Source organism: Neoarius graeffei, chromosome 1 (genome assembly GCF_027579695.1).
Source record: "Neoarius graeffei isolate fNeoGra1 chromosome 1, fNeoGra1.pri, whole genome shotgun sequence".
In the NCBI taxonomy this organism is placed as follows: Eukaryota; Metazoa; Chordata; class Actinopteri; order Siluriformes; family Ariidae; genus Neoarius; species Neoarius graeffei.
In genome coordinates, this window is record NC_083569.1 from 78,804,913 (window position 1) to 78,877,001 (window position 72,089).

At 42.7% G+C, this 72,089-nt stretch overlaps 2 pseudogenes; both read right to left on the reverse strand.

The window, feature by feature from the left end:
* Positions 1-6,165: 6,165 nt before the first annotated feature.
* LOC132893382 (zinc-binding protein A33-like) lies at positions 6,166-18,460 on the reverse strand (annotated as a pseudogene).
* Positions 18,461-29,284: 10,824 nt separating this feature from the next.
* On the reverse strand, positions 29,285-57,863 carry LOC132888924 (E3 ubiquitin-protein ligase TRIM68-like; annotated as a pseudogene).
* Positions 57,864-72,089: the final 14,226 nt, after the last annotated feature.

A 72,089-nucleotide genomic window follows, 5' to 3' on the forward strand; every position in this document is an offset into this window, starting at 1 on the left:
CGATGGCTAGGTACTGGTAGCGTCGGACCTGGGGCTGCTTTTATTTTTTTTTCAGCTTGGGAAATCGGAGGTGTGGTGTGGTGTGAAGACAGTAAAATGCGAGACTTTAAGAGCACATGTTTTTCAGTCATCATGGTAACATGGCATCATGGTAACATGACGCCCTGTCATGGTAACATGACGCCCTGTCATGGTAACATGACGCCCTGTCATTGATTTGGCATTTGGATCAGAGTGAAAAGAAACGTGTGCACTAGCTGAAAAATGAAAATGTTCAGACCAGTGTGTGTGAAAACACCCACTGTTGCTGCATTTGGGCATTTTTAAATCAATTGTCCTTATAGGGCTGTGCGATATTTATTTCAATCTCAGGATTACTTGAAATATTTATCTCAATTAGAAATTATTGTTGTTTTTTATGCTAAAGCATGGGCAGATCAGGAGTGTTCTGATGCCATAAACAACAACTGAAGTGAGCAACAGAGATAGACAACAACAGACAGACAATGAAGGAAAGCAACGACAGACAGACAGAGGAGGGGAGAGCAACGACAGACAGACAGAGGAGGGGAGAGCAACGACAGACAGACAGAGGAGGGGAGAGCAACGACAGACAGACAGAGGAGGGGAGAGCAACGACAGACAGACAGAGGAGGGGAGAGCAACGACAGACAGACAGAGGAGGGGAGAGCAACGACAGACAGACAGAGGAGGGGAGAGCAACGACAGACAGACAGAGGAGGGGAGAGCAACGACAGACAGACAGAGGAGGGGAGAGCAACGACAGACAGACAGAGGAGGGGAGAGCAACGACAGACAGACAGAGGAGGGGAGAGCAACGACAGACAGACAGAGGAGGGGAGAGCAACGACAGACAGACAATGAAGTCACAGCACAGTTGTAGGAAGATAACAATAATAAGTTAGACAACAGAGAACTTATAACGAATAAAAAAAATGTCTAAATTAGAAGATTTGAAGTGTGCTCGTGTATTTGGGGGGTACGGGAGTAGGGGGCCAGATGAAGTCCACTTTTGGGGGAAAAAAGATCCCCCCCCCCCCTCCACAATGCTGGCTACGGGCCTGAAGACCCGTTTGTGAAAGATTAATTTTTTATTGTTCATAATATATAGAAACTGCGTGACTCCAGGGGAAGATATAGGGAAGAGGAAAGTCCAACTATTACAGATTACAGGACCCAACATCCTTTGACGTTGAGGAGTTTTGGGGAAGAATGTCCTCAAAAAAGAACAAAGTAAGAAATTTTTTGCACACAACATGACTTGCTCATTATTAAGATAAAAGGAAAACATTTAAGTAATCGAGGCCCTTGGTTCCTTTTTCAAAGGTGACTGGCTTGAACCAATTTGGGAGGTTATCAAAGATAACAACCTTGGTTTTGGTGCTTCCTCATTCAAATGCTGATGCCGAGAGGGGATTTTCAGTGGTCAGTCTGAACAAAACCTCAACCCGAAACAGCTTGTCTCTGGACGGGACATTGGCCTCTATCATGATCCTGAAAATGGCTGGACTTGAGCCGAACTGTTTTAAGTGGGAGCCAACAACACAAATGATGAAGGACTCCAAAAAGGCAACAAACACTTAAAATAAACAACACCAGTCATAATCTCTCTCTCTCTGCTCTCTCACACACACACACTTATTCAGTACACGGAAATTGAATAAAGACTTTGCATTTGGTTGAACTGTCAGTGCTGTGTGTTATCCTTTCTTCTGCAAGTCTGAGCAGTTATTAATAACAATGCTAAAAATATTATTAATGAAAGACCCCCATTCCTGCGACCCGTCCAACTGCCCCCCCCCACCCCCCCAGGGGGGGGGATGTCACTCTTGCCTGCATTCAAAAATTGAGAGCCCTGTACTTAAGAGTTTAGTGTAAATCTAAACAATAACAATAGAGCATTGGGAAGAAAAATGCAATTTTAATTTCAAATTATTTTAATTACAAATTATTGCTCCTGTACAAAGGTAAATATGTTTTCATCTTTATCACATTTTTAACCTTTTAAATATTTATCTGATTTGAATTAAACATATAATTTAAGTGAAGTGCTTTCTGTTAACTTACCAACGTATGCCTGAACTATAATCAATAAAAAGGCATTGTAAGAGCTAGCTGCCGTTTCATTTATTCAAAGTCCTCCTCCATGGAAGAAGTGGGCTGGGTTTGGGCATGAAACTCCCGGGCTGAAAAAGGGGCCAACTCCGGCCCTGCAGGGCAGTAATAGGGAGCTGTAGTGAGGAGGATCATGAGAGACAATTTAAGACTTCCTTTTAGCTGGAGAGATCTACAGATGAAAATAAGTCTGATGATGCAGTGGTGTAATGACGATCTGTACATTTTAATATGAGAGGAAACAGAAACCTCACTGTACCTGCATACTGCTGAATCCTCTTCAGTTCTGTGGAAACTAATTACAACAAAGCATCACTTTCATTAGAGTTCAGATGGTTTTATTGCAGGATTTGATTCAAATAAAGTGAAAATTGATCAAATATTATAGACTTGTGCCAAGAAAACACATCATATAAAAGTTTCTCACCTGCTTCCTTTAACTTGTCATCGAGTGTTTTAGTGAGTTTCTTATTCAGAGTCTGCTGAAGCTGAGACAGAGCTGTCCTCACAGTGTCCCCACTCAGATCAGTGTTAATACTGATCTCAGTCCAGTTCTTGGTGTGTGGAGGGCTGCACATGGAGGAGTAAATCTACAGTAGAGCAGGAGAGGGGAGAAATCCCTCAGCATGGTGAGTGTTGTTCTGTGATGTTCTGCATTGCCAGTGAGCAGAGAGAGGAACACTGACCTGTAGGAGGTGGAGATGCTCCTCAGTGTGTGAGAGCTGCTCCAGCTCAGTGTCTCTCCTCTTTAGCACAGTGATTTCCTGCTCCAGCTCTTTAATGAGTCCTTCAGCCTGCCTCTCTGCTGCTTTCTGCTTCTCCTCCATCACCTTGAGCAGCTCAGCCTGACTTCTCTCAATGGAGTGAATCAGAGCAGTGAAGACTTCAACACTGTCTGCTTTCTCTTTCTCTGTGCTTCTCTAAAGGAGCAACACATTTTCACTTTCTTTACATCACACTGAATAATGGGGTGGCACGGTGGTCTAGTGGTTAGCGCTGTCGCCTCACAGCAAGAAGGTCCGGGTTCTAGCCCCGTGGCTGGCGAGGGCCTTTCTGTGTGGAGTTTGCATGTTCTCCCCGTGTCCGCGTGGGTTTCCTCCGGGTGCTCCGGTTTCCCCACAGTCCAAAGACATGCAGGTTAGGTTAACTGGTGACTCTAAATTGACCGTAGGTGTGAATGTGAGTGTGAATGGTTGTCTGTGTCTGTGTCAACCCTGTGATGACCTGGCAACTTGTCCAGGGTGTACCCCGCCTTTCGCCCGTAGTCAAAAAAAAAAAAAAAATTTTACAGTGTGAAAAAGATTTTGTCTGGATGGCAGCATATTGCTCTGAAACATGTAAATATCATTCAGCATTAATGATGCCTTCCCAGATGTACAAGCTACTCATGTCATGTGCACTAATGACCCTCATACCATCACAGACGCTGGCTTTTGAACTGTGCGCTGATAACAAGCCGGATGCTCCCTCTCCTCTTTAGCCTGGAGGACGTGGTGTCCATGATTTCTAAAAAGAATTTCTACTTTTGATTCGTCAGACCTCAGGACAGTTTTTCACTTCGCCTCAGTCCATTGTAAAAGAGCTCCGGTCCAGAGAAGGTGGCGGTGTTTCTGGATATCGTTTATATCTGGTTTTAACTTGCATTTGTGGATACAGTAATTACCTGTTTTCACAGACGACGGTTTTCTGAAGTGTTCCTGAGCCCATACAGTGATTTCCACCACAGACAGGTGTCTGCTTTTAATGCAGTGTCGCCTGAGGGCCTGAAGATCACAGGCATCCAATGTCAGTTTTCAGCCTTGTTTCTTGCGTACATAGATTTCTCCAGATTCTTTTCAAATCCATTGTGGTGGTGTACAGAGGAAAAATAGCAAAACATTGTCATTGTCCAAATACTTATGGACCTGACTGGAAGTTAAGTTTTCATTTAAATAAGTATTTAAATATGCATCAATCAAAAACATGACCTAATAAAAAGATCAAAATCGTGAACGAGCAGCCTGTCACCTTCTTAGACAAAACACAGTGAAGCTCATGAGGAAAGAAGTGACAATGACTCTGATAGAGGAATCAGGGAATCAGGTAAACTAGTCAGTGTAATCTCCTCAGGATGACTTTTCACTGCAGTCACAACACTGTCACGTGCATCAACATGAAACGTCAGAGCCGGAACGTGTCACTGACCAATCAGGTAGCGTTATGTTATGAATATTAATGAGAATCCCCTCTGCCATCCTACATTTAACATCTCATATTTGTTTTAATTTAATATTTTCAACCCAAATGGACTGCATTATTTCACGTTTTTACCAGCAGATGGAAGGATCTAGTGCAGATTGAGGATTCATTTAGGGTATTAGGCAGAAAAAGAAAATTACCAGTCAAAAATAATATTTAATATAATCCTGATGAGCGCCGCAGGTGCGAAGACGAGAGCCGCAGGCGCGAAGTCCCTCTAGGGGGGTCTGGGGGCATGCCCCCCCAGAAAATTTTTGAAATTTAGACTTCATTTCCTGCATTCTAGGACATTTTCAGGGTGAAATGGCGTGTAATTTTTGATCAGAAATATTGCATATTTTTACTTTGTATTTTTTTCAGTTTCACTCCTGAATGTATCAGATGTATGTATGGTGTTTGATTTGGTAACAAAAGTGAAAAGAAAATAAACAACAATGAATTGTATATAATCTTTTGATCTAGTTACAGTATTTAATAAAAAAAAAAACAACAGTATTCTATTTTACCATACCCCCATGAAACCCCCTTGTTAATCAATGTATCACACATACCTTTTCTGTCTTTTTGTGGAAAAACGAATCAATTTTTGTAACATTCAATTTGGGGCGTTTGTTGGGATTCATCTTGATCCAGAAGAGTGAGTCAGCAAAAAAAAATGCGGTTCTCCCGCCAAGAAAGAGGAAACTACAACGCAGGGTGTTTGGCAATTTTCGACCAATCAGAATTCGCGATTTATTCAGTCCGCATGTTACAAGATTCAGTGCGGGCCAAAATGGCGGAAGCGATGAAATATTCTGATTTTTCATTTCAAGTTTTCAGTATTTTTCGTATTAAACTGTTTCTTACGATTTGTAAATGATGGCGGAACCACACACGGACTGGCCATCGGGAGTAGCGGGAGTTTTCCCAGTGGGCCGGTGGTTCAGTGTGGGCCGGCGGAGAAAAAAAAAACAGTTGCGCGCTGGCCTTTAATATGATAAGCAATGTTAACAGTTTCTTTAAGAAACTGTTAACATTGCTTATCATATTAAAGGCCAGCGCGCAACTGTAATTAGCAATGTTAACAGTTTGTTAAAGAAACTGTTAACATTGCTATCATATTAAAGGCCAGCGCGCAACTGTTTTTTTTTTTTTTTTTTTCTCCGCCGGCCCACACTGAACCGCTGGCCCACCACTCCCGCTACTCCCGATGGCCAGTCCGTGTGTGGGCGGAACATAACTGGATTTATCGGATGACATGGAGTATTCATGTGCGAAAATTTTCGGCATTATCGTCCGTTTCAGTATCCGTCTGTGTGTATACTTGCCCGTTGAAATCGGCAATCACCCATCAAATTTACGGGTGGACGGGTCTCTGCCTAATACCTTAGATTCATTTATTCCTATTTGGAAGAACAGAAAAACCCTGACGCTTTTATTTCGAAATAAAATACAAGTTTATGTTTGAGGTTTGAAAGAGAAACAGTTTTGTTTGGTTTTATTTACACAGACATCAGCAGCTGAACTTCATCCATTTTACTGATCAGATTAAATTCTGCAGTAAAACTCAGTGTGAACTGGAAATAATCTTTATTAATATTTGATTTGTAATGACAAAGTTCCACAATCAAAATGTGTAACAGACAGTAGGAGTAAAATGATTTGTTTCTGCAAAAAACTAAACCCAGGTATTAAAATAAACTGTACAGCATTTTAAAGGGGAATATGTATTTCTAAAATTAACCAGAAAAAGTAAAATATTTTTGTTTATTCTCACCATTTAATAGATGATTACATTTGTGAGTTGAAAATTCATTCAGTGTTTAATACAGGAGAGATGATCAGTGGGGCTGAATTTTTACCTCCATAATTTAAAGAAGGACAGAAGTATGGATAGAGTTTCTCAGTGAAAGACTGACCAGTGAAAGAGTAGATATGAGATCTGGACTTCACATCATAAAAGGAGACCAGACCCTCATCATAATCCACAAACACCCCCACCGTCTCCACCTTCTCTCTCAGTGTGAGGCGGACAGGGGGACCAGCACGAGCCTGATACTGATTCTCATTCCTCAGTACCACAGTCCAGAATCCATTCTGAGGTTTCAGTCTAATCTTCCCCTTCCTGTTAATGTTCTCTCTCACAACTCCTAAATCCCACTCAGTTTTCCCTCTGACCTGCACCTCATAATAAAATCTCCCTGAGGAGAAACTCTGCTTTCCCAGAACACAGGCACTCGGATCAAACCTCTGTGGTGTATCAGGGAGTTTCTGTCGTTTGTCTCCACATGTCACTTGTTTTCCATCATCAGACAGGATGAGAGCGGGATGAGCTGTATCAGGATCCAGAGTCACATCCACTGAGAGAAACACACAGTGTGTGATATGAGTTTGCAGGTAAAAAAGATTAAATCATCATCCAGTAGTGAGGATCATTTGTAGCATTTACATATCTTAACACGCATTTTAATAACAGGTAAACACCGGTTTCTGAGCAGAGAGAGGTTCCGTTTAGCCCCTTGATGGAAACTCCGTAGTGGCCACATGAGCTGTGGGAGTCACTTGCTGGTCGGACATTTTGAACTCCGACTCAACTTGTGGGACACCGTGGATGCGAGTTTCTTAAAATACTGCCACCGTTTACGTTTGGCTAAGCAGGTAAGTGTTGTTTTACTAGACTCGGGATTTTAACAGTGAAGCGCAGTTTACTGTTTCAAACGAAATATGGGTTCATTTTGTCCGACCACCAAAGCTAACATTGTTAGCGAGGCTCCAGACGGCGCTCCAAGCTTAGCGACCCTCAAAAGAATTCTTGCACAAACACTCGGGTGGCCAGATTTCCCGAGTCTGAAACCGGGACACTTTTGCGCGCGACCATGCTCGTGCACGCGCACCTTTTTTTTTTTTTTTACGTAATCGTGACAGTCAGAGAGGTGCTCTTATCATTTTGTTGAAGCTCACATTTATCAACATCTCACATGAAATAACACAAACAGGCATGTTGTTATCTAGTAGCATAGTGGTATACAGATCAGTTAAATTATGGTCAGACAGCAGATTTTGTAATGGCTGAGAATAGGCCAGGCTATGTCCATAGGCCAAATTTAAACTGATTTATTTCACCTGTTTGTGAGAACACCAAGAAGAATGCATATGCACATGTAGGCTATATCTCTAAAATTGTATGCACTATAGCATGAACTTCAAAAGTAGATATGTGACCTCAACATAGCCTCGGTCAGAATCAACCTGACTAACCATTCCCCACAACTGAATGAATAAAGCAAGAAGATGTGGACAAAAGTGAACACTTTAATGGAAGGTGCAACAAGCTGTTCAACACAGCAATAAACTGTCAGAATGGTATGTTAAACAGAAACAAAAAAGAGACAAGTGATTTGAGAACATATACTACGGAAGCCGAGAGAGGCCCTTCATATAATCCTTTTTTTTTATTCACCTTGTTATCCCGAGATAACGACATAATTAATTCAAGATCTCGAGAAAACAAAACCGTTATTCCAATATCTCGAGAAAACAATTATTCTGTGATCTCGAGTAAACAGCTGAGAAATGGTTCATTCAGGTGCGCCAAGAGACTTGTGATGTGCTGACTTTGGGGCTATTTCTCATTCTGTATAGACGCAACTTTGGTCATTAGAATGTCTGGAATAATCGATCACCTAATAAGGCAATATTTTGATCAGGGGTTGACACAGGGAGAGATTGCATTAAGTCTTTTAATAAGGGATAATTTCAAAATTAGTCCGCGGCACCTCCGCAGAAGACTGGCCCGGCTCCGTCTCTACCTACGGAGATACAGTGATCCAGCTGAGATCATGAAATAATTTTGTTTTCTCGAGATCTCGAAATAACGGTTTTGTTTTCTACAGATCTCGAATTAGTTGTGTTGTTTTCTCGAGATCCTGAATTAATTATGTCGTTATCTTGGGATGACAAGGTGAATAAAAAAAAAAAAAAAAAAAAAAAAAGAGTATATGAAGGGCCTCTCGTGGCTTCCGTAAATATACACTCAAACAAAACAGCAGTAAAGGAGGAGAGGGGCGACAGCCCGAGGAAAGCCCCCACAGGAGCGCACAGCATTTGCAACATAGGCAACCCAACTCAGTACAAGAACAAAACACTTACAGTGTGTGCAGTCGGCTTCGTGCGCTTTGTTCTGCACCTCTCGGAGGAAGGGGTAGGTGCCCTGTAAATCTTTGGAAAAGGTACATTTTCTTTTCGGCATAATTGCTGCGGCATTACTGCTGCTAGCTGCGAGACAAAGAACGTTCGCGCCAGTTAATGTTTATTTTATTGTTGCATGGCAACCCGTTCTGTTGTCTGGAATAATGTGGCTAAATAAACACCCATGCCACAGGGCCAGGGGGCAGTAACCAGGAAAGTTTGCGATTCCTGTCAGTTCATCAAAATAGTAAATGCAGACATTTCTCCGCTAATGATTCCCACGCTGCTCAGTCGCAAACGTCGCGAGTGGCGAAAACCGGGACATATCCGAGTCCCGACAGACTTTTGTCGGGACTCGGGACACACAACCCCAAATCGGGACTGTCCCGGTAAAAACGGGACGTCTGGTCACCCTAGTAGCGCCATGCGGGAAACTCGCTGATTAAAGTGAAGGGGCTTCGAAGTTGGTTAGACTTGGGCCCAGGAGAAGAGCACAGTCTTCCCAGCGCCTCCCGAATAGACGCTGCGGCAGGAATGTAAACGCTAGTGGTGGGCGGATCGAGCTAAAGTATCGATCTAAAGTATTGATCGTATCTCCATTAAAGCAACTCAGAATGGAATGTTTCCTTGTGCCAGCTGTTTACACTAAAGGGTCGATTCAACAAAGATCTTATTTAACCTTTTCATGTGTGAAATGTGTGGAAAAATAGTCCAAGTTTTAAGATTTTGTAGGATTTTCATTGTTCAAAATTGTGCTTAAATTGAAATCCATTTAAGTTACTCAGAACATTCTGTCTTATTTAAGTCATTTAACTGTCCATGCATGTGGGGGAAAATGTTTCATTCTCAGTTCATGCTGAACCATATCAGTTATAAAACACGAACATCTATATTTTCATACATATACATGTCTGCAATTGCTTGATTATTTGAGATTAAACTAATTTATTCTTTTGAAAACTGATTGAAATTATCAAGTTAAAGTATTAAACATTTGCTTATACTAGCTTCACTGAGGTGTCAAGGTTCTTTTCCTTTTATTATAAAATTAATACTTTGGCTGCTGCTCAGATTAAGAAAGCAGTTTGAAGACGTCACTCTGGGCTGTGATCATCTAAGACTTTGGCTTTATTTTGTCAAATGTTTTTGAACCAAGTCTGACTATTTCCTGCTCTTTATTTCGCTCTTATTTTCAGACTTTGTTACTTCGGGTGGTTTTCTTCTCCAAAGAAGCCAGACGAATACAGCTTGCTGTAGCAGAATCTGTCAGTGAACTGATTGATGGACTGAAAGAGAGACTTGGACTTGAAGGTGATTTCTCACTCCAGTTTGAGGATCCAGATGTTGGCAATGCATTATGCAACTTGACAATGTCTGAATTACCAGCTGAGCGTGCAGTCCTGCATATTATGCGGGGCTGTAATTCATCTCTACTTAACCAATCCAGTGACCATTCGATTGGTTCAGTCTCCGCTCTTGATACAGCCAGTGTTCACTCTGAGCATTTCAGGTCTAGCTCAGACTCTATGCAGAGCAATTTAAGGCATGTTGCTGAGCGGCCCTCTCTGTTCCCGATCCCCAAGTTCTCTCATATGATGTTGAACTGAAATTGCGTAAGGGTAATGAGATGTACAACAAGTCAAAGAAGGGCCTTGACGTGACGAGACATTAAAATGGACATTTTGGATAAAATTGCACAGGCAATTTTTGAAATCAAAAGCTACCCTGACAAAGATGAACTTCAATCAGTTGCCTCTTCCCTGGTTCTTAAGGAGCTAGGTAGCATCACAGGCTACGAAGGATGGAAAAAAGTATCCAGTACAAGTTTGGAAACTACAGGTCAAAGCTGCACCAGGCAGGCTGCAATGAGGTGGATGTGAATAGGAAAAGAAAAGGTGGAGATGAGGATGACCACCTGTTCACCCTGAAAAAGCCCAAACATGGAGAGGTCAACCATGTTCCAGATTATCCACACCACCATGATGATTCTACTCTTGAAGAAGAGAGTTGCTCTGGTTGATGAAATGAAGAAGAAAAAGAACCTGACAGTGATGTGGCACAAGATGGAGCCGACATTTTCCCTTAGGCAGAGAGAGGTAGTAGAGGGGCAGCCTATGGTATCTGAGGTCCAGGAGAGATGGCCTGTGCTGTTTTCCTTTGAGGAGGTAAGATTGTGCTCATTTATGTCGTAACTTTTTATTATTCAAATGCTCAATGCAGTGTGTGTAATTGGGTAGGTCTAATTTTACCACATTGACTATAACTGACGAAATGCGCGATCTGTTATAAGCTATATTGGCAAGCTATACTATACCATGCTTTTGTCTCAACCGGGGAACAGGGGCGCTGCGCTCTCTTACTCTCGGCGTGCGCCCCTTACCGAAATGCCGATTGAACCCCAAGTCACACTTAGGCCATGCACTTGTATGCTACTGCACAACATGCAATCTTTCTCAAAACGATCTTTTCTCCATGAAAACATCCCAGCAACACCACGTGACAATGTGTCTGATCATCAAATACATTGGAATATTTTTGGAGTAATTATAATCATTGTAGATGCACCGTCAAATGGTGCAAAAACGATCCGAATCAGTATTTTCCAGACCGAGGCGCCATGTTGTTTAGTTGTTTACTTGTTGCAGCTGCTCTCACTAGATTTGACATAGGTTACATACAAGGTCAGCTGACTTGTCGAGCGAGATTTCTTGAGACTGAATGACCTTTCACCCACCGGCGCAGGAGCTTTTGACAAGAAGTTTGCGAGTTGTTTTTGACGACACTTGGGCATTTAAAGATGTCATCCAGCGGCACGAAATGGAAGAAAGCCAAAGACTGTCTGGGACAGAAGATGATGACTTCTTTTTTCTGTCACAAAGCGGATAAAGATGTTTCCGATGGCGAGATCGCGACAATCGAGGGATCGGTCTGTGCCACCAATTGAAGCTCATTGAAGCTGTAGCGCTCATTGAAGGACGCGCCAACTGAGTGCTGTTACAGCGGCGTCGCGGAATCCGTGACGAAAGAAGACCAGATGTCTTGCTCTGATGAAGGCACTGAGTGTTCAGTGGAAAAGCAAAATGAGAAAAAGGCCAAGTTCCAGGAACAGTATCAGTAGTTTTTTATTTATTTATTTTTTTAAGCACGCTTACATTTTTTTGCATGGTTTCAAACTTTGTGATTTGGGTTGGATTCCAACTTTTTTAGTTTCCTTTTAAAGAAAATAATTTTGCTCTGGAATTATTTAATTTATTTTTTTATTTTGAACAACTAACTCTACCTTATTCTAGTATAAGAAAAGAGCAGATTTCTCTGGTGAATGTTTAATACTTTTACATTTGATTCATTTGAATTTGAATTATGAGGTATTAGAATTTGATTCAAGTGTTTTGTGACAGCTTTATTTTCTTTTTCAATGTTGACAAATAAACAGTTTGTTACAATTTCCCTCTCAGAATGTCCAATTGTAGCCTCAATTTTTCAAATGCTTCACATGGCCATCCCCCCTGGCCATGGTGAGAGCCCTCATATTAAATTTTTCTAGAAAACCCCCTGCTATACCCCGCCCTACCACTCCACCACTACAGGCCACTCCACACATTCCAACTCACTACATTATCAGCCCCACAAATTGTAATAGAATTTGTCCTCCCAAGGAGTATGTCCCCTAATTCAACTTTTAAATTGGAAACGATTGATGTGTCCTAGTCAGGTTAATTATTAGTCCTTAAGATTTGTCTTTACAGATGCCAGTGAAACTTAATGAAACTTTTTTTGCCAAAACTAAATGATATACATTTTTATAGAGTAATTGTATTGTAGCTTCCTAGGAATTTTCTGTTAAGAAAAAAAACCCTAACAGAATAATTATTGTCCGGTTATATTATTTTATTGTTTGTGTTCATATATCTGAAGAATTTAATCAAATCACCAGCAAAGACCTCCTGGGGACTTTCACTACATCCCTTGACAAATATGTGCCTCGCCTGCTTAGACTGTACCGGGCTAGGGAAGGCAGGCTTTGGTCAGAAGATGGAACACCTCCTTGATAACCTTGATGAACAGGTAAGTGATGTGCCTGAAGCTAAAAGCATTCATAAGTTGAGGGAAAATAACCTGTCATGCTTTTCAACTGCCAAAGCTTGAGCACTTGCTGTGTTCAGTAGCCAAAGAAGACGTGACCGCCCATGCCTCTTTCCTTTGTTGAAAATGTGAAATATTTGCCTGGGATTATTAGGAAAGCATGAATATACTTTTTTCATTCCAGAGAGACAGAAAAGCTAAAAAATGCTTTGATGGAAATGCATCAGTAAAAATTGATGGTACCAGTCATTGCTTTGGTGTTCTGAATTGAAACAGAAAATGATCACAGTATTTCTGATTTGTAAAAGTACAAATTAATGCAGGATTGCAGTGGAATTTCTTTCCCTCTTTCCTTTTGCATTTTGTATAAATTCACTTTGGCACTATACTAATTGATATGCTTGTGTGTTTTCCACTGGGTACTGTTAGACATCGGACATTGTGTCTCACCGAAAGACAGCAGCACTGAGGGGCCTGCCTATTTTTGAACGAATTCCCTTTACTGTCTATCTGCGCATCTCAGAATGACACAGGATAATGGGCGAACTAGATTTTTTTTTTTTTTCCGGCGCCGCGGTACGCCAGAAATCTGGCGCGGCGCCGGAACGCTATCACCCCTGCATTGTGCTCCATGACCTACCAGACCTCAGTACTGCCTTTGCATCCCTCTTTGGCCTTCTGCATGCCATGAACATTGATTATCCAAAGGAGATGAGGTATACCTTTGAAGCACTTCAGACTATCTTTTTTTGAGCTTGGCTCTCGATGCTCACAGCGTATAAGGGGTCTCAAAACAAAGCTATTGCTGTGAGCTAGTCATTTTAAGCATGCAGATCTCTGCCTCTGAAACAAAGATTCATGAAACTTTTGGAGATGTCAGCTGCCAGTTCCCAAGAGGTGCATATACCGTGTTTCCACTGTTCGTTTGTTGTTGGTGCTCAAGTAAAACTTGGGTGTATGCACTATCCAGACCCTCCAGGATTTCGTGATGTTGCGATTTGCAACTTCAACGCAAATTCAACCAATCCCCGCGAATTCAGGGCGGTGTTGGATATAATTGCAATCACCACAACTTTCCCGCAAATTTGACCAATCGTTGGCGTCGTCTTGAGGTGACGTCGACAAACTACCTTCTGCCTTACTTCCGTGTATACATTCAAGAGAAGGAGCATGTGCAAGTCAGTGTTTATATAGGCTTAACACACTTTCAGTAACAGAATTTATGTTTACAGTGAAGGACTGTGTGCACTTTACATTATTTTTTTACTTAATACAATAAATTAATGGAGTCCAACATTTTGGCCAAAATTATATTTTATTTTCCATTGTTTAGGCAGCTTCAGTATCATACTGTGAGATTCTGTTCAAATTGGGTTTTTTTTTCTTCTATGAAGCCTGAGCCATTTATTTTATTAGTTTATAATTATTGTTGAATTTAGTCTTCAGGAGAGACTGCCTGCACACAGTATTAATAGGTTTTTTTTTTCTTACATGAAAGCTGAGGCATTTATATTATATTTTAAGGTAACTTCATGTTGTGCTGTGAGGTTCTATGCACTTTAACTTTTGAACCAACAGGTGCATTTGGATAAGTAAAGCCTATTTTTCTGCATTTTTGTAGTCCTGGTAATCTTTTATATTGGTAAAGTTGTTTATAGGACCATTTCTCAGTGTCTTTTGTTTTTTTAATCAATAGTTTTTCAGTAATAACTTAATATTTAACATATCACTCAATTTTAATCACAAAAAGAGAAAATCGCAACAATTTCTCGCAACTTTCACTTCCTCCCGCAATGTAATTGCAACAAAAACCTAAAAAACACCGCGACTTTCATCACAATTTTTTGGAAAACCCCCCGCAACATCAGACATTTTAACCTGCAACAATCACAAAAAAGGCCCGCGGAATCCTGGGGGGACTGACTATCTTGCATGTGCAGTCATTTTAAGCATGCAACTCCAGTTTGCCTGTGAAATATACATTTTTGGTATTGTTGGATGTCAGTTAACAAGAGGTGATGGAGTTTTATAATTTTGTTATATTCTTAAATTATTTGATTCAAAAACCTTTAAACGCATTTGAAAAATGCACATGTTGTGCGACATAATCCAAATTCAAGACGTTTTTGGATGTGTTTGTCACAATCATTTTACAAGATTTGTAAGAGGCACATAACCAGTGTTTTGCCTGTTCAAGTTTGCTATTAAAATTTCAATGTTTGTGTAATTTTAAACTTGTCTAGTTCATTGTGATTAGTGCTCATTTACAACTTCAAGATGCACTTGGACAGGCAATTATTTTATGTATGCATGTTCTGTTCACCACAATGTTTACCAAGAGGAATGAACATGGTGTTGGTTAACTTAATGCTTTGCGCTGCTCTTTTTATTTAAATATTAATTTATTTATTACAGCAGCATGCGTTTTTATCGATTTATAAAGCAACATTTCTGTCTCACTGAATCAAGAATTGTGTGTTTATTCAGCAGGAATTTCTGTATTTGTTGAAGATAGAAATCCATGTTATTGAAGCAAGAATTTCATGGTTAGCCTCGCAAGATTATCAAAATTATGTGAACAAGAAAATTAAAGTCTGCAGAACTCGTCTAAACTTGAAAACTAGTAAAAGTCAACGACAGTAGTCAAGTTGAGAAAATTCAAAAATCTATTGCATCATGTCTTGATAATTTGAGTTTTCTCAACATTTTCGTTTTCACAGTGTAGTGAGGAGGATAATGAGACATTTTAAGACTTCCTTTTAGCTGGAGAGATCTACAGATGAAAATAAGTCTGATGATGCAGTGGTGTAATGACGATCTGTACATTTTAATATGAGAGGAAACAGAAACCTCACTGTACCTGCATACTGCTGAATCCTCTTCAGTTCTGTGGAAACTAATTACAACAAAACATCACTTTCATTAGATTTCAGATGGTTTTATTGCAGGATTTGAATCAAAGCTAAAAATGAACAAATGTGATCATAGACTTGTGCGAAGAAAACACAAGTTTCTCACCTGCTTCCTTTAACTTGTCATCGAGTGTTTTAGTGAGTTTCTCATTCAGAGTCTGCTGAAGCTGAGACAGAGCTGTCCTCACAGTGTCTCCACTCAGATCAGTGTTAATACTGATCTCAGTCCAGTTCTTGGTGTGTGGAGGGCTGCACATGGAGGAGTAAATCTACAGTAGAGCAGGAGAGAGGAGAAATCCCTCAGCATGGTGAGTGTTGTTCTGTGATGTTCTGCATTGCCAGTGAGCAGAGAGAGGAACACTGACCTGTAGGAGGTGGAGATGCTCCTCAGTGTGTGAGAGCTGCTCCAGCTCAGTGTCTCTCCTCTTTAGCACAGTGATTTCCTGCTCCAGCTCTTTAATGAGTCCTTCAGCCTGCCTCTCTGCTGCTTTCTGCTTCTCCTCCATCACCTCGAGCAGCTCAGCCTGACTTCTCTCAATGGAGCGAATCAGAGCAGTGAAGACTTCAACACTGTCTGCTTTCTCTTTCTCTGTGCTTCTCTAAAGGAGCAACACATTTTCACTTTCTTTACATCACACTGAATAATGAACTAATATTTATTGCGGATTGTTAATTTCTACAGATTCAAGCAAACAATACATAAACTATTTTCCACACACTTTGCTGAGCTTGACTGAATGTTTGATCTCTTGGATCTTCTTCAGTCGGTCCCGAATCATCTGCTGCACATCTGTCTGTGTTTTCCCCAGCTGAGTCTGATGACAGAGCACAAGATAAATAATTGGTATTATTTTTAATACTTTTGTGCCTTTGTCCTGGAATTTTATCTCAGAAATTTCCAGTTTGCTCTACCACTGGATAAATTAATTTGTATTTTCTATAATAATGTCTAAAGTTGATGTTAATCAGTGTTTCTCACCTTCCTCTCTCCGCCCTCCTCCTCTATAGGAACAGTGTTGTGATTCTTGTGGTCTGTCTCAGTGCAGAACTGACACACACACGTCTGATCATCTCTACAGAACAGCTCCAGCGGTCGCTCATGTTTCTGGCATATGTAGTCCTCCAGGTTCTCCACAGGGTTTATTAGTTTGTGTTTCTTATGTTTGGGCATATTACTATGAAACTCTAGATGAGTTTTACACAAACTTGCACAACAATCCAGACAGGATTTCAGAGCCTTCAGCTTCTCTCCAGTGCAGGCATCACAAAGAACCTCAGGTTTATCAGGACCACGTTTCTTCTTGAAGAGATCTGCACCCTCTCTGTGTTGTATTAATCTTCAGTTCAGGTTTCTTGGTGAATTTCTCTTTACATAATGGACAGTGACAGTGTTGACTCTTCTCCCAGCACTGTGTAAGGCAGCTCTTACAGAAGTTGTGTCCACATGGAGTGCTGAGTGGATCAGTGAACACATCCAGACAGATCGAACACAGCAGCTGCTCTTCAGACAGGAGACTGCTGGAGTCACCAGAAACTAGGGTTGATAGAAAATAATGTTACACATTGTTTATAAATAGTGTAGAAATACTGGCATTTGTTTCAACCTTGTCTCTATACAGTCCACTGCGTCTGTAGTGTAGGTGTGAAAATCACACACCAGAATTTCTCCATCATTTTTCTGGACTGATCTCAAAAAGTCTTTTTATTCTAAATTCACCTAGAATTCAAGTCTAATGACACTTGTTAAGGTATCATGGGGTAAAAACATTTTTGGAAAATATGTTCATGAATTTTTCAGTGAAGGTTTTGCAAGTGGACATCTTGCATAAGAGACAAAACACAAACTCTTGCATTCATAATAATCAATGACAAAGTCGTTATCAGCCCAGAGCTGATTATTTTTCCATAAAACTGTACATGCTTGAGTGCTTTATTCCTCTTATACACAACGTGACATAACTTGGCCTAGCATACATGTCATAACACAACATAACACATTCTAATGTAACATAACATGACACATAACATAAAATGACTTGCAAAAACAGTGCTGCCAAAAGACAGTGTGACGTACCGTAAACAGCAGCAGAACTATGGAGGCAGGTGTGAAGAGGTAGAGAATAAAGTGTCCGTGCACAGTTTAAAGTGACTGTGTGCAGTTTGTGTATTTAATGTCTATTGTTCCTTTTAGGGTGAAAAAGGACTCCGTCTGTAGTTACTTTAAATGTGGAACATATGCAAACATTTCACTGATCTCCATATAAAACATCTGGAGAGCTCATAGCCCAATCCCTGCTGTAGAGACAAGTGAAGTCATCTGGCCGTCATATTACCACACACACCATGTGTATTTGCTTTGTGTTAAAGCGTCGTACCCAATCTAATTTGTCCCAACAAAAGTACTTCCTGACTTTGCTTTCATCACCTCCTCTTATTTTCTCAACTTTACCCCCGTTCCTTACATACGGTATCTTTATTGCGCTCCCCTTCATTGTTGCTTTTTTCCCTTTTCCAGTTCAGTCTCTGATCATTTTTTGAACAGTTCTTTTACTCCTATAATTATTTTTATGGAGATTATTTCAGTTTTTCTCTGATAAAGTGTATCTCTTTCGACAGTTGTTGAAACAGGATTAATTTCTCATGTTTGCCATTTTCGCTTCATTCTCACAGTCATGTCTTAACAGTATTTATTAGTCATAATTCACATCACACATGAATCGATCCTGATAGAGTTCACTAACTTCCAGATTATTCCTCAGAGCTCTCACTAATATCTCATCTCATTTTCTTTCACCCACATTGCCTTTTTTATACTATTGAATTATATTGATCTTATTTTTGTTTGATAGTTATAAATAGATATTGCCATCAGTCTGTTTCTAAATAGTTAATTTGTAATATCTACATGTAACTCTCTGTTCCATCCATTATTTTATGATTAGTTTCATTTCATTTTTCATTCTGTGCAGTAGAAATTTATTTTTATTATTATTTTCTGATTACATGCCTCCAGGTAACAGGAAATGACTACTTTTGTGGACTCTGACCCATCTCCATCTCATAATTGTTCTGTCATGTAATGTACACTTTCTTTTCTTCTCTGTTATGGATGTATTGCCTATGCATTTTCTATTTGGTCAAATAACTAGATTTATAATGATAATCTGCAGTAACCTTCCTGAATGTATCCATTGTGATAAAATGTACCGAATACTGTACATTATGATTAAAACACAAACACCCCTACAAAAATCAACCATTCACACACTGACTGACACACACACAAATGCACCCATACACACGTGTGTATAATTAACATGTCCAGTTTTGTGTAGCTTCCTAGGCAGAGATATGACTGTACTGATCTGATGTACGTGGTAATATGGCAGCCAGATGGTTTCACTCTGACAGTGAGCTAGCCAGATATTTTACGGGGAGATCAATGGAAAAATTCAAAACCTTGATAATTTCCACATTCCCAGATTTTTAATGTGGTCTCAGACTTTTGTTCCTAACCATATAGTTAATTTGCTTTTATATCTACGTTGTTCTCTGTTACGGCAGCACGGTGGTGTAGTGGTTAGCTCTGTCACCTCTCACCCATTGTCAGCTGGGATAAGCTCCAGCTTGCCTGTGACCCTGTAGAATAGGATAAGCGGCTACAGATAATGGATGGATAGTTGGATGTTCTCTGCTACATTATGTAATTTATAGCCCAAGTACTTTATTAAATTACAGATTTTGCTAAAGAATATTGTGTATTATTGGGTAACTTATGTGCATATTTCTTTAACAGGTTCCAGAAAATTATTTGTATATTTTCAGTTTATTATTATTATTGTGAATAAAACATTTGTCAGGGTGCAGGCACGGACTGATGCAAGTGCAGAGGAAGGCAGGTGCGTCACAAATTGTAAACAAATTCAAATCGGCATGCAGAAGTCATAGTAAGGGACATGCAAGGGTCAGGCGATCAACAAACAGGATATCAGAGGGCAGATGAGGAAACGGAGTCGGGAAACAAATGTAAACAAAAGTCTAAGCACTAGAAGTCAGTCATGAGATCAGAAGGCTTGGTATGATCAGGTACAGAGACAGAACGATACTTCGCAAGGTGTGCTTGTGAATGCTGAGCTGATATAGGGAAGCAGTGCTTAACTAATAAGAAACAGGCGCCCTCGTTAGTATTCCGGAGATGAGGGGCGCTGTGGCTCTTGGGAGTTATAGTCCGGAGCAGCCGTGTGAGTGAGTGCACTTCTTAAAAAAAGATTTTGATGGAGTGATAGAAATAGTTTGAAATGTATTGAGACATTCTGGCAGCCACATCATCTTAAAGCATATACACAGAACCATGGCCTCACTTTCGTTTATAAATGCCTTGAGACCTCAAGAATGGCACAGGAATAGTTTTAAGTGCTAACAATAAATCTAATCTAGTAATTTTAATGATTAAAGTGATTTATATAGGTAGCGGTCTGAGTGAATGACCTTGACATCCATAATGTCACAGCAGGAAGTCTATCAGTCTCATCGCCATTTCCGCTATACTAAAACACAGAGCTGACTGCAACTCCGATCCTCCATTTTGACCTAATTTATCACCATGCTATGTAGATGTGTTGCTGGCCAGTGCAACAACACAACAGAAAGTGGATTTACGTTGCATTCATGGTCCAAGAACGTTCAAACTGCAAAGATTTGGACGTGTTGTGAGAGAAGTTCATGGGCACATTGGGCACCTCTGAAATGGTCTCTTCTCTGCTTTGCACATTTTACTGAAGACTCGTATGAGACCTCTGATCTGTTGAGAAGTGTTGGCTATAAGCCCGTATTGAAAGAGGGTGCAGTATCAACAATTAAAGAAAACCTACAAGAAAAGGAAAGTATTTATTTATTTATTTTTTAAAAAGAAAAGTTCAGTTGCACCAGTCCTCCCAGACTGAGCCAAGGGTTGTTACTAAAACCCGGGCCAAAACGGGACAGGATGTATTGCTCGGGCAGTGACCTCCTGTCCCGGGTTTTAGTAATTGCCTGTGCCGAACAGTAATGGCGGAGTACTCCATATGGAAAAAACAGAGAATGAGTGGAGCAGCCGTCTGATTTCTAAACTGGATAACGCTGACATCTCACCCTTATGTGGAAGAAGTGAATGAACAGAGAACTGAACAAACAACTGAAAGTCAGATTGTTTCGAAACAATCAGCCACAAGATCAGCCTTCAGGAAGCGAGAACACAGACGGGTAAGCTGCGACTCTCATTTGGATATACAGTAAAAACAACACATTGTTTACCTACATTTAGATTAATACATGTAACTTGTATTGTGTGTTTGTGGCAGCGGGGGCGTGGTCAAGTGTCAGTCTGTGAATGGAGAGCGGAGTCAGGGAAGGTAAGTGGCAGAATCACTGCACCTGATGGGAAATAACCTGTTTGTGTGTCTTCCCCAGTGACCGCGCCCCATAAGAGGAGAGGGAGAGCAGAGGAAGGGAGCTCTCCCCCAACCAGAACACATGTGTGTGTGTGTGTGTGTGTGCGCGCGCGCAAGCATGGGAGAATAAATGTAAAGCTGAAAAACTAAAATAAAAGGGTTTTTGCGAACTCAGTTCTGGCCTGCCATGCTTCTGTGCTCCACCTACCTTAACTATTTCTTCAGTGGTGCTGAAACCCGGGAACGGAGTACAGAAGAGAACAGCCCTATGGAGTCCTCCGCCTTCAAGGACCTGGTCCATGCCCTCGCCTCGGCCCAACAGAGCCAGCACCAGGCGCTGGTCGCCCTCCAGAAGGAGTAGGAACAACGGTTCGAAGCCCTGGTGCTGGCACAGCAGGGAAGATCGCCAGGTGTTCCGGCACCTGCTCGCATCGGCGGGGTCCACCATCACCACGGACCCTCCCCACCTCACCCTAACGAAGATGGGTCTGCATTACGACCCCGAAGCCTTCCTCACTCTTTTTGAGCAGGCAGCAGAGGCATGGAGTTGGCCGGTGGAACAGCGTGTGGTGTGCCTCCTCCCCCTGCTAACGGGCGAGGCGCAGCTGGCTGGTCTACGCTGACCTCCGCAGGGCCGTCCTCCAACATGTGGGGCACACCCCGGAGCAGCAACGGCAGCGCTTCGGCACGCTGCGCCTGGAGGAGGTCGGCTGGCCGTTCGCGTTTGGCCAGCAACTCCGGGATGCTTGCTGGCGGTGGCTGAGAGCCGACAACCACGACGCCGAGGGACTCATCGGCCTGGTGGCGCTGGAACAATTCATCGCCTGACTTCCGGAAGGAACAGTGGAGTGGGTCCAGTGCCATCGCCCGGCGTCGCTGGATCAGGCCATCGAGCTGGCAGAGGACCATATGGCAGCTGTTCCGACGGCAGGACAGCGTGTCTCCTCTTCTCCCCTCTCTTCTCTCTCTCTCTCACCCCTTCTGTTCCTCGTCCTCGCCCCATTCCCCCACCATGGAGGCGGGGTCCAGCTCCACCCCAGCTGGCCCGCCGCACTCACGGTGCCCTACCGTTTCCTATTTCCATGTCTGTGTCTTCCCCCCTCAGGTGAGTGAGCTCCGGAACACCGGTGCAGAGGGAGAGCCTGGGCCAGTTTGCTGGCGCTGCGGGGATCCGGGGCACCTCCAGCATCAGTGCTCGGTGATGGAGGTGGGCGCGGTGGTCTGGATCCCTGACGCGCCTGGGACCGCCCTCAATTGGGCCGGAGCGTATCGCATACAGGTGAGTATCCAAAGGGATACATATCAGGCCTTGGTGGACTCCGGCTGTAATCAGACCTCCATCCACCAAAGCCTGGTGCAAGACGAGGGATTGGGGAGAGCACAATTGGTGAAGGTGTTGTGTGTGCACGGGGATGTTCACATCTACCCTTTAGTGTCGGTCCACATTCTATTTCGAGGAGAGAAATTTTGAGTAAAGGCGGTGGTTAATCCTCGCCTTACCCACTTGATAATTTTGGGGACTGATTGGCCAGGATTTAGGGAATTAATGGCACATTTAGTGAAGAGTGGGGCCTGCCATAATTTAGTGGGGGGAGGTCCCAGTGTGGCATTGGCAGGAGCAGCTGTCACAGAGCCGTCTACATCATCACCGTGTCAGAGTGAGGAGCAGCAGGCTCCTCCTCCCTCTCTCAGGAAATCCCTTGCGGATTTCCCGTTAGAGCAGTCGTGAGATGAAATCCTGCGGCATGCGTTTGACCAAGTGAGAGTAATCAATGGTCAAATGCTCCAGCCAAATGCCACCCCGTCCTTCCCCTATTTCTCCATTATTAAGGATAGGTTATATCAAGTGATGCAGGACACTCAGACTAAGGAACCGATAACACAGCTTTTAATCACAAAGAGCCACTGGGAATTTCTATTCCAGGTGGCTCACTTTAATCCCATGGCCGGACACTTGGGGCAGGATAAGACACTAGCCTGAATAATGGCCCGGTTCTATTGGCCAGGGATTTGCGGCGATGTCCATAGGTGGTGTACGGTGTGCCGCCAATGTCAGTTAGTAAATCCTGTAGCCATTAATCGAGACCCCATTCGAAAGAATTGGGATGGATCTCATCGGCCATTAGATCGGTCAACACAAGGATATCGCTTTATTTGAGTTCTGGTGGACTATGCAACGCGATATCCGGAAGCAGTGCCTCTTCGCAATATCTCCGCACGTAGTATTGCAGAAGCACTCTTCCGCATCATCTCCCGAGTCGGAATCCCCAAAGAGATTCTGACTGATCAAGGCACTACGTTTATGTCATGCACACTGCGCAAACTGTATGGGTTACTGGGAATTAAGCCTATCCACACCAGCGTTTATCACCCACAAATGGATGGCTTAGTCGAACGGGTCAATCGCACCCTCAAGAACATAATTCGCAAATTTGTAAGCAAGGACGCACACAACTGGGATAAATGGCTCGAGCCCCTGTTATTCGTAGTGCGAGAGGTCCCACAAGCCTCCACAGGGTTCTCCCCGTTCGAATTATTATACGGGCATAAGCCGCGTGGCATTCTAGATGTGCTGTGTGAAAATTGGGAGGAGGGACCTTCAACAAGCAAAAATGAAATTCAATACGTTATCGACCTGCGCGCCAAACTCCACACACTCACGTACCTAACCCAGGAGAATTTGCAGCAAGCCCAAGAACGTCAAGTCCATCTGTACGACAGGGGCATGTGTGTTAGGGAATTCACACCGGGAGATAAAGTACTCATGTTGTTGCCCACATCGAGCTCCAAATTGATCGCCAGGTGGCAAGGACCCTTTGAGGTCACACGGCGAGTCGGGGATGTCGACTATGAGATGAGGTGGACGGACAGGGGTGGGGCATTACAGATTTACCACCTCAATCTGTTAAAACTTTGGAACGAGGAGGTCCCCATGGCATTGGTGTCGGTGGTTCCAGAGAAGGCGGAGCTGGGGCCAGAGGTTCAAAAGGGAAATTTGACATCACCCACCACTCCGGTCCCCTGTGGAGACCACCTCTCCCTGACCCAACTCATGGAGGTCACCCAGTTGCAGACAGAATTTTCTGACATGTTCTCGCCCCTGCCCGGCCACACCCACCTCATAGAACTTCACATTGAGACGCCCCCGGGGGTAGTAGTGCGCAGCCGCCTTTACAGACTGCTCGAACACAAGAAAAAGGTGGTTCAGGAAGAACTCGAGGCCATGCTTGAAATGGGCATCGTCAAGGAGTCTCACAGTGACTGGAGCAGGCCGGTGGTCTTGGTTCCCAAGGCCGATGGGTCAGTCCGGTTCGGTGTGGACTATAGAAAAGTCAACGCGGTGTCTAAATTTGATGCGTACCCAATGCCTCGTATTGATGAGTTGCTCAATCGACTAGGCACAGCTCGTTTTTATTCAATACTGGATTTGACAAAGGGATATTGGCAGATCCCCTTGACTCCGCTATCCTGAGAGAAAACGGCCTTTTCCACACCGTTTGGTTTACACCAGTTCGTCACACTTCCTTTTGGGCTGTTTGGGGCGCCCGCTATGTTCCAGCAGCTTATGGATAGGGTCCTCCGCCCCCACGCCACCTATGCGGCCGCATACCTGGGTGACATTATTTAGGCCCAATCCCAATTCTAATTTCTACCCCTCCCCCTCCCCCTTCCCCTTGGCCCTTCCCCTTGAAACTGAGCTACAAGGGATAGGGCTTGAAATTCAACCACTACGTATTGGGATAGCCCTTCAACGATCGCATACGTCATCGCGTACCTCCGTCAGCGTTTACGTTAGCAAAACGCGACAAAATGCGTCACTGGCTGCGACCAGCCGCTACAGTCAGAGCCAGAGGCAGAACCAGAAATCTCTGCTGGCAGGGTGTGATTTGTTAACTAACACCACTGAATGGGATATCTTTGGCGCTTCGTGCACCACATCCGACAGAATGAGGTGTCAGAACACTCATGTAAACAATAAAAGCGAGAATAACAGAACAAAACCTACGCAGTCAAGCAACCGAAAACAATACTCACTCCCAAAGCTTTTTAGCAGCAGCTTGGATTTCAGAAATCGCTGCTCATTCTCAGCTCGAAAGCGAATCAAGCGGCGTGTTTCCTCTGGATAACAACTTAAAACATGTAAATAATGGAGAAAATACATTTATGACAATCTTTCGCCGCGGGAACCGCCATCTTTCTGAAATCCGCATGAAATCTCGCTGAAATCCGCATGGCATTGTGGGAAATCATTCAAACCCCTTCGTTCGGAGTCAGCTCCAGGAAAATCTCCGTTTGGAGGGGTACAGAAGCCCTACCCCTTCCCCTACCCCTCCGCGTTAACTGGGATTGGGATACCCCTACCCCTTCACGTGAACACGCAAAATGGAGGGGAAGGGCCAAGGGGTATGTCCAAGGGGTGAAATGGGATTCGGCCTTATAGTAATGACTGGCCGTGGCACCTAGAACACCTAAGGGCCATCCTTAGGTCGCTGAGGCAAGCAGGTCTCACAGAAAACCAGAAGAAGTGTGCGATTGGGCGGGTGGAAGTACGGTATCTGGGCTTCCACTTGGGCAATGGGCAGGTGCGTCCCCAAATCAATAAGATGACAGCGATTGTGGCCTGTCTGAGGCCCAAGACCAAAAAGGGGGTGAGACAGTTCCTGGGGCTGGCTGGCTACTATCGTAGGTTTATACCTAATTATTTGGACGTCACCAGCCCGCTGACTGATCTCACTTAAAATAGGGCATCAGCTCTGGTCCAGTGGATGGAGCAATGCCAGTGGGCTATCTCTCAGGTCAAGGCTGCACTGTGTGGGGGGCCACTGTTACACTCCCCTGACTTTTCTCTCCCCTTTGTTTTGCAGACGGATGCGTTGGACAGAGGGCTGGGGGCTGTTCTGTCCCAGGAGGTGGAGGACCGTCCAGTGCTGTACATCAGCCGGAAGCTGTCGGTGTGTGAGGGCAGGTACAGCACCATAGAAAAGGAATGCCTCGCCATCAAGTGGGCGGTCCTCACCCTCCGCTACTACCTGCTGCCCTTTCACCCTCTGGTTGGACCACATGCCCCTGTAGTGGCTCCACTGCATGAAGGATGCCAACACGTGGATCACCCATTGGTATCTGGCACTCCAGCCGTTTAAGTTCGAGGTGGTCCACAGGCCAGGGGCACAGATGGCCGTGGCAGATTTCCTCTCCCTTCAAGGGGGGGGAGTCAGCTGCAGGCCGGACGGCTCCCCGGCCTGAGTCGGGTGGTGGGGGTATGTGGCAGCGGGGGCGTGGTCAAGCGTCGGTCTGTGAATGGAGGGCGGAGTCAGGGAAGGTAAGTGGCAGAATCACTGCACCTGATGGGAATTAACGTGTGTTTGTGTGTCTTCCGCAGTGACCGCGCCCTATAAGAGGAGAGGGAGAGCAGAGGAAGGGAGCTCTCCCCCAATCAGAACACTTGTGTGTGTGCGTGCGTGCGTGCGTGCATGGGAGAATAAATGTAAAGCTGAAAAGCTAAAATAAAAGGGTTTTTGCGAACTCAGTTCTGGCCTGCTGTGCTTCTGTGCTCCACCCACCTTAACTATTTCTACACTGTTTAAGTTACCGATATGAGATTATTTAATTTGCTTCAGAATGTGATTGTCTCAGTTCATCTGATTATTTAATTAGCCTTTTACGTTTTATCAGTGAAAATGCATGCATGTACATGTATGTTGCATAAGTTATAACACCTATCCTGTTTTAATGAGAGTCAACCCACAATCAGTGAAGTCAATTCAGTCTTAGTTGAGCAAGTTGATAACTGTATTTCTTTCTTTCACCATAAATTTCTATTTATATGACTTTGGTCTATAGCTTTGGGAGGGTTCCCTCAGGGAAATTAAGATTCCAGCAGCATCATTACAGGATAAACAGAGAATAGAAAATGGAGAAAAAACTTCTTGATAAATTAAATTAAGTATTTACATATACAAATATAAAAAGAATAAGATATGGGGAAGGGGAGGCAGCAGGAGAGATATTGCACTTTATATTGCACATTGTCCAGTATTGCTTATTGTTAGGCTAGGCTACTGCTCCTTCCCGTCCTCTGTCCTCCTGTTACCCCTCCTCCCTCCAGAGAGGAGTTGTACAGTCTGATGGCATGAGGGACAAAGGAGTTTTTAAGTCTGTTTGTCCTGCACTTGGGAAGGAGCATTCTGTCACTGAACAGGCTCCTCTGGTATTCCATGATGCTCATTTTCATGGTTTATTTCATGTCAGTTTTTTTATGGCTTTCATAACATTTAGATAGATAGATAGATAGATAGATAGATAGATAGATAGATAGATAGATAGATAGATAGCAAACAACATATTTAGTCACATTTAATTATTTATGATCATTTAATTATTTATAATCTTTCAAAAATAATTATATTTATTCCCAATTCTAGTTCAGTACAATTTATTTTGTCACTTTTAACTGCAGGTCTAATTATTGAAGCAATTCATTATATCATTAAATATTTGAATAAAGTGAGAAAATTCCTCCATAATGACATGTTGAGTGTCAATAAATGGCTTATGTTTGTGTTTTATTACACACAGCTTATTTTTATATGAAAAGAGTGGCATGAAGTTAACAGAAAAGATAATTAAAATATTGTGATCATTTACTTTCACTATTCATTTCAGCCTAAATTTCATCATAGTGACAGTCCTTCATTAAATGATGTAGTGCATACACCATGCAGGACAAGTCCATAACCACAAACTATCATGCATGAGCTGTATAACTTACAGAAAGGTGGTTTATCCATGCTGCTCCTTTTTCTGTCTTTTGTCGGTGATGAAGATTCAGCCATTTTCTTCTTCCTGTGTTTTGAACCTTTTCAGTCAAAAATCACATCATTCAGTTCACACATGTAACAGTATGAGGTGTTACTGATTAGTCTGTTTGATTCCACAGGCCTGTCTGCAGTGTTAAACCTCAGCAATGACACTGGAAGCATTTAGACTGTGATATAAAACACACGTAAACATTCTCATCTTCATTAGATTGTAATAAACACAGGATTTCACTGATCATTCTCACAGCTCTCAGCTCAGGAACTGGATCATTCACAGTTTCTCGCTGACTGATATGTTTCTATAAGTGTTTATGTTTCACCCAGTGATCACCTCTGGACTTCACACACACACACAGAGTATAAAGTATAATTGTATTTCAGTGTTCATGTTGGAATCAGTTTAGTTTTGAGCAGTTAATAAAACACAGCAACCTTTAAACCTGTTTTTCAGCTTTGTTGTCTCGGTTGATCACTGATCATTAAAGACAGTTTTTAAACTAAACTCAATAAAAACACTTATAATCAGCTTGTATTTCAGTGTCAGTGTTTCAGCAGTGTGTTAGAGACTCTGTCTCTGTCTGACATTGTTAACATGTACAGTTTATCCTGATAAATCACACACTGACAAAACCTCTGAACTATAAAACATTCAGTGAAGAACATACCTTTATTTTACTCGCCTCTTTTCAGGGAGCCAGAATGATCAGCATTTAAAGTCCTTGTAGAGATGGTGAATATCAAGCAATTATTTAGAATAAAAAGAATAGTTTGTACTCGATGGGAGCTCACTGCTTTTCACTTTTCACTTCCTTTTCGACAAGGCAGTGAGCAAAGTTCAGATTGAGGCGGTTCCACACATGATCTCAGTGCAGTTTGTGGAAATTCATAGTTTAATTCTATTCTTACCATGTTGTAGTAATAGTGCATCACTTACAAGAGTACTTTTAAGGAGTTTAATTTGTCTGATGTTCCAGGAAATGAAGATTTTCTCTCATACCCAAAGACACTCATGTACCATGTAATTACACTGAAATAATTAAAATAATACTTTTAAAAAATGTCCTGTTTCTCTCCCCATCTTTGAATTAACTGCACTCTCCCTTACATTACTCTCCTGTACTTAAACACACACACACACACACACACACACACACCTTTCATCCAGTTCGTTCAGCTTAGTTCACACAGTTGGTAAATTTGTTCATGAAGTATAATTGTATTTTAACTTGTATTTCAGTGTTCATGCTGGAATCAGTTTAGTTTTGAGCAGTTAATAAAACACAGCAACCTTTAACCCTGTTTTTCAGTTTTGCTCTCTCAGCAGGTCCCTGATCATTAATGAAGATATCCCAAGATAAAGTGTCATAAAGGCAGGTGTTAGCCAACATGAGCCACAGCCTTAAAATGAAAACAAGAATTTGACTGTTAGGTTCAAACCCAGAACCTCTTTGCTATGAGGCTGGACCACTGCACCACCATACTGTACCACCCGAGGTGAAATTCATTCAGTCTTTAATACAGGAGAGATGATCAGTGGTGCTGAATTTTTACCTCCTTCATTTAAATAAGGACTGAAGTATGGATAGAGTTTCTCAGTGAAAGACTGACCAGTGAAAGAGTAGATATGAGATCTGGACTTCACATCATAAAAGGAGACCAGACCCTCCTCATAATCCACAAACACCCCCACCGTCTCCAGCTTCTCTCTCAGTGTGAGGGGGACAGAGGGACCAGCACCAGCCTGATACTGATTCTCATTCCTCAGTCCCACAGTCCAGAATCCATTCTCAGGAGTCAGTGTAATCATCCCCTTCCTGTTAATGTTCTCTCTCACAACTCCTAATGCCCACTCAGTTTTCCCTCTGACCTGCACCTCATAATAAAATCTCCCTGAGGAGAAACTCTGCTTTCCCAGAACAGATACACAATAATCAACCCTCTGTGGTGTATCAGGGAGATTCTGTCGTTCGTCTCCATGTGTCACTTGTTTTCCATCAGCAGACAGGATGAGATTGGGATGAGCTGTATCAGGATCCAGAGTCACATCCACTGAGAGAAACACACAGTGTGTGATATGAGTATGCAGGTAAAAAAAAAAAAAAATTAAGTCATCATCCAGTAGTGATTATTGTATTTGTTGAGGATTTGTGGAATATCTAAGAAATAATTAAGCAGAAAGAAAGAAAGAAAGCATCTTTGAAATATCCCTTGAGAAAAAAGTACAGTTCATGGTAAGACACTATTAAAGAAGTATAACTTGTTTTCAATTTAAAACTATTCTTGAGGGAGTTTTATTTATATTTATACCACAGCACAATCAAATTCTTGGTTCTAATTGGCCAGAAGGTGTGCATTATTTTTGTCTAACAGTCTGGCATGGACAGTAGTCCTGGTTATTACATGAACGGTAGGTTAATAATAATGTGAATGTTCTAATTTGTTATTGTTTCTCTTGTAAAAACTCATTCGCACTGGGGAACTCAAAGTGGCAAGTTCATCATTATTAATTAATAATAAAATTTAATATTGTGCTTCTATGCTGTATATTGATTTTACAGTTGTCAGGAAAATATTTCAGAGCCTTGAGTCATAACTGACTGAGCTACTATTTACTAGCCAGCTAACATCCATCCTTTTAATCAAACCGAGTACCGGTATATGTAGCTAATATCAGGTACCAATGTTTACACTCAGTACAACCTGTTTCTACAGGATAAGTTACCCAGTATAGTAAGTTACCCATCTGAATCGAGAAGTGCTCTCTTTTATACTGTACTCTGTTCATTCAGTTAGTGCGGTTCATTTAAAAATATTAAAAAGAAGAAGCCTTTATTTGTCACATGTACTCAATCAGAGCGAAATTCCTCCTCTGCATTTAACCCATCTGAAGCAGTGAACACACGCATGCACACACAAGTGAGAATGAGAAAGCACACATACCCAGAGCAGTGGGCAGCTATGCTACAGCGTAAGCCCAGGGAGCAGTTGGGGGTTAGGTGCCTTGGCTCAAGGGCACTTCAGCCATGATAGAGATGGAGGGGAAAGTGCTCTTCATTCATTCAACTCCTCTCACATTTTTCCTGCTGGTCCTGGGAATCAAACCGGCGGCCTTTGGGCCCAAGGCTGCTTCTTGAACCTAAAATTAAAAATAAGTGACCAGCCAATGTTTGTGTATGTATTTTCACATTTCTCTTTGTATGCCATTTTCCAAGAATGATCATTGCAGGTTAAACTCTTAAGATGGTGTACAAATACAGGAGCATGCAAAAGTTTGGGCACCCTTACTGAAAATGTCTGTTACTTAAGTGAGCAGAAGATGAACTGATCACCAAAAGGCATAAAGGTAAAGATGGCACATTTCTTTTCAGCGTTTTCTGCAGGATTTGTGTATTGTTTTTGTTTTGTACAATTGGAGAGTGAAAAATGAAAAGGAACACCATGCAAAAGTTTGGGCACCCCAATACATTTGAATTCTCAGGTAACTTTTACCAAGGTTCCAGACCTTAATTAGCTTATTGAGCTGTGGCTTGTTCAAATACTTCGTTAGGAAAGGTCAGATGATGCAGATTTCAAAGATGTATAAATTCTCTGACTCCTCAAACTTGTCCCTAAAATCAACAGCCATGGGCTCCTCTAAGCAACTCCCTCGCATTCTCATCTCATTATCTCTAGCCGCTTTATCCTGTTCTACAGGGTCACAGGCAAGCTGGAGCCTATCCCAGCTGACTATGGGTGAAAGGCGGGGTACACCCTGGACAAGTTGCCAGATCATCACAGGGCTGACACATAGACACAGACAACCATTCACACCTACGGTCAAGTTAGAGTCACCAGTTAACCTAACCTGCATGTCTTTGGACTGTGGGGGAAACTGGAGCACCCGGAGGAAACCCATGCGGACACGGGGAGAACATGCAAACTCCGCACAGAAAGGCCCTCACCGGCCACGAGGCTCGAACCCAGAAATTCTTGCTGTGAGGCGACAGCGCTAACCACTACACCACCATGCCGCCCTCTCTTGCATTCTGAATAATAAAATAATTGATGCTCACAAAGCAAGAGAAGGCTACAAGAATGTAGCAAAGTGTTTTCAGGTAGCTGTTTCCTCAGATGGTAATGTTATTAAGAAATGGCAGTTAACAGAAACAGTGGAGATCAAGGTCAGGTCTGGAAGATGAAGAAAACTTTCTGAAAGAACTGCTTGTTGGATTGCTAGAAAGGCAAATAAAAACCCCTGTTTGACTGCAAAAGACCTTCAGAAAGATTTAGCAGACCCTGGAGTGGTGGTGCACTGTTCTACTATGCAGCGACACCTGAACAAATATGACCTTCATGGGAGAGTCATCAGAAGAAAACCATTCCTGCGTCCTAGCCAGAAAATTCAGCGTATGAAGTTTGCAAATGAACATCAAAATAAGCCTGATGCATTTTGGAAACAAGTCCTGTGGACTGATGAAATCCAAATAGAACTTTTTGGCCACAATGTGCAAAGGTATGTTTGGAGAAAAAAGGGTGCCAAATTCCAGGAAAAGAACACCTCTCCAACTCTGAAGCATGGGTGTGGATCGATCATGCTTTGGGGTTGTGTTGCAGCCAATGGCACAGGGCACATTTCATTGGTCAAGGGAAGCATGGATTCAAATAAATACCAGCAAATTCTGTAAGCAAACATCACACCATCTGTAAAAAAGTTGAAGTTAAAAAGAGGACGGGTCCTACAATAAGACGATGATCCAAAACACACCTCAAAATCTACAATGGAATCCCTCAAGAGGCACAAGCTGAAGGTTTTACCATGGCCCTCACAGTCCCCTGACCTAAACTTCATTGAAAATGGATAGATCTCAAAAGAGCAGTGCATGCAAGACAGCCCAAGAAACTTGTAGAACTGGAAGCCTTTTGCAAGGACAAATGTGTGAAAATCCCCCAGGTAAGAACTGAAAGATTATTAGCTGGCTACAAAAAGTGTTTACAAGCTGTGATACTTGCCAAAGGGGGTGTTACTAGGTACTAACCATGCAGGGTGCCCAAACTTTTGCTTCGGGCCCTTTTCTTTTTTTGTCATTTGGAAATGTCTCATCTCATTATCTCTAGCCGCTTTATCCTTCTACAGGGTCGCAGGCAAGCTGGAGCCTATCCCAGCTGACTACGGGCAAAAGGCGGGGTACACCCTGGACAAGTCGCCAGGTCATCACAGGGCTGACACAGACCATTCACACTCACACCTACGGTCAATTTAGAGTCACCAGTTAACCTTACCTGCATGTCTTTGGACTGTGGGGGAAACCGGAGCACCTGGAGGAAACCCACGCGGACAACATGCAAACTCCGCACAGAAAGGCCCTCGCCGGACCCGGGGTTCGAACCCAGGACCTTCTTGCTGTGAGGCGACAGCGCTAACCACTACACCACCGTGCCGCCCCATTTGGAAATGTAAAAGATGAAAATAAAAAATTGTTTTTGCTTAAAATTTAAAGGGAATGAGTCATCTTTAACTTTATGCCTTTTGGAGATCAGTTCATCTTCAACTTGCTTAACTGTTCATAGTAACAGCAATTTTGACCAGGGGTGCCCAAACTTTTGCATACCACTGTAGGCCTACATTTCCTAACCTACTTGCTCTGGCATTATTTACCACAAATAAAACTGTGAGAAAACAGACGAAGGCATACAGTATGTTTTTGCCATGTGTGATCTGAATGATGTGATTTCTTAATGAAAAGGCTAAAAAAAAAAAAAACTACTGGGGAAAATATATCGCTGCATCTTTATTTAAAAAAAAGGCAGCAGAAGGAGCAGCATTTCAGAACGCCATTCATGTAAGTTATACAGCTCATGCATGAGTTTTTGCGAAATTATTCATTCGGATTGTTCAGAAGCTGCGGATTAAATTTATATTATGGTATGCCCCTGACAGTAGTGCCGTCTTCAGGTTCAATCAGCATTAATGCAGGAGTTACTTAGTTGCTGTTTCTAGTCATGAGTAGCTCATAAGGGTTTGGACTGGGTGGTGGATTTGCTACATCATTTAATGAAGGACTGTCACTTTTATGAAATTTTAATTGACAATTAAAGCTAGACAGCCTTTTAATTTCATAAAATCTGTGAAAGTAATTTCCCTTTGAAATTTGGTCATTGTGATATATGTTTATTTCTGTAATATCTCACAAAATGAAACGTCAGAGCCGTAACGTGTCACTGACCAATCAGGTAGCGTTTTGTCATGAATATTAATGAGGCTCCCCTCTGCCATCCTACATTTAACATCTCATCTCATTATCTCTAGCCGCTTTATCCTGTTCTACAGAGCCGCAGGCAAGCTGGAGCCAATCCCAGCTGGTTACGGGTGAAAGGCGGGGTACACCCTGGACAAGTTGCCAGGTCATCACAGGGCTGACACATAGACACAGACAGCCATTCACACCAACAGTCAATTTAGAGTCGCCAGTTAACCAAACCTGCAGGTCTTTGGATTGTGGGGGAAACTGGAGCACCCGGAGGAAACACACAGGGAGAACATGCAAACTCCACAGAGAAAGGCCCTCACGGGGCTCGAACCTGGACCTTCTTGCTGTGAGGCGACAACGCTAACCACTACACCACCATGCCGCCCACTACATTTAACATATTTGTTTTAATGTAATATTTTCAGCCCAAATGGAACACGTAATTTCACCTTTATACCAGCAGATGGAAGGATTTAGTGATCGAGGATTCATTTATTCTTTTATTTCGATTTTGAAGAACAGAAAACCCCTGACACTTTTATTTCTAAATAAAATGCTGGTCCCTCTGTCCCCCTCTCAGTGTGAGGGGGACAGAGGGATCAGCACGAGCCTTATACTGATTCTCATTCCTCAGTACCACAGTTCACAATCCATTCTCAGGAGTCGCTGTAATCTTCCCCTTCCTGTTAATGTTCTCTCTCACAACTCCTAATGCCCACTCAGTTTTCCCTCTGACCTGCACCTCATAATAAAATCTCCCTGAGGAGAAACTCTGCTTTCCCAGAACATTAACACATGGATCAAACCTCTGTGGTGTATCAGGGAGATTCTGTTGTTTGTCTCCATCTGTCACTTGTTTTCCATCAGCAGACAGGATGAGTTCGGGATGAGCTGTATCAGGATCCAGAGTCACATCCACTGAGAGAAACACACAGTGAGTATGCAGGTAAAAAAGATTAAATGGAGGAGGATTGCTATCTGCTAGCAAGCTAGCTCAATACACACGAGGGAGGGGCTGCTCGCTCTCACACAGGGAAGATGGCGGACGCAGACGTGCACGCATGCAGCTCGGCAGGTGTTGTGTGTTTGTATCGTGCTTAAACCATCTAAACGCAAACTACATCACTGGATTATAATCTCTTATATTACCGCGCTGCTATTGCTGTCTGTGCAATATCGCCATAACAAAGAAAACACCTGTTTTGTTGGCAGTGGTGGTCAACACCTGCTGTATTCCAAACTCAACATCAATGGACACGCAAAGGTGTTTCCTATGTCGCGTGAAGTGCCATCTAAGTCACGCCATCTCATTCAACTCGCAATACTACTACTTCTGGCTGGTGATGTAGAACGTAACCCCGGACCGCAATCAACAACGAGCAGACAAAATGCCGTCATGGGAAGTTCACTGGAAAATGCCTTGTTCGTAACTCTCCTTTACAACCTGCTTGTGGCCAATGCTAGGCCCGAACCCCTTGCAACACTACTACTGCTGGCGCTGCCAGGTCAGTCTGTCTACGCTACACAATCAGTGACCTGTCTTTACTCACTCCCTGTACTGCCGTGGCCGTCTGTGCCGATTGTCTGGTCTTTGGCTCTTATGGGTGGCTGCTCGACGGGGCCCGCTGGGGTGGCGTTGTCGAGTGGCACTGGTCAAGGGCTGCGGGAGGCAGCGCTGGCTAAAGGTCTGGAGTGTCTGCGGCCGGGAGCTGCGTCCAACTCTACAAACTCTGGGGAGGCCATCTCGTCGCAAGAGTGGAATACTGAGCTCAACATCTCCAGTGGTGGTGAGTCCCAAAACACGCCAGGTCATCATGATGGAAAACTGACAGACTATGCCCATAATCAGACCTAGAAATCCCGTGATGAAAAAACATCGCACTGCAAAATTTTTTCAAACGCTTAATCAGGCTCGAACTGTATGGGACTCTCGATGTAAAGTTAAAGGGCTGTTTGGTGGACATTTAAACATCCGGAGTATGTCAACTAAACGCGAACAACTGGAAAACTTGCTTATAAACTCCAATATCGATTTTCTTGGACTGACGGAGACCTGGTTAACCCGTTCCTCTCCAGAGGCCCTTATTACCATGCCAGGATATGATGTTTTTAGGAACGACAGAGACAATGGGAGGGGAGGGGGGTTTTATTATATGTGAAAAGCGCTATTAAATGTAAACAGATTGAATGGCAAACTGATATTGAATGTGTTGGGGTCAACATCATACTCTCACCTGAAATGACTCTCTCACTCATTTGTATGTATCGAAAGCCTTCAGCAAAACCTGAGTTTTATGATCAGTTAAAAAAGCTCCTACATAACTATGATCTTAACAAAGAGGTTATTTTGATGGGTGATTTTAATGTCAGTTGGAGTGATAAGGGTGGAAGAAAAAAGCTTAAAAACATTACAGACTATTTTAATCTTACACAGTTAATTGAACAACCCACAAGAGTAACTAATCATTCAGAAACTAAAATAGATTTGTTATTCACAAATAGACCAGAAAGAATTACTAAGACATTTAATTTAATAACAGGGCTGTCAGACCATAATATAATTCTCTTTGCTAGGAAGTTAAAAAAGCATCGTTTCCACTCTTCAACCGCATCCACATGTAATTTCGAATCAGTTCCAATTAACCAACAGCAAAATCTTGGGGCAGTACTAAGAGAAGTTGAATGGGATAAGGTCCTCTCTGGAGACATGGAGAATGACTGTGATCAGTTCACTTTAACAATTAAGAAAACTATGGAACCATTTTTGAAAAAGAGGAGTAAAAGGAAAATTAGGGATACTGTGCCATGGCTTAATGAAGAATGTAGAGAACTCATGAAGGAAAGAGACCAATCACTGAAACTGTCGCTAAAATCTCGTCTTATTATACATAGACAAATTTACTTCACTAAGAAACAAAGTTATAAAAAAGTTAAGATTAGCTAAAGGCAACTTCTTCATTAATACCATTAAAGAGGCAAGAGGAAATGGGCTAAAGATATGGCAGACCTTAAACAAGCTTATTGGTAGGAAACAGAATCTTTGCAATAAAGAATTAGGAGTTGAAAATAAACATTGCTCTAGTCACAGATCCAACCATTATAGCATTAGAGTTAAACACCTTTTTTAATTCTGTTTTTGAAATAACCCAACTTTTTAATCCTCCTAATTACCCCATTTGCTCCATTAATTATGCACAACCAGTCTTCCATTTGCAACAAATAACTGAAACAGACGTAGCTAACACCATTAGTGCCTTAAAAAATTCCAAGGCCATGGATTTCTATGGCCTTGATACAAATTTTTTAAAAAGGCACAAAGATATCCTTGTACAGCCTATTACATGTTTGATAAATTTGTCCTTAAAACAATCTGTGGTGCCATCAGCATGGAAAATGACCCTGGTCACACCCATTTTTAAATCAGGTGATAGATCAGATATGGCCAATTATCGGCCAATCAGTATTTTGCCTGTTGTATCAAAAATATTAGAAAAATGGGTGGTTAAATTAATGATTCAACATCTCAATAAAAGTAAAAATACACTCCACCCTATGCAATTTGGGTTCAGGACCCACCACTCAACGGAATCGGCCAACTGTTTGTTCTTAGAAAAGGTCAAAGGTTACCTCGATAGGAGCTCTTATGTTGGCGCTGTCTTCCTAGACTTAAAACGAGCTTTTGACACTGTTAATCATAACATTCTTTAATCCAAGTTATCATATTTTAATTTCTCTGAGCAAGCTCTACACTGGATAAAATCATACTTGTCTGACCGAAAACAATGTGTTCGTGTTAATGACTCAAAATCATCACCCTGTGACTGTCCAGTAGGGGTCCCTCAAGGATCCATACTTGGTCCAATCCTGTTCACACTGTATATAAATGACTTACCAGACGTATGTAAAGATGTTGATGTTCAGCTGTATGCAGATGACGCTGTAATTTTTACACATGCCAAGAACTATCAACAGATAGCCACTACACTTACGTCTGCAATGTCTCATATTGATGACTGGCTGACTAAGTCATGTCTATATCTCAATACGAAAAAGACAGTCTGCATGGTTTTCTCTAAGCAAAACATGAAGGTGTCACACTCTAATGTTTTCCTTAGAGGGCAGGAGCTTGATATTGTTAACGAATTTAAATATTTAGGAGTGATTTATGATTCAACCCTAACATTTAAGTCATGTAAAAAAGGTTGTAAGCAAAGTCAAATTCAACCTGCAGAATTTTAAACAAGTTAGACCATATCTTGACACAAAAGCTGCCAAGCTGTTTTTACACACTATGATTTTTTCACATATTGAGTATTGTTTTACGAATTGGTCACTAACTAACATAACCGCGCTTAAGGGTATTGAATCCCTTTTTAAGAAAGCTATAAAAATATTAGATAAAAAGCCTCTGTCATTTCATCACTGCAGCATTCTAGAGAGGCACAAACTGTTAAGTTTTGAGAATTTTAAAAACTTCAAGTATGTTTGTTTTTTTTGTACAAAGTGTTATACAATCTTGCACCCCCTCCACTGCATGGCTTTTTTAGAAGACTTGAAAGTGGAGGTAGCACACGGGCCTCTGTAAAACGGGACTGTATAATTCCATTTAGACGCACCTCTTTTGGGCAAAATGTATTGTCAGTAATAGGAGGTAATTTCTGGAATACTTTGCCCATCCCAATAAGAGAGTGTCCAACATACAACACTTTCAAAACTCATTTAAAACAGTGGCTCCTAGAAAACCAGAGATGCACTCACTATTAATTGCCAAATATTTCACCATTTAAATGTCAATGTACAGGTGAATGAGTATTAATGTGCTTGTCTTTTTTGTTTGTTTGTTTGTTTGTTTTGTGTATTTGTGGCAATGTTTGTCATCATTATAGTGAGTGAGTGCTGGATGAATGTTTAGCTGTCTTTTTTATGCTTTGTTTTATGTTACCTGCCTGGGGACTGCAGATGAAAAGTAGTTATTTTACTAATTCTGGCATATTTACATGCTGTATTCTTATACAACAATGTTCATCAATATGCATGGTCCCTATTAAATAAACCATTAAAATAAAAAAAAAATAAAAAATCAACATCCAGTGGATTAGATTCATTTGGATTTATAAGAGGATTTGTTGAAGATCAAATAATTAAACATTTTTAAATTATTCCATGAAAAAAGAAAAAAAAACTTGTTCAGTTTATGGCAGGAGCTTTTCAAAGATGAGAAATATACAGTAAAATGTTTTCTTTCTGAACCTTTTGTGATTTATTTGCATTTGTAATTTTTGTTCTTCAGGAAATTATTGAAAGTCACAGAACATGAGAGAAAAACATTTGGGGAAAAACTTGATCCTGATGGACAAAATAATTTAGTGAGTGTCTCTCATGATAAATATCTGGTCAGCTTTAGCTTTTTTTTTTTACTCAAATATTTTTATTGAATTTGACATGTATCACATCACATATACATACACATTGTAAATTTTTCAGAGTGATTTAACATAAACATAAACGTCCCTCCCCTCCCACTAGCCACACCTACAAGCCATGATTCCTGAGGAGTATTATTCCTGGAATGTTGTAGGGAACTGCTGGAAGTCAAGAATTGAGTCGCAAGATAAATAAATAATAAGAATAAAAGTAAAATAAGTAAATAAACACACAAACGGGACGAATAGATAAAAAAAGGGTAAATAATCAGGAGGCGGCAAATTTAGACAATGACTGATACAGACACTGTAACTGACAGAAAAGAAAAAAAAAGAAAGGAGAGGAAAGAGGGGCAGATATCTCAATCCAACTTAAGGTTCTCAGAGTATTTCAGGAAAGGTCCCCATACCTTCTGGAACTTCTTGCTCGAGTCACAAACTGAATAGCGGATCTTTTCGAGGTCTAGACACGACATGATGTCCCTTAACCACTGAGCATGTGTGGGTGGGGCAGCATCCCTCCACCTTAACAAAATCGCACGCCTAGCCAAAAGCGAGGCAAAGGACAGCGTGTGGCTTTTGGTTGGAGTGAGGCGCGTGTCATCTTCACCAGTGGTGCCAAAAAGGGCAATCAGTGGACTGGGTTCTAGCTCAAGATTAAGAATAAGGGACAAGGTTTGGAAAACATCTCTCCAGTATCTTTCCAGGCTTGGACAAGTCCAAAACGTGAATAAGCGAGGCCTCACCTCTCTTACATTTATCACATAAAGGATCACCGTCTGAGTACATATGAGATAATTTGGCTTTAGATATATGAACCCTGTGCACCACCTTAAACTGCAACAGGCAGTGACGTGCACAGAGAGATGTTGTATTTACCAGCCTGAGAATGGAATCCCATACATCGTTTGACAGTCGAAAGTTTAAATCCTGCTCCCAACCAGTTTTAATTTTGTCCAGAGGAGCCTGTTTTATGCCCATCAGTTTGTCATAAATGACCAATATTAACCCCTTGCGCGATGGATGCAGACCAAGTAACATGTCGGCGGTAGTCGCAGTAGTTGCCCCAGGGAAACTAGCCATCTGAGAATGGAGAAAGTGTCTTGCCTGCAGGTATCTGAAAAAATGAGTGTTTCAGACAGTTGTGCGAATGATGCAAAGCTATTACCAGTGAAAAGATCTTTAAATTTCTCTATACCCCTCCCGTGCCACTCTTGGAATGCAGAATCAGATAGAGAGGGTTGAAAGAAAGGGTTGGACAGAATGGGACTAAGGAGAGAGAAATCATGTAAACCGAAATGCTTCCTGAACTGAGCCCACACCCTCATTGTGTGCCAAACCGTTGGACTATCAGTCCATTTACCTGGGGGGAGAGGGAGCGGCGACCCAAGCAGAGCCAAAATGGAAACATTTCGGACCGAACTCAACTCCATCCTCACCCATGTCGGACAGTCAGCTCGATCGAGAAAGTGCGACCAGAAAGTAATGCAGCGTATATTAGCAGCCCAGTAGTAAAGACGGAAATTAGGCAGCGCCATACCTCCATCTTTTTTGGATTTTTGAAGATGGACTTTATTTAGTCTAGGGCGCTTGCCCCTCCATATATAGGCCGCTATGATTGAGTCCAATGAGTCAAAGAAAGATTTGGGAATAAAGATTGGTATAGATTGAAAGAGATAAAAATTTAGGGAGGATGTTCATTTTAACAGAGTTGATCCGGCCCACCAGGGATGTAGACAGTGGTGACCAGTGCATCAAGCGCTCTTTCACATGATTTAGTAGAGTATAAAAATTTTCTTTAAAGAGACACTTATGGGTGGCACGGTGGTGTAGTGGTTAGCGCTGTCGCCTCACAGCAAGAAGGTCCGGGTTTGAGCCCCGTGGCCAGCGAGGGCCTTTCTGTGCGGAGTTTGCATGTTCTCCCCGTGTCCATGTGGGTTTCCTCCGGGTGCTCCGGTTTCCCCCACAGTCCAAAGACATGCAGGTTAGGTTAACTGGTGACTCTAAATTGACCGTAGGTGTGAATGTGAGTGTGAATGGTTGTCTGTGTCTATGTGTCAGCCCTGTGATGACCTGGCGACTTGTCCAGGGTGTACCCCGCCTTTCGCCCGTGGTCAGCTGGGATGGGCTCCAGCTTGCCTGCAACCCTGTAGAAGGATAAAGCGGCTAGAGATAATGAGATGAGATGAGACACTTATGTTTCCTTGTAATTGTAACACCAAGGTAGACAAATTTATTTTCCACAATCTTAAAGGGGAGGCTGGTATATTTTAAAGCAAGTGCCTCTGTATTCACAGGAAAAAGTTCACTCTTGTATAAATTTAGTTTATATCCCGAAACCTGGTCAAATTGAGCGAGTAAGGATAGCATTACAGGTAAAGAGGTGTCTGGGTTTGATATAAAAAGTAAAAGATCATCAGCGTATAGAGACACTTTATGTTCAATTCCTTTCCTCAAAATCCCTGAAATATCCTTGCAGTTACGAAATGCAACTGCTAGAGTCTCTATGGTCAGATTGAAAAGAAATGGGCTTAAAAGACACCCTTGACGGGTTCCCCTATGAAGATTGAAATGTTGAGAGCGTTGAGAATTGGTAAGGATAGAAGCAGTTGGGCACGTATATAATAGTTTAACCCACCTAATGTAGTTTGGGCCAAAACCAAATTTTTCCAAAACTGCAAATAAATATTTCCACTCCACATGGTCAAACACTTTCTCTGCGTCTAGAGAAAGGACACATTCCGGAATTGCCTCTGAAGGAGAGTACAAAATATCAAATAAACGACGTATATTAAAATAAGAATGTTGTTTTTTTTTACAAAGCCAGTCTGATCCTCTGATATTATCTCTGGTAATATACCCTCTAATCTACGGGCCAAAACTTTTGCCAAAATTTTGGCATCAACATTTAGTAAGGAGATTGGCCTATAGGAGGAACACTCTGTTGATGGTCTTTACCTTTCTTTACGATAAGACTGATGCATGCCTCATACAGTGTTGCTGGGAGTTTGCCTGGCTTGAAAGAATCTGATAACACTAAACATAGATGAGGGGAAAGTAATGAAGAAAATGTTTTGAAAAACTCCGCTGGGAACCCATCAGGTCCAGGGGATTTCCAGATTGCAATGAGGAGATAGCAGCAGCTACCTCCCCCTGCGATATAGGCTCGTCTAACCTAGTCTTATTATCATGGGTAAGTGTGGGGACCTCTAAATGATCTAGGAAATTTTCCATCAGCGTACTGTCATTTGGGAGGTCCGAAGTGTAAAGTCGGGAGTAAAAATTCCTAAATGTGTCATTGATTTTAGAGCAATCTGAGGTGATGTTACCATCATCCATCTGGATTTTTGTGATGTGCTGTTTTGCTTTAAATCCCTTCAGCTGATTGGCTAGCATTTTACCAGATTTGTTGCCATGAACATAGAACAGACTTTTGCTCTGCAATAGTTGGCGTTCAATTGAATGTGTTGAGAGGAGATTGAATCTAGTTTGGAGTTCCACGTTTTTTTATATAGTTCAGGGTTCTTGATTTGAGCGTATCTTTGATCCACTTCTTTAATTTGAATAGATGGAGCTATCCATTCTTTCTGGGCTCTCTTTTTCATATTTGCGCTAAAATAAATAATTTGTCCCCTTAGGTAAACTTTCAGAGCATCCCAAATGGTCAGGCTGGTGGTTTCAGATGATGCATTTGTATCAAAGAAAGAGGTTATCTGCTCCTTCATAAATTTCACGAAGTCATTATTGGACAGTAAAGTTGAGTTAAAACGCCAATGTCTCTCTGCAACAGGGAGGGTCAGGAAGGGTCATGGACAATACCACTGGGGCATGGTCAGATATCACTATACTCTGATAGTCACAGGAACAGGCAAATGGAATCAGATGATTGTCAACAAGAAAATAGTCAATCCTAGAGTAGGTATGATGGGAATGAGAAAAGAATGAATACTCCCTCTTGTTTGGATTGAGATACTGCCATATTTCTGTGACTCCATAGTTGTCTAAGAAAGACTGAATAAGTGATGCAGATTTACTCATTATACCAGGGTTAGAAGAAGATGGGTCGAGCACAGGATCGAGCCAACAGTTAAACTCCCCACCAAGTATGAGAGAGTATGAGCTCAGGTCAGGAAGAGAGGAAAAGAAACCTTTTAGAAAACCCACATCATCCACGTTCGGAGCATATACATTGGCAAACTACCATAGTATTATGCAATTTCCCTGAGACAATAATATAGCGACCATTTGTATCTGCTATTACGTTATGGTGTTCAAAGGGAATATTGTGGGTGGCACGGTGGTGTAGTGGTTAGCGCTGTCACCTCAAAGCAAGAAGGTCCTGGGTTCGAGCCCCGGGGCCGGCGAGGGCCTTTCTGTGTGGAGTTTGCATGTTCTCCCCGTGTCCGCGTGGGTTTCCTCCAGGTGCTCCGGTTTCCCCCACAGTCCAAAGACATGCAGGTTAGGTTAACTGGTGACTCTAAATTGAGCGTAGGTGTGAATGTGAGTGTGAATGGTTGTCTGTGTCTATGTGTCAGCCCTGTGATGACCTGGCGACTTGTCCAGGGTGTACCCCGCCTTTCGCCCGTAGTCAGCTGGGATAGGCTCCAGCTTGCCTGCGACCCTGTAGAACAGGATAAAGCGGCTAGAGATAATGAGAGAGAGAATGAGGGAATATTGTGGTTAATAAGAATGGAGACCCCTCTGGCCTTAGCCTGAAAAGTAGAATGAAAATGCTGCCCCACCCACCGCGACATCAGACGTGAATTGTCAGAACTACGAATGTGTGTTTCTTGTAAAAAAGCAACGGCTGTTCCAAATTGCCTGATGTGTGAAAAAAACTTTCTCCTTTTAACAGGATGATTTAAACCCATGACATTCCAGCTCAGAAAATTTAAGGGACTAGCCATTCTCCCTAACAGAGAAGATGGGTAGGTAAGCACAGGTGGTATCAATACTCCAGGTATCGCTCCCAAGATAACATCATAAACTCAAAAGAACACGGAAAGTATGTGTGCGGCCAGGGCTTTTACAGGCTTCCGAAACAGTGTAGGTTCTGAAAAACCCACCCCCCACAACAAGACAGCTGCCAAAGAACATAGCAGCAAGCTCTTCAAAACTTCCATAATCCACCTAACAGAATTCTTCCTGTAGTACCATCTTCAGCTCCCGCATTATTATTCAGAACATAAACTGCACTCCTGTGTTAGCATCTCTTTTTAATAACACAACCCTATAGGAGGAAAAGCAGCGCCCCAATGGGTCTCGTACAGTATGTGGCCTTGAATAATGTACAGAAGACTACACATATAAATGGTTATTTAAAAAAAATACCAGTGAACTTTACAGTGTTATTCCTACCACGATAGAATAGTCCGTTAAGTTTAAAGAAAAGGAAAATACTCACACCGCCGCTGCTTGAGTTGTCATGGTAACCTTGACTCTGACGGCGGAGGCAGAAGGACCTCGCCGCTAGAGATAAGGGGAAAAACAAAGTATGACAGCAGCCAAACAAAGTAGTTAAGAACCACAATAATCCGTCAGCCACAGTCACTAAGCAGTCCTTTATGATGTATGCCAGGGGTCGGCAACCTTTTTGCCATGTAGTGCCAATTAGAAATTTTCTTGTTAGTGTGCCATTCCAATAGGTGTTGTTAACTATGTGTAATTAGACACCACACATTTTAGACGGATATGCATATTTAATGCACTGAGCAAATGTAAAACACCATTGCACTTGTTTTATGCCATTAACCTCACACACAAGGTTTAAGATCCCCCCCCCCCCCCCCACACACACACTGGATAACAACATTGCAAGCAGCTTATACAAATTCACAAAATAACATCCAAAATCTTTCAGTAGGTAACAGGCCCAAGTTATTCACAATAAAGATGTAGCAGCCTAATGGAAATGGAACTGATGAATAATAAAACGACAGAAAAAAATTAAATAATGAGTGTCAGAGAACATTGACAAGTAGCCTACATAAAGTGGCTTAACAATAAACTGCAAATTTGAAGTAGCCTTGTTACAAAATAAATGTTTTGCCTATCAGTCAATGTGATCCCTGGCCCTGCGTCCCCTTACTTAGCTCCGAGATGTGGGGATGGTAATTGGGCACTTTGAGTTGGACGCATGCTTCCGAATGACCCGTTGTCAGACGACTTCGGGAGGGGCAAAGTACATTCTTCATGTGTGAAAATATCTATTCACACAGATATGTTGATCCGAACACTGACAATAAAGCCAGTGCGATATTGCGAATACAGTTGAACTTTTCGGGTAAAGATGCCCAGCAGGATTCATTGGCTTTAAACAGCAGAGCTCCTCTCTCACAGTCACATCACAATATCTTGCCATCACTGCCAAACGTGCCACATCGTTCACATCTACGCTTTCGTCAAGCGTAGGGTGACCAGATTTCCCTAGTCTGAAACCGGGACACTTTTGCGCGCGACCATGCTCGTGCACGCACACCTTTTTTTTTTTTTTTTTTTACGTAAACGTGACACTCAGAGAGGTGCTCTTATCATTTTGTTGAAGCTCACATTTATCAACATCTCACATGAAATAAAACAAACAGGCATGTTGTTATCTAGTAGCATAGTGGTATATAGATCAGTTAAATTATGGTCAGACAGCAGGTTTTGTAATGGCTGAGAATAGGCCAGGCTATGTCCATAGGCCAAATTTAAACTGATTTATTTCACCTGTTTGTGAGAACACCAAGAAGAATGCATATGCACATGTCAGCTATATCTCTAAAATTGTATGCACTATAGCATGAACTTAAAAAGTAGATATGTGACCTCAACATAGCCTCGGTCAGAATCAACCTTACTAACCATTCCCCACAACTGAATGAATAAAGCAAGAAGATGTGTACAAAAGTGAACACTTTAATGGAAGGTGCAACAAGCTGTTCAACACAGCAATAAACTGTCAGAATGGTATGTTAAACAGAAACAAAAAAGAGAAGTGATTTGAGAATATACACTCAAACAAAACAGCAATAAAGGAGGAGAGGGGCGACAGCCCGAGGAAAGCCCCCACAGGAGCGCACATCATTTGCAACATAGGCTACCCAACTCAGTACAAGAACAAAGCACAGGAACAAAGCTAAGGCGACTGTCAATCCACCCACCCTAAACAAAATGCATTAGCCTACGTATATTTACAAGAAGAGTTTTAATGTGATCCTGTATATCGGCGTTACCACCGTGGGCTACAGAGAAGGAACACTTACAGTGTGTGCAGTCGGCTTCGTGCGCATTGTTCTGCACCTCTCGGAGGAAGGGGTAGGTGCCCTGTAAATCTTTGGAAAAGGTACATTTTCTTTTTGGCATAATTGCTGCGGCATTACTGCTGCTAGACAAAGAACATTCACGCCAGTTAATGTTCATTTTATTGTTGTGGCTAAATAAACACCCATGCCACAGGGCCAGGGGGCAGTAACCAGGAAAGTTTGCAATTCCTGTAAATTCATCAAAATAGTAAATGCAGACATTTCTCCGCTAATGATTCCCACATTCAGGGGCGCCGCTAGAAATCTTGGGCCCTATGAAAGATTACAATTTAGGGCCCCCCCCCAGTAAAATTTTCAAGCTCAAGCAACTGAATTTCAAGTCTGTTTTTGGCTGGCACTTCTACTCTTCTACTTTACTATGCATGTGATCAGCTACCTATCAAGTTTAGGTGATACAATTATTTGGGATATGAACATTTTAAATGCAGAACTCTCAGAATTAGACTGAATAGACTGTTGCCTTAAAATGAAAATTCCATGATATATATGGAAGATATATATATTATTTTTTCTTTTATGAGCAACTATTATTAGGCCACTCAGTAGCCTATGGAGTTCATTCAATCCAAATGTTTGTGTTGAGAGAAATTGCATGCATCACTGTATCAGTATGGATTTATAACATTCTGTATGCACATTATGGATACTCCAGAGCCCTCCAGCAAACATCATCAATAATCAGGATTACAAAATGTATTCCTTTGTTTCCTCCATTTATTGACTTATTGTATGTGATCAAATGTATGCCTTGATGAATAACTACACTAGTTTTTTGATACAATTACATAGTGCACTGCAAGAAATCCACTAAGTGTTTTTGGTTTCTTTTAGGCATCACACATTTATTAGAAAACACAGCAAATGTTCAAATATTCAAGTTCAATACTTAGCAACAGTATCAATAAATCCACACATGAACAATAGCAATGATATCTATGACCACAGCTAATGTGCAAAATATTAAAGTTAAATACTTAACAATATCAACAAATCCACACATGAACAATGGCAAAACATCTAGACTTAATTATACAATAAAGATACCTATGAAAAAAGGTGATTTTTTTTTTTCACACACAGTGTGATATCCGGACTTCATAATTCATCACACCTGCTCCTGCTTAGCAACTTCTAGAACAGAGGTGGGCAAACTACGGCCCGCGGGCCACATCCGGCCCATTGGCGTTTTTAATCCGGCCCGCGGAAGACAATCATATAAACACGATTGAGCAGATCTATAAACTATAAGCGTCAGTGTTATCACGTAGACAGGTGTTCTAGAGATCCGTCTTTCCAGTCAGGCGTATTCACGCGAGATTACATTTGCAGAGTGGTGCAGCGTGTGCCATGGAAGTCATTCTGGCACCCGTGCCACTGATGATCTCGAGAACACAGGATAAAACTTTACAATGAGTGGTCCTAAAAAAAGAAAAGTGGACAGTGAGTGCAGGGTATTCAATAAAGAATGGACAACTAAATATTTTTTTGCTGAAGTCCGATCAAAGGCTGTATGCCTTATTTGCAAAGAAACCGTTGCAGTTTTATAACATCAAACGGCACTTTTCCTCCAAGCATGCTAATTATGCTAACAACCAGTCAGCGCAAGCACGGACGAATACAGCTCAGCGGTTGCTGAGTGAATGTGAGTATTAACACTTTCTCTTTTTAAAACTATGTTGGAGCTGTAATAAGATGGTAGTCACATGTTTACAGACATAATAATATAAAAAGTATAACTCTTAGTAATTTTGGTTGTCGTGGGTGGCTGCTGTAGTGCTGGTGTTTGTTTTTAAGTACCGTGTGCTTTTGGGTGTCTGCTCCGCCCCTCATTTATGTCCCTGTCTGCTATTATAGGTGTATTATGAGCAGCTGACCTTGCTTCTGCTTATATCTGTTCCTGGACTTTTGCCTGTGGAGGTTATTCTGATCTATGAGTGGCCTTTTGGAATATGAAAACCTGTTTGGAACCTGTGTTTTTGATTTTTTGAGGACTGGAAATATTTCAGTGAGTGACTTTGAACCTGAAAACCAGTTTGGAGTTTTTTGCTTTCTTGAGCTGTTTTGTCTGATTTTGTGGGCTGGATGGATCCAGTGCCAAACCATTGAACTGCAAATATGTTGGCATGGTGTGGTACCCAAACTGTTGAACTGCAAACATGTTGGCATGGTGTGGTACCCAAACTGTTGAACTGCAAACATTTTGGAATGGTGTGGTGCCTCTCCTACTAATGGTGGTTGGTTGTACTGGCAGGCTGGAAGTGGATGGTTAAAAAAAAAAACACTCAGGTGTAAATCTACGAATTCAGTGAAATGTACAAAAATGATATGTACTGATATGTAATTTAGTTCAATTTAATGATATGCAATTTAGTTGTATGTATAAAATGATACAAATATACAAATACACTGGCATCCTACTCATCCTGGCAGCTCAAAGATGTAATTTAAGAATTAAGTGTGCTACTTTTCTTACTGTCACGTGTGTGTGTGTGTGTGTGTGTGTGTGTGTGTGTGTGTGTGTGTGTGTGTGTGTGTGTTACTTTTCTGGATGGATCCAGTGCCAATCTATTGAACTGCAAGCATTTTTCTGCTCTGCTTTTGTTGACTGAGAACTAAAATAAATGTCAATCTGATCTGCATTTGGGTCTCTGTCAGTGAAGGCCTTACAATAACACTAAAGCTTTTCCGGTTTATGTTCGATATGTATGAATTTGGTGTTGGCCCGGCCCGCCTGGCAAATTTCAAAAGTCAATGTGGCCCCTGAGCCAAAAAGTTTGCCCACCCCTGTTCTAGAATGTTCACCTCTGTTGCACACGGAGAAAAACTGCCAGCTGCGCACACACGGAGCTACACATTTCACGTGTCCCGCTCCCAGAATCAGACTGTACCATTAGTAAAAAGGGTGGAGGGGTGAAATGACAATATCATAAATAATTCAAGAAAAATGTTATAGCAAAACATAGCCATGTATAATTTGCATATTTTAACAGATGAAATGAAATATTTTATTTCAAAAACTTACACAAGGCAATACTATTAAAATAATATTAATATCCCTCACAGGCCCCCCTGTCAGTGCCAGGCCCTTAGAATCATCCTAACTTTTCCGCCCCTAGCAGCGCCCCTGCCCACGCTGCTCAGTCGCAAACATCGCGAGTGGCAAAAACCGGGACATATCTGTGTCCCGACAGACTTTTGTCGGGACTCGGGACACACAACCCCAAATCGGGACTGTCCCGATAAAACCGGGACGTCTGGTCACCCTAGTCAAGCGCAATGCTAAATACTGCTCCATCTTTTATGCCAGTTGTTTGCTGCACCCTTACGTTTTCTGCCATTTCACCAATTCGTCGCTCAACAGTTCTGGCTGATACGGGCAAGTCTTTTATTCTTGATTTTGTCTCTTTATTTGGCAGCCCCTCAAAAAGACTACCCGAGCCGGAGAGAAAGGCCTCCTTAATGTATTCACCGTCTGTGAATGGCTTTCCATGTTTAGCTATGCAGTGAGAAATTATATAGCTAGCTTCAGTGGCATTGTTTTTAGCTGAGGCAAAGACTGTTAAAGTGTGGGCTTGCTTCCCATATCCGCACACTGCACGTGAGATTGATTCGTCCCTATCTGCCTGATCTTTGAAAGTCTTTTCGTGCTTTGCCTCGAAATGACGTTTAACACTGGATGTTCGACACACAACACTTTCAAAACACAACGTGCACACAGCACGGTCCCTCTGAGAAATGAACCCATATTCTGGGTCCACGAGGAGAGGAAAGCCCGAACTGTCGGCTTCTTTGCCATCTTAGCGCAACTGCTGCATCAAGTGGGCCCGTCTCGTGAGAAATATGGGGAGGGGCCAGTGTTGCCAGATTGAGTGGTTTTAAGTGCATTTTGGCGGGTTTTGAACATATTTTGGGCTGGAAAACGTCAGCAGTATCTGGCAACACTGGGAGGGGGTGCTATATTGTTGTGTAGTCATGCTAAAAGAGCAGGCTCGCCATGCAACAGCCAATGACTGTTCAAGATGACGTTTGAAAATTTTTAATGTGTTGAATAATTAGGTTTGTGTATCGTCGTCAGTGTGCCACTGGAAATTCCTCGGCATGCCAGTTGTGGCACGCGTGCCTAGGGTTGCCGACCCCTGATGTATGCGAAACACTTGGGAGGCTGTCGACATATCTCCGCCTCATCCGCCAATCGCAGCCACTTCCTCTCCCCGCCGGAAAGTGTGATCCGGAGCCGAGCGGGGTACAGTAGTGAGGGCTTGAGTCCTCGGTTGTAAGCTCCATCATTACTTCCCTGTATTCAGCGCGCTGGCTCAAAACTTCTGGGCAGTAATCCTCCACAATACGGATCTGCTGGCCACGGTAGTTCAGTTTTCCCCTCCGTCTGGCCTCACGAATCAGAAGATCTTTTATCTGGTAACGGTGAAACCGAAGAATGACCGGCCGTGGTCTCTGTCCCAGGGCCGGTTTGAGTGCCAGTGAATGGTGGGCTCTATCGATCTCCGGCGGGGAGGAACGCATCTCCTTCCCGAAAACCTCACACAGCAGATCAGAGAAGAATTCCGTGGGTCGCCCTCCTTCAGTAGTCTCCGCTAGGCCAAGGATGCGTAGGTTTTGCCGTCTGTTCCATTCTTCCAGATCGATGACTTTAGTGGTTAGCTTGGAGTTGTTTTCATGGAGGCTGGAGCAGACATTTTCCAGCTCACTGACGCGCTGGCTTAGGTCCTCAGAAACAAGCTCGAGTGAACTCAGACGCTGGCCATGTTCTTCTACAGTGGACCGAACTTGGTCGAATTTCCTTTCCAGCAAGCTGAAAGAGGACCTGAAGTCTGTAGCTAATGCCTCGCGGTGCTGGTTCAGTAGCGCCGAGATAGCCTCCATCATTAAGCTAGTCGACGAATCATCCTTTTTTCCGCCTCTGCCACTCTTTGAAGCCATTTTAAATTGGTGCGAGTGAAATAAAATAATTGCGCAAATTCTTCAATACTTTGGTTGTGAAATAAATGGTTGAAGGAGTGAAAAAGTTTGAAACAAGCAGAAGCACGTGTGCGTTGCGTCTACTCCATGTGGCTGCCACAGGAACTCCAAGCTTTAGCTTTTGAAAGAGAACATGTCAGTGTAGGAAATTCATGGAAAATATCAGCCAGACCACAGGGCAGGCAACTCTGAAAAGTTGCCTGCCCTGCTGAAAAGTTGCCTGCCCCAATTTCAACTATAATCCGCCATAATATCGCATAATTTTCGAAAAATTGTAAAAGAGGCAATGCATGTAATGTTGTATCATGCATGTAATTTCATATATTCAATTTAGTTTTATGATTTATTACTGGTGTTTATTTATATAAATGTATATGTGACCTATGTTGCTTGAGATCAGCCAAACCATCATGCTTCAGATTGATAGAACCAGTGACAAAAGCTCCATTGGCATATTTCCTGTCTATCTGGGGTTTTTCATTGAGACAAGGGCCCATATGCAGCTCTACACACCTTACAGTAGATAGTTTGTTTGTTGTCATCGGATACCAGCCAGTCAAACTCTTGCTTCCAACTGTCCACAACAGTTCTTCTCTTATCTTTATCATATTTTTGTTGTGCTTTCTTTCTCTCTTCTTCAGTTTTTTTTCGTTTTCGAGAGGTCTTTGGTTCAGGTGGTTTTATCCCAAGATAGTCATACAACATTTTCAGATATCTGGAACAATTAACAATCAATTTTATGTGATATTTTGAGAAAACTCATGTGGTAGGACGTTGGTTTTCAAAGTCACAGATATACGGTAGATGTGACTTGGGGAGACTTGGGGTGGATTTCACTGAGCTGTGTGTATTGAGCTCTCTGATTGGCTGAACCTCCGAAGTAACAGCCAATCAGAGCGCTCGTTTCATTTCTAAGCGAAAACAATATGGCCGCACCCACGTCGGTAAACAAACCAACAGAATCCAGTGAAAATGTCTTGAAAAGTCCTTCAATATGATGAAATATCGAGAGAACAATGAACCCCCTCAAAGAGGGACCGCCCGTGGGGCTGGCAACTTATAAATTCATTCCACCCTTGCTGCAAACTGACCGCGATGGGCGGTGGGGCGGGCACCCATTTCCTACACTGAACATGTTACTCCTAAGTCGATGATGAAGACACTGCATTTTTCAGAAATTTTTTTCTCACTGCATGAGTATAAAACTCTTGGACTTCTTTGTTTAGCACAAGAACAACATTTACCACCTTTGAGAGGAAACGAGTTTCATTCTCAGGCAGTGAAATAAAGAATCAAGTTAAATTCTGTCCAAACACACATGTTTCCTGAATGACTTTGAGTGAAATGGAAGATCAGTCTTTCTAAAGGAGAAAATGGTTGAAGGGCTTTAGTGCAGGGCAGTAATAGGGAGCTGTAGTGAGGAGGATGGAGAGACACTTTAAGACTTCCTTTTAGCTGGAGAGATCTACAGATGAAAATAAGTCTGATGATGCAGTGGTGTAATGATGATCTGTACATTTTAATATGAGAGGAAACCGAAACCTCACTGTACCTGCATACTGCTGAATCCTCTTCAGTTCTGTGGAAAATAATTACAACAAAACATCACTTTCATTAGATTTCAGATGGTTTTATTGCAGGATTTGAATAATAAAGTGAAAATTTATTAAATATTATGATAGACTTGTGCCAAGAAATCAAATCATATATAAAAGTTTCTCACCTGCTTCCTTTAACTTGTCATTGAGTGTTTTAGTGAGTTTCTCATTCAGAGTCTGCTGAAGCTGAGACAGAGCTGTCCTCACAGCGTCCCCACTCAGATCAGTGTTAATACTGATCTCAGTCCAGTTCTTGGTGTGTGGAGGGCTGCACATGGAGGAGTAAATCTACAGTAGAGCAGGAGAGAGGAGAAATCCCTCAGCATGGTGAGTGTTGTTCTGTGATGTTCTGCATTGCCAGTGAGCAGAGAGAGGAACACTGACCTGTAGGAGGTGGAGATGCTCCTCAGTGTGTGAGAGCTGCTCCAGCTCAGTGTCTCTCCTCTTTAGCACAGTGATTTCCTGCTCCAGCGCTTTAATGAGTCCTTCAGCCTGCCTCTCTGCTGCTTTCTGCTTCTCCTCCATCACCTCGAGCAGCTCAGCCTGACTTCTCTCAATGGAGCGAATCAGAGCAGTGAAGACTTCAACACTGTCTGCTTTCTCTTTCTCTGTGCTTCTCTAAAGGAGCAACACATTTTCACTTTCTTTACATCACACTGAATAATGAACTAATATTTATTGCGGATTGTTCATTTCTACAGATTCAAGCAAACAATACATAAACTATTTTCCACACACTTTGCTGAGCTCGACTGAATGTTTGATCTCTTGGATCTTCTAGTCGGTCCCGCATCATCTGCTGCACATCTGTCTGTGTTTTCCCCAGCGGAGTCTGAGGACAGACCAGAAGATAAATAATTAACATTATTTTTAATACTTTTGTACCTTTGTCCTGGAATTTTATCTGAGAAATTTCCAATCTGATCTACCACTGGATAAATTAATTTGTATTTTCTATAATAATGTCTAAAGTTGATGTTAATCAGTGTTTCTCACCTTCCTCTCTCTGCTCTCCTCCTCTATAGGAACAGTGTTGTGATTCTTGTGGTCTGTCTGAGTGCAGAACTGACACACACACATCTGATCATCTCTACAGAACAGCTCCAGCGGTCTCTCATGTTTCTGGCATATGTAGTCCTCCAGGTTCTCCACAGGGTTTATTAATTTGTGTTTCTTAAGTTTGGAAACATGATTATGAGGCTCTAATTGAGTTTTACAGAAAGTCAGTCCACAATCCAGACAGGATTTCAGGGCCTTCAGCTTCTCTCCAGTGCAGGCATCACAAAGAACCTCAGGTTTTTCAGGACCACGTTTCTTCCTGAAGTGATCTGCAACCTCTCTGTGTTGTATTAATCTTCAGTTCAGGTTTTTTGGTGAATTTCTCTTTACATAATGGACAGTGACAGCGTTGACTCTTCTCCCAGCACTGTGTAAGGCAGCTCTTACAGAAGTTGTGTCCACATGGAGTGCTGAGTGGATCAGTGAACACATCCAGACAGATCGAACACAGCAGCTGCTCTTCAGACAGGAGACTGCTGGAGTCACCAGAAACTAGGGTTGATATAAACAATGTGTAACATTATTTTCTAAATTGTGTAGAAATACTGGAATTTGTTTCAACCTTGTCTCTATACAGTCCACTGCATCTTGTAGTGTAGGTGTGAAAATCACACACCAGAATTTCTACGTTTTTCTGGACTGATACCAAAAAGGTTTTTTATTCTAAACTCACTCACAGTTGAAGTGTAAAGGCACTTGTCGTGGCGTCATATAATGTTTGTGTCAAACCATTTTTGTGGAATATTTTCATGAATTTTATAGTCAAGGGTATTTACTGTAGATCTTACATCAGAAATAAAACCCAGAAGCACTTGCATTCATAATCACTGACAAAGTCATTATCACCCCGAGCTGATTATTTTCACATAACTGTTCATGCTTGAGTGCTTTATTCCTCTTGTACAGTATCAGCGCAACACTCCAACAATAACACTTTTCTTTCACAAAGTCACACTTTTTTCATTCTTTAATTAATTTAAATATGGAACGTGCAAAAATTCAAAACTTTGATGTTCACGTCCAGATTCACAGATTTTTAATGTGGTCTCAGACTTTTGTACCTCACTGTATATTTATCTTTTTTTATTATCATACATTGTTCTGTGTTAAATTATACATGTTTACCTTTAAAATTGTTGTAAGGTTCCATTAAATTAAGTCTGTAACATTTATTAAATTGTAACCTGATCACTACCATTTTATCCTGATTATTTGTGCTGATTCTGATTCACAATTACATTTCACAATCACATACTTGAATTTCGTTTCATATATTCAGTTGTGCCTAAATTACTGGCAAACATGAGATTTAATCACAGCGATCTTTTCTCTTTATTGTGAAAGGCATTGCTTGATAAACAATTTTTGTAACTATGATTTGTGGAATTACACAGTAGTATTTAGTGGAGCTGTAGTTTAGCCATCTGTCAGTAACAATGTTGAGAGCGACAGCTTGAGATGGACTACAAACATGTACGCTAATAACTACAACTCCCAAGATCCACAGCGCCCTCTGTCACCTGAGTTCTAATTACACCTGTCTCTCATTCCACTAATCACTATCCCTGCTACTTAAACGCCTCTCTCACCTCAAAGATGTGAAGCAGGGGTGGACTGGCAATCTGTGTGGTCTGGAAAAGTCCAGAATGGCTGTTTGGTCTATGGCCGTCGGCCCTGTTCAATAACCAAAATTTTCAGTCTATCAACTAACAACAGGTGGTGCTAAGACGATAATTTATCCGTCAATCATTATTCCATAGGCCTAAAAGCCAACAAAGAAGAGTAACGTTAGTGTCTGTCAACAGAAAGATGGCAAGCAGAAAACATAAGGAGAAAGGTGGATGGGAAAAGTTAAGGCAAAAGAAAGTGAAGTCACTTAAAGAAGATGCTTCAAAATATAGAAAGCTCACAGAGCTTTTTGGCAGCAGTGTAACTGCAAGCAGCAGCAGTAACGTTCATGTCATGTTATCACCGAGTGAGACTGAGAACCAGGTGGACATCCAACCTGACCAACCACATGCTGATGATGATAGTCATGATGAGGGGCAGGCAGCTGAGGGAATTTCACCGGAGGAGGAGGTACCGGTAAGTGACCACGACATATAACGGGTTACGTAAAGGCCACTCATAGACCCCTCTCATAGTAGGCCAATCTTCTATTGACTGGATTTGTGGTGTGATGATGAGAAATATGTGGTTTATTGCTGTCAAAACAAACACGTAACTACCAAGCAAGCCAATTATAAATAGATAGGCAAGCACAAATGGCTGCGATTTCATACGTTCACCTCTGCATAATTCATGCAGATTAGGCTCTTTATGTTCAAAAGAACCAAAGCTCTAGCCTATCATTAACCAAAAGTTTGACGGGTAGAAGTGTTTTCCGTTTTGGCACTATTTATCTTTGTCTTCTTTTTTGCGGTGCGTGGTGGAATAGGCTACAAATGTTGTTTGAAGGATGATTGGTTGAATGGTATCATAACTAATCACAGCAGCATTGTATTGTGCAATTTGTTAATAGCCTAATTTTAGATCTGTTTGTCAGGCTTACCTACCAAAAAAAATCAGCATAATATTTAAACTATAAAATGTGTCAAGCAGGCTAATTCTTACACAGAATAAGCCTAAAAGGCTAAAAATGTAATTGGGATTTAGGAAAAACCTCCAAATCTGTCTTGTTCTTCTTGTCTGTAGCCTATGTATCAAATGCTATGTTTATCCAAAGTTTTGGCTGGTTTTTAAAAATAGAATTTTGAGGTATAAGTACAGGTTTAAAGGCTGTCATTCCAAATAATACTATTAAACAAATGTTAATCAAGCATGTCCGTGCACAGTGTGAAGGGTTTTCCTAGATGCCGTTGCATAGTTTAGATATAATCAACAATAGCATTAGCATCCAACTTCATCTTTTCAATTGTTTATTCAGGTTGAAAATAGTGGCAGCTCAAAAGATGACAGGGAGAGTCCAGGAAAGTGCCAGAATGAGGGATCAGTGCCCCAATATTTCAGCCGCCCCAGTTCAGACAGTTACAGCCTGGAGCAGTTTTTCAGTTACCACCCCCAGCAAAAGCCCAAAAACCTGTCTCTACAAAGATTGTTCAGCTGTAGAGATGGTACTAACCATAAATGGCTTACATACTGTGAGGAGAATCACACACTGTATTGTACAGTTTGTTTAGCATTTGCTAGGCCAGATGAAACCAGTCCATTCATAAGTGGAATGAAGGAGTTCTTGGAATGTGGAGTTCTTGAATAAACAATCATAAATAGTTCATCTGTGTGGGTTTTGACAGACAATATACCACTATAGCACTTTACTATAGCACTATATAGTATAGTATACTATAGTATAGTGGGCCTATTTGGGGGGGAAAGTCCAGGGCCGTTTTTTGGTCCCAGTCCGTCCCTGGTCATGTATGAGCTGCATAACTTGCATAACTGTGGTTGATCTATGCTGCTCCTTCTGTGTTTTGTTGAAGATTCAGCCATTTTCTTCCTCCTGTGTTTTGAACCTTTTCAGTCAGAAATCACATCATTCAGTTCACGCATGTAACAGTATGAGGTGTTACTGATTAGTCTGTTTGACTCCACAGGCCTGTCTGCAGTGTTAAACCTCAGCAATGATACTGGAAGCATTTAGACTGTGATATAAAACACACGTAAGTGTTCTCATCTTCATTAGATTGTAATAAACACAGGATTTGGAATAGAATATCTTTGTCATTGTAACATGTACAACAAAACTGGAGTGCAAAACAAACTAAAATCCTTTTATTAAGCTAAAACTTAAACTATATAAGCAGTAAAACTCACAGACAACAGTAAACAAATGAACTAACAAACTAATTTAAAAAAAACCCTAAAACTTAAATGCTGTAAAAACTATAAAGTCAAACACACAACCACATTCAAACTGGAAACATTGCACAAATCCCTTACTGCACAGTATAAAGAGACAGGGACACTAAAGAGCAGGTTAGTGAACCCTGACCTGATGTGTTAAATTTAGAGCTCGTATGGCAGTTGGGTAGAAGCTGTTCTTAAGTCTATTTGTTCTAGCTTTGATGGCCCTATACTGTCTGCCTGATGATAGTAGCTCAGAGTGACGGGGGTGAGATGTGTCCTTTAGGATGTTCTCGGCTCTCCTGAGGTAGCAGGAACTGTGTAGCTCCTCCAGAGTGGGTATTTTCCTCAATAAATAAGTGACCAAGTATAATATTTTTGCCTCATTTGTTTAACTGGGTTCTCTTTATCTACTTTTAGGACTTGTGTGAAAAGCTGATGTTTTAGGTCCTATTATGCAGAAATATAGAAAATTCTAAAGGGTTCACAAACTTTTAAGCACCACTATATATACTGTGTATGTATGTAATTTTTTTTTAAAAAGACGTATATTTAGATCCCAAGAGGAATCAGGTGCACTCAAAGTGGAAGATAAATAATATTGGACCACATTCTCTACTGGAATAATAAGAGAAAGCATTACATTACAGGCATTTAGCAGATACTCTTATCCAGAGTAACATGCAACAGGACCCTGACATACCCACAGCAGTGGGAGCAGTTGGAGGTTTGGTGTCTTGCTCAAGGGCACTTCAGCCATTCCTGCTGATCCAGGGAATTGGACCAGTGACCTTTTGGTTCCAAAGCTGCTTCTCTAACCTTTAGGCCATGACTTTCCCCGTTAAGAGATGAAAGAGTTCAGATAATAAACAGTCCCTGCACACACATGTCAATGTTATTCATTTATTTCATTCAAAATTGAACTAAAAGATTGGGATTCTACATGATATTGACAGTCAGTGGGAGCCACTATTACTGTTTGTGTTTGAATGGTGCACTGTGATTGGTCGAGCGGAGAAATCGTGTTCTACTGAAAATTAGGAGTGGTATTTGTTGTGTATTGGAAAGAAAGGGGATATACAATGCAGAGAAATGTGGCAGACATTGTCTTTTGTATAAAATTGAATTTGGAACTTTGAATAGCGATCAAATGTCAAACTTATTTTGGCAGGAACTTGGGAGGGTTTAAATGGTATTTTTCATGTTTTGGAACCAAACTCTTCACATGCTTCCTCCGAGTCATGTGAAGTCACTGTATCCTTTCAGACTGCTGCTCATGCTGCACCAGAAGTTGAATCAAGTATCATACATGTCAACCTTTGGTCAATCAAACCTGTATAACCAACCTCCAAAATCCTTATTTCTCTTATAAAATCCTTATAAGATGCAAATTAAAATAATTTACCTAAAATTTGAATAATTAACAATGATGTATCCCAGTTACTTTTTATTCAATATTAATAACAATAAACCTTCAGAATGAATACAAAGCTCCAATGTTTGACAAAAACAGTGTCACTCTAATGTTCTGAATTGTACTCCATGACAGCTTTTTTAGCGCTCTGCACCAATACCTCACTAGGCTGCATGTCACAGCAAGTGCCTAGCTGTGTTGTGTTTTATGAAAATAAAATAAACACAGACATGTAGGGGAGAGCGGGGTAAGATGAGCCAGGGGGTAAGATGAGCCACCCCCTGTTTCTAAGAAACAGTAAACAAATGTGACCACATTCAAAGGGGGGCGGGACCATTTACTTACACTTGTGGAGAGGAGCACCACATGTCAAACTAGGTGAGGGAGATATTTATAAAAATGTGTTTTTGTGCTTTCTAAGTCAATTCCATGTTTGTCCACAGTGAAGGTGATTTAGAGAAGACAAAAGTAGAATAATATTTAGACACATTAGGGTTAAGTTAGTGGCTTTCTAAGCTATGATATGAATGCTAATAAAAATAATTTTGATTAGCCTAATCCCCTTTATTAGCATTTTTCTACAAAATTGTGGCCACGGGGTAAGATGAGCCATTAGATGTGGGGCAAGTTGAGCCACTGGCTCAACTTACCCCATTGGTGGCTGAGCTTACCCAATATGGATGACACTTAAGTTTTCACATTTGCTGGTCATATGACAACAACAACAACAACAACAACAAATAATAAACAAACAAATAAATAACATGTTAATATAAATAATATGTTTAAAACGTTTTTAATAAATAAAATAATGCCCTCTGTTATTACAGGTGTGCATGATGCCACACTCATACAAAAGAAAAACAGACAGGGCCGCACAGTCCCGTGCAGTTTTGGAGAGAGCCGCAGAGGAAGTCAGGAAAGGCAGGCCTGTTCGGGCTGTGGCGAGGGATATGCATTTGGACAGGATGACTCTGACTAGGTTCATTGAAAAGATAAAGAATGGAGAGGTAGAGACAGGTTATACCAAGTTGGTGAAAGTGCATTTCTTCATTGGCCAGATAATCAAATTGGATGTCTTCGAAATAGAGGCAAGATTTCTCAAAAGAAGCCGGTCATGCCATGGCTCTGCAAGAAAGCCAACCTTTGTCTTCAAAGAGAAAGATGAGGCTGTCCTGTCAAGACAGGATATTGTGAAAAAATTGCCCCGCCCCTTTACTGTTGGGGAGACAGCACGGAGGGAGAGGCAAATGGTGTTCCCTTGCAATTTGAACGCTTGGAACATTGAATAATGATGAAATGATTGATGGAATGATTGCTGCATGTTTTAGCACTGTTTTAACCTACTGAAAGAAATAAGATTTTTTTGGCACTGCTCTACTGTTTTAGTAATTTCTATAATATAGTATATCTCTCATTCCCTCTCTAACCATCCCTCTTTCTATCTATCTACGCATATCTCTCTTTATCCATCTATCTATCCCTCCCTATCCCATCTCGTTCTATCACCTCTCTCTTCATCTCCCCTTCTCTATGCAACGGCCCTATCCCCCACTTGATTGACTTGACTTGATTCATTGATTGCATTTCTAATAATAAAAGTTGTTTACTTTGTTAACCTAACATGATTTGTGTTGGCTCAGTTTACCCCACACAGTGGCTCATCTTACCCCGTGCATGGGGTAAGTTGAGCCACTTGACATTTTTTTTTCAAGAGGTAATATCACTCTAACCATAAGAGCTTATCAATTGTTTTTTGCTCAGATAGTAACAGTACACTTTGAAATTTGGTATGGTGTGTAGACTGGAAGCAAAAATGGCTTTAACATGTAGTTATGATGAAAAATGTAAAAAGTGGCTCATCTTACCCCGCTCTCCCCTATATATTATTCCATATGCCAACACTCCAGATGTTAGACAATAAAAAAATAAATGAATTAAGAGTTAAAAATTATGAAAAACGATGGCACTGTTGTGTGAGAACTGAGTTTAAAAGATTTTTGAAGACATTTAGGGAGGGTAGGGAGTCCAAATGTAAAGTATTTTGTAATTTATTCCACTCATGTGCTGCATATGAACTAAAGGCAGATTTGCCCAGTTCTGTCCGTGTAGGTAGAGACTGAAGGCGGAGTTTTACTGATGAACGTGTACTGTAAGTGTTAGTGCAGAGTGTCAGTAGATTGCATATGTACTGAGGTAGTTTACCCATTAAAGCCTTTGCAATAAATACTAGGCGGTGAGATTTCCTTCTAAGCTGTAGTGATGTCCATTGCACCATGTCATATAGATTAGTGATCTGTTCTTTCTGCAGCACTAGTTACAAACCTCAAAGCAGAATGATAAACAACGTCCAACTTTTTCAGATAGGATGAAGATGCATGCATCTTCATCCTATCACCATAATGTAATACTGAAAGGAAAGTGTTCAGTACTAATCGTTTTCTGGCAGTGAAAGAAAAGCATTTTTTAAATGGGAGTAAAAACCTAATTTAGGAAGAAGCTTTTTCAAAATACTTTCTATATGGACTCCAAATGATAACTTGTCATCAAACCAGATTCCAAGATATTTGTAAGAGTACCCCCTCTAGTTGAGTGCCATCTAGTGTTAAAACAGTAGAAGAGCGTGAGCGAGTAAAAATCATAAATTTTGTATTTTTGGCATTTAACACCAGTTTTAATTTGACAAGGGTCAACTGTAATGAGTTAAATGCACATTGTAAGGAATCCATTGCTACTTGCAGTGGTATAAAGGACTGTCATCAGCGTAAAGGTGAATTTTTGCTGGGTCTAATCCCATGCTCATATTATCTCTAGCCGCTTTATCCTGTTCTACAGGGTCGCAGGCAAGCTGGAGCCTATCCCAGCTGACTATGGGCAAGAAGCGGGGTACACCCTGTACAAGTCACCAGGTCATCACAGGGCTGACACAGAGAACCATTCACACTCACACCTACAGTCAATTTAGAGCCACCAATTAGCCTAACCTGCATGCCTTTGGACTGTGGGGGAAACCAGATCATCCAGAGGAAACCCACACAGACATGGGGAGAACATGCAAACTCCACACAAAAAGGCCCTCATTGGCTGCTGGGCTCGAACCCAGAACCTTCTTGCTGTGAAGCGACAGTGCTAACCACTACACCACCATGCCATCCAAAACAAAATATTTTAGATTCTTCAAAGTTGCCACTGTTTATTTGAAAAATATATGCTCCTTTTGGGATGGCACGGTGGTGTAGTGGTTAGCACTGTCGCCTCACAGCAAGAAGGTTCTGGGATCGAGCCCAGCAGCCAATGAGGGCCTTTGTGTGGAGTTTGCATGTTTTCCCCATGTCTGTGTGGGTTTCCTCTGGATGATCTGGTTTCCCCCACAGTCCAAAGGCATGCAGGTTAGGCTAATTGGTGGCTCTAAATTGACTAAGTGTGAATGGTTCTCTGTGTCAGCCCTGCGATGACCTGGTGACTTGTACAGGGTGTACCCTGCCTCTTGCCCATAGCCAGCTGGGATAGGCTCCTGCTTGCCTGCGACCCTGTAGGGCAGGATAAGCGGCTACAGATCACTGGGGAACAATTTGAAAATTCTCTGTTGAGTTAGATTTTTATGCTGATTAAAACTAAAATTGGCATGCTGATTCCAAAATTGCAGTTGGTGTTTTTTTTTTTTTTTTCTCCACAGCTTACCCTCCAGATAAGCAAAATTCCACTGATTAGTTGTAGTAAGACTTGCCAGCTGATTACGATTGGACTCAACAGCTACGTGGCAACTTGTTTGTGCAGTCACAATTGAGACAGTGCGGTGAGAGGTGTGTGCAGCTTCCAATAAGTCAGTACTATCAATATCTGCAAACAGAAAGCTAGCATAGTAGGAATTAAGAGGATTTGTGCTGGCTTTTCTCTTAACGATGGGCATACCGTTGTAAGTTCTATTTCGTTTTATATATATTTTTTTTTTTAGTTTTCAAAGCTTGTAACTATTCCATCTTAGTGTTTTATTTACATAGGTATATATTTCCTTTGTTCCAGATCATGTCTGCTCCTGCTACTTCTCATCGTAAATGCCTAAACAACCCTGACTCCTTTTGCTATATTTGTGGTAGTTTCACCATTCCAAGTCAGAGGGCAAACATGAGTACATTTGTCAAACAAGCATATTTTGCATATTTTAAAGTAAAACTCAGTGATCACAACAAGCCATGGACCCCTCAGTGTGCAAGCAGTGTGTTGAGAGTTTACGGATGTGGACCAAAGGAACACGTGAAAAGTTGGCATTTGGTATCCCCATGGTTTGGCGAGAGCAAAAAGATCATTGCACAGACGGTTACTTTTGTTTAGTGAAAACATCAGGATTTAACAATGTACTCTTTTACTGTGGAGCCATGCAGTTTTAATATGTGCAGAAAGCGGTTTGGCATTGTCTTGCTGAAAGAAAGAAGGCCTTCCCTGCACTAAAACATTTCAGCCTTGTTTAGTTATGTCCACTTACTTTCTCTCTCAATGAGCTCTGAAAAGTGTTTTTAATTTGAACTAATCTGTGCAAGTTTTCAAAGGTTAGACTTGAATTACTTAGGCTACGTTCACACTGCAGGCTGAAGTGACTCAAATCCGATCTTTTCGCCCATATGTGACCTGTATCCGATCTTTTATTGACAATATGAACGACACAGATCCGATTTTTTTCAAATCCGACCCAGGCCGTTTGGATATGTGGTCCTAACTCCGATTCCTATCCGATCTTTTCATATGCGACTTCAGTCTGAACCGCCAGGTCGCATTCATCCGACTTACACGTCATCAACAAGCCACAAACGTCACTATTCTGCGCTGAAGTAGGCGGCGGGTCTCTCAAAAAAAGTTACAACAACATGGCGCATAATCACGGGCGCAGATAGAGGGGGGGGGACTCGTCCCACCCCGATTTAAATTCACCTCGCTCGGTCCCCCCCACTTATAGGGAGGAAAAAACGTCTATGCTGTCTTTCTTTGCATAAGGCAAACCTCACGGAAAAATCAAAAGACTAATTACCATTCGGTTTATTGAGGTGCACAGCAGTGTATACATAGTTGCAACAACTCACATAAAACAAAACAAAGACTGATATTCGGTTGGTTGAGCTGCGCAGACTGCACAGGTTGCGAGCTCGAGCTTGGTTGCTATGGTAACCCACAACAAGTCTGACAGGCATATCGGGGTTGGGGTTGGTTTGCTGGCAGCTTTGTCCCCCCCCCCAGTTTTTTGTCCCCCCCCCCCCAGTTCAAAAAACGTATCTGCGCCCCTGCGCATGACATCAATGCGAGGGACGCTTCGGGCTGTGAAGGTTCTGAATCTTCTCAATGGAAGGATGCAGAGGTTAGGGAGCTGATTTCCATTTGGGGGGATACAGCTATTCAAGCTAGATTGGATGGGTCATACCGCAACCGGGCAGTTTTACTTCCGTAAACACTGGCCATGCTCACTGCGTGTGACGTCGTCGTATCCCGCAATGCGCATGCGGAACACTTTTAGGTCGCTTTTCGTTCATACTGAGGATCACATACAAGTCGCATATATTTGTTAATGTGAACGACCTCACAAAAAAATCGGAATTGAGCATTAAGCCTTGCAGTGTGAACGTAGTGTTAGTTGTCTTGACTAATTGAGACGTTTTCTGAGTTGAAACAAAGATAATTGTCAAATTGAGTTAACTTGCATTTCCAAGTTAAACCTATTTGAAATTGTTAGGGTTTTGCTGGGATTCGAACCTGGTTCGCTGGTGTGATAATCCAGCAAACCCCCACTAGGCCACCAGGGGGATGACTCAAGTGCAGAGGCGTGAGGTGGAAGTAGAAAAGTATCAAAAACAGTTTATTTACACTATGTACAATCCAAGGGAAAAAACAAAAAGAATAATCCAAAGCTCAGAAGATAAACAAAAATAAAATATCCCAAGGTTCAAAGTCCAAAATCCAAATAAGAAAAAAGGCAAAAACTCAAATGCTCAGAAGATCAAAAAGGTCAAAAACAAAATCCACAAAGTCCAAAAGAAAGAAGCAAAAACCAAGAATACAAAGATACAGGCAAGGTACATGGGACAGAGGGAACTAGCACTAACAGCATAACATAGGAAAAAGACTCCGTGACAAGGGAACAAACAGAGGGGTATTTATACACAAACTAATTAAGGACAGGGTGGGGCAGGAAACAGGCAATAAGACAAAACACAGAACACAGTGGTGACCTCTAGAGGCCCAAAACAAACATAACCAAAAAAGGAAATAACAGTGGCCTCTAGAGGCCAAAACAGTCCCAGTCCTAACAGGACCCCCCCCAGGAGCGTCGCCTGGCGTTCCCAGGACGATCAGGATGGGCCGAATGGAAGTCCCGACAAAGTTCTTTATCGAGTATGTCCCGAGCTGGGACCCAGCAGCACCTCAGGGCCATAGCCCTCCCAGTCCACAAGATATTGGAGGCCCCCGCGAACCCGGCGGGAGTCCAGCAGGCGGCGCACGGTGAACACAGTCTGACCCTGGAAGATGCGGGGGGTTCCTAGGGGCAGGGGCATATGTGGACATCAGTACGGGCCGCAACAGGGAAACATGGAATGTGGGGTTGATCCTTAGCGTACGTGGTAACTGGAGCCGGTAGGAGACAGGGTTAACTCTGCGTACAACCTTGAAGGGGCCAATGTAGCGAGGAGCAAGCTTGCGGTTCTCCACCCGCAGCGGAAGGTCCTTGGTGGACATCCAAACCTGCTGCCCAGGGCAGAAAGTGTGGGCAGGTCTCCTATGGCGGTTGGCCTGAGTCTGGTTGGTACTGGAGGTCTGGATGAGTGTCCTCCTGACCTTGCTCCAGGTCTTGCGACACCGTCTCACATAATGGTTGACCGAGGGCACCCCAGCGTCCTCCTCCTGGTCCGGGAACAGAGGTGGCTGGAACCCGAATTGGCACTGGAATGGCGACAGCTTGGTGGCCGATGACTGCAGGGTGTTGTGGGCGTACTCTGCCCATGGCAGCCAGGTGCTCCACGATGTCGGGTTATCCATAGCCAGGCCTCACAGGGTGGTTTCCAGGTCCTGGTTGAGCCTCTCCATCTGGCTGTTGGACTGGGGGTGGAACCCAGAGGAGAAGCTGGCAGTGGCCCCGATGCTCTTGCAGAAGCCGTGCCATACTCGGGAGGAGAACTGGGGCCCCCGGTCAGAGACGATGTCCTGAGGGAGAACAAAAACTCGGAAGACATGAGTGAACAACAATTTAGCAGTGTCAAGGGCAGAGGGGAGTTTGCACAGTGGAATAAAGCGGCAGGTCTTGGAGAATCTGTCCACTATGACCAATATGACAGTGTTACCTTGAGACTCAGGGAGACTCGTGATGAAGTCGACCGCCACGTGGGACCAGGGACGCCGGGGAATAAGCAGAGGATGCAGGAGACCCTGGGGACGCTGTCACGGGTTCTTGGTTCTGGTGCAGACCTCACAGGACAGGACGAATGACCTCACTTCCTTCTCCATGTTAGGCCACCAGAAGCGTCGTTTCAGGAAGTCCAGGGTCCTCCGAGCTCCCGGGTGGGCGGTGAGAGGGGAAGAGTGACCCCACTGGAGAATCTTGGCCTGGACTTGACGAGGGACGTACAGGAGGCCCGGTGGCCCCATCCCAGGATCAGGGTCCCGGCGTTGAGCTTGTCGAACGGTCTCCTCAATACCCCAGCGGACAGGAGCCACAATCCGGGATATAGGGATGATAGGCCCAACTTCACTCTCCCTGTTAGTGGCTTAGAACAGCCTGGACAGTGCGTCAGGTTTGGTGTTCTTGGAGCCGGGGCGGTACGATAGGGTGAAGTCAAACCGACTGAAAACAGGGCCCACATAGCCTGTCGTGGGTTCAGTCTCTTGGCTTGCTGGAGGTACTCTAGGTTCTTGTGGTCTGTCCAAACCAGGAATGGATGTTGCGCCCCTTCCAGCCAGTGCCTCCACTCGTCAAGGGCCAGTTTGACCGCTAGCAGTTCTCGATCCCCCACATCGTACCGGGACTCTGCAGGACTCAGGCGGTGGGAGAAGTAAGCGCAGGGGTGCAGCTTTCCTTCCGAATGTTGAGAGAGCACCGCGCTGACACCACTGTCTGAGGCGTCCACCTCCACGATGAATGGTTGGGAGGTGTCCGGGAGGACCAGAATGGGTGCCGTGCAGAAGCGGTCCTTGAGGTCTTTGAACCCCTTTTCCGCCTGAGGAGACCAGACATAAGATCCACCTGTCCCTTTAGTGAGGTCCAACATGGGTGCTGCTACAGAACTAAAGTTCCTGATAAATTTGCGGTAGAAGTTAGCAAATCCTAAGAACCGCTGAACCTCTTTGACGGACTTGGGAGTGGGCCAGTCCCGGATGGCCAGGGTCTTGGCTGGGTCCATTTGGAGTTGGCCTGTCCGTACAATAAAGCCCAGAAAGGAGACCTCGGGAACATGAAATTCGCATTTCTGGGCCTTGGCAAACAGATTGTTCTGTAGCAGCCTCTGGAGAACCTGGCGGACATGGTGGCGGTGCTCCTGCATGGTCTTGGAAAAGATAAGGATGTCGTCAAGGTAGACAAAAACGTACAGGTTAATCATGTCCCTCAAGACGTCGTTGATTAGGGCCTGAAAAAAGCTGGTGCGTTGGTGAGTCCGAAGGGCATCACCTGGTATTCGTAGTGCCCAGACGGGGTGTTGAAGGCAGTCTTCCACTCGTCTCCCTGTCGGATACGGACGAGATGGTATGCGTTCCGTAGGTCCAACTTGGTGAAGACGGTGGCACCTTGGAGCAGGTTGAATGCTGTGGACATCAGCGGAAGGGGATATCGGTTGCGCACAGTGATCTTGTTCAGGCCCCTGTAGTCAATACATGGTCGGAGCCCCCCATCCTTCTTGCCGACAAAGAAGCCGGCACCAGCGGGCGAGGTGGAGGGTCGAATGAACCCAGAGACCAGGGCGTCTTTGAGGTATTCCTCCATGGCCTTGCATTCTGGCTGAGAGAGGGAAAACAGTCTGCCATGAGGAGGGGTAGTCCCAGGGAGCAAGTCGATGGCACAGTCGTAGGCATGGTGCGGAGGAAGAACGGCGACCCTGCTCTTGCTGAAAACTTCCTTAAGATCCCAGTACTCTGTGGGAACTTGAGATAACTCGGTGAGATCAGGAGGCTCGGCAGGAGACACAGGAGAGCTAGAGAGCAGACAAGAGGCATAGCAAACAGGACCCCACTCCACAACCTGGCTAGTGACCCAGTCTATATGAGGGTTGTGGCAGGTAAGCCAAGGAAGACCTAGAATAACTGGGAACTCTGGTGAAGGAATCAGGTGCAGGGATATTTCTTCTTTGTGACCTTGAGACTGGAAGAAGACTGGAGAAGTTACTTGGGTGACTCTTCCGTCACCTAAGGGTTGGCCATCCAGGGCAGACACAGACAGTGGGACTTCAAGAGGTGCAGTCGGGACATTGATACTTTGCGTGAAGTGAATATCCATAAAGTTTCCAGCCGCCCCTGAGTCTAACAAAGTTGACAAGAGTGGACGGACTCACCCCAGGGGATGGAGACCGGGATGTAGATTCCTTGGCCAGGGAGTCCGGGAGATAGGGTAGGCCCCGTCACAACCCTCCCTCGGCTGGACGGGGCGGTCCTTTTCCCGAGAGTTCGGGACATGATGCTCGGAAGTGACCAGGCTTGCCACAGTAGATGCAGCACTTGTCCCTCCTTCTGCGCTCCCTCTCAGATGCGGAGAGGTGAGTACGGCCCACTTGCATGGGTTCTGGATAGTCACTGGAGGAGGTAGACGGGCTCCAGGTAGAGGCAGGGAGGCCGGGGAGGCTCAGGACGTGGCGGTGTTCTCTCATCCTGTTGTCCAGATGAGTAGAATGTGAGATCAGTGTTTCGAGGTCACTTGGGCATCCGATAGAAGCCAGACCATCTTTGATGGGGTCAGACAGACCATGGTGGAAGGCTGACACCAGGGCAGTCTTGTTCCATCCACTTAATGCTGCGAGCATCCGGAACGAGATGGCGTAGTCTGCGACGCTTCCCCCTTGCCGGATGGACATGAGCTTTCTGGCTGCGTCTTTACTGATGTCTGCTTGATCGAAGACACGCAGCATCTCCTCAGTAAACAGCTGGAAATTAGAGCACTCAGGTCCCTGTCTCTGCCAGATAGCAGTAGCCCAGGCTCGCGCCTTACCAGCTAACAAGGTTATCACAAAGGCAATCTTGCGGCGATCCGTAGTGTAGGTGGTAGGCTGAAGCTCAAAGGTGAGTTGACACTGGGTAAGGAACTCTCGACACTCACTGTGCTTGCCGTCATACCTCTGTGGTGCAGGAAGGCTGGGTTCACGAGGTGAAGAAGGCAGCATGGATGCGGATGAAGAAGGAGCAGGAGCGGATGGTGGAGCAGGAGCAGAATCAGGTGGAGGAGATGGGGGCAGAGAAGTCAGCTGTGCCAGGGTTCTCCCAATCTGCTGAAGCAGTACCTCGTGGCAAGCAAGGGTCTCACGTTGGCTTGCGAGAGTCCGTCCATGGTGGATCCAAGGCGTGTTAACGCAGCCATCATTCCCTGAATGTTAGCCGGGTAGACAGATGAAGAAGCCTCTGCTGAGTCAGTCATGACGGAGTCTTTCTGTTAGGGTTTTGCTGGGATTCGAACCTGGTTCGCTGGTGTGATAATCCAGCAAACCCCCACTAGGCCACCAGGGGGATGACTCAAGTGCAGAGGCATGAGGCGGAAGTAGAAAAGTATCAAAAACAGTTTATTTACACTATGTACAATCCAAGGGAAAAAACAAAAAGAATAACCCAAAGCTCAGAAGATAAACAAAAATAAAATATCCCAAGGTTCAAAGTCTCATCTCATCATCTCTAGCCGCTTTATCCTTCTACAGGGTCGCAGGCAAGCTGGAGCCTATCCCAGCTGACTACGGGCGAAAGGCGGGGTACACCCTGGACAAGTCGCCAGGTCATCACAGGGCTGACGCATAGACACAGACAACCATTCACATTCACACCTACGGTCAATTTAGAGTCACCAGTTAACCCTAACCTGCATGTCTTTGGACTGTGGGGGAAACCGGAGCACCCGGAGGAAACCCACGCGGACATGGGGAGAACATGCAAACTCCACACAGAAAGGCCCTCACTGGCCATGGGGCTCGAACCCAGGACCTTCTTGCTGTGAGGCAACAGCACTAACCACTACACCACCGTGCCGCCCGGTTCAAAGTCCAAAATCCAAATAAGAAAAAAGGCAAAAACTAAAATGCTCAGAAGATCAAAAAGGTCAAAAACAAAGTCCACAAAGTCCAAAAGAAAGAAGCAAAAACCAAGAATACAAAGACACAGGCAAGGTACATGGGACAGAGGGAACTAGCACTAACAGCATAACGTAGGAAAAAGACTCCATGACAAGGGAACAAACAGAGGGGTAATTATACACAAACTAATTAAGGACAGGGTGGGGCAGGAAACAGGCAATAAGACAAAAACAAAACACAGAACACAGTGGTGACCTCTAGAGGCCCAAAACAAACATAACCAGAAAAGGAAATAACAGTGGCCTCTAGAGGCCAAAACAGTCCCAGTCTTAACAGAAATGTTTTACAGTGTGAAAAAGATTTTGTCTGGATGGCAGCATATTGCTCTGAAACGTGTAAATATCATTCCCCATTAATGATGCCTTCCCAGATGTACAAGCTACCCATGTCATGTGCACTAATGACCCTCATACCATCACAGACGCTGGCTTTTGAACTGTGCACTGATAACAAGCCGGATGCTCCCTCTCCTCTTTAGCCTGGAGGACATGGTGTCCATGATTTCTAAAAAGAATTTCTACTTTTGATTCGTCAGACCTCAGGACAATTTTCCACTTCGCCTCAGTCCATTGTAAAAGAGCTCAGGTCCAGAGAAGGTGGCGGTGTTTCTGGATATGGTTTATATCTGGTTTTAACTTGCATTTGTGGATACAGTAATTACCTGTTTTCACAGACGATGGTTTTCTGAAGTGTTCCTGAGCTCGTACAGTGATTTCCACCACAGACAGGTGTCTGCTTTTAATGCAGTCCCACTTGAGGGCCTGAAGATCACAGGCATCCAATGTCAGTTTTCAGCCTTGTTTCTTGTGTACATAGATTTCTCCAGATTCTTTTCAAATCCATTGCGGTGGTGTACAGAGGAAAAATAGCAAAAATCATGTCACTCTCCAAATACTTATGGACCTGACTAGAAGTTAAGTTTTCATTTAAATATGCATCAGTCAAAAACATGACCTAATAAAAAGATCAAAATTCTGAACGAGCAGCCTGTCACCTTCTTAAACAGACAGAACACAGTGACGCTCATGAGGAAAGAAGTGACAATGACTCTGATAGAGGAATCAGGTAAACTAGTCAGTGTAATCTCCTCAGGATGACTTTTCACTACAGTCACAACTAATTTTTTATACCGTCATGTGCAGCAACATGAAACGTCAGAGC